The 72,089-nt window shown below is 28.0% G+C and overlaps 7 protein-coding genes and 2 pseudogenes across 7 annotated transcripts; 5 read left to right on the top strand and 4 right to left on the bottom strand.

Moving 5' to 3' along the window:
• Positions 1-14,278: 14,278 nt before the first annotated feature.
• LOC132945246 (uncharacterized) lies at positions 14,279-16,231 on the top strand (annotated as a pseudogene).
• A 5,889-nt stretch (positions 16,232-22,120) lies between these two features.
• On the bottom strand, positions 22,121-25,670 carry LOC132945240 (uncharacterized). Its single transcript, XM_061014926.1, has 9 exons — positions 25,415-25,670; positions 24,390-24,515; positions 24,164-24,229; positions 23,957-24,091; positions 23,764-23,889; positions 23,590-23,667; positions 23,421-23,516; positions 22,411-22,473; positions 22,121-22,260 (listed from the first exon to the last, which is right to left on the bottom strand). The coding sequence occupies exons 1-9, from the start codon at positions 25,608-25,610 to the stop codon at positions 22,163-22,165; spliced, it is 984 nt and encodes a 327-aa protein (XP_060870909.1). The 5' UTR covers positions 25,611-25,670; the 3' UTR covers positions 22,121-22,162.
• Positions 25,671-40,823: 15,153 nt separating this feature from the next.
• LOC132945233 (GATA zinc finger domain-containing protein 4-like) lies at positions 40,824-43,310 on the bottom strand. Its single transcript, XM_061014912.1, has 5 exons — positions 42,776-43,310; positions 42,542-42,661; positions 42,204-42,422; positions 41,985-42,065; positions 40,824-41,920 (listed from the first exon to the last, which is right to left on the bottom strand). The coding sequence occupies exons 1-5, from the start codon at positions 42,822-42,824 to the stop codon at positions 40,824-40,826; spliced, it is 1,566 nt and encodes a 521-aa protein (XP_060870895.1). The 5' UTR covers positions 42,825-43,310.
• An 83-nt stretch (positions 43,311-43,393) lies between these two features.
• Positions 43,394-46,310, bottom strand: LOC132945224 (zinc finger MYM-type protein 1-like). Its single transcript, XM_061014900.1, has 5 exons — positions 46,148-46,310; positions 45,883-45,981; positions 44,692-45,381; positions 44,161-44,526; positions 43,394-43,545 (listed from the first exon to the last, which is right to left on the bottom strand). Exons 1-5 carry the CDS (start codon positions 46,308-46,310, stop codon positions 43,394-43,396), a joined length of 1,470 nt encoding a protein of 489 aa, XP_060870883.1.
• Positions 46,311-48,127: 1,817 nt separating this feature from the next.
• On the top strand, positions 48,128-50,613 carry LOC132945214 (uncharacterized; annotated as a pseudogene).
• Positions 50,614-51,587: 974 nt separating this feature from the next.
• LOC132945203 (uncharacterized) lies at positions 51,588-55,947 on the bottom strand. Its single transcript, XM_061014880.1, has 2 exons — positions 55,818-55,947; positions 51,588-52,414 (listed from the first exon to the last, which is right to left on the bottom strand). Exons 1-2 carry the CDS (start codon positions 55,945-55,947, stop codon positions 51,588-51,590), a joined length of 957 nt encoding a protein of 318 aa, XP_060870863.1.
• A 1,315-nt stretch (positions 55,948-57,262) lies between these two features.
• LOC132945192 (uncharacterized) lies at positions 57,263-58,078 on the top strand. Its single transcript, XM_061014873.1, has 3 exons — positions 57,263-57,379; positions 57,563-57,683; positions 57,771-58,078. The coding sequence occupies exons 1-3, from the start codon at positions 57,263-57,265 to the stop codon at positions 58,076-58,078; spliced, it is 546 nt and encodes a 181-aa protein (XP_060870856.1).
• A 3,766-nt stretch (positions 58,079-61,844) lies between these two features.
• On the top strand, positions 61,845-63,285 carry LOC132945182 (zinc finger BED domain-containing protein 5-like). The gene is made up of 2 exons (XM_061014863.1): positions 61,845-63,209; positions 63,265-63,285. Exons 1-2 carry the CDS (start codon positions 61,845-61,847, stop codon positions 63,283-63,285), a joined length of 1,386 nt encoding a protein of 461 aa, XP_060870846.1.
• Positions 63,285-64,002, top strand: LOC132937281 (zinc finger BED domain-containing protein 5-like). The gene has a single exon (XM_061004120.1). The coding sequence runs from the start codon at positions 63,285-63,287 to the stop codon at positions 63,789-63,791; it is 507 nt and encodes a 168-aa protein (XP_060860103.1). The 3' UTR covers positions 63,792-64,002.
• The last annotated feature ends 8,087 nt before the right edge of the window (positions 64,003-72,089 follow it).

Genomic DNA, 72,089 nt, shown 5'->3' with positions numbered 1-72,089 from the left:
ATTTATTTGTTAATTTATATATATTTTGTTTAAAATGTATATTTTTTAGATTCTGAGTGGAACGAAGAATGTATTGATTTTACAATGATGTGTGTTTTTTTATTTTTTTTTTGTGTCTGTCATCACGTTTTAGGACAGTAAAATATGAAATATTGACTGAATGTTTATATTAGCATATTCTATACACCATAAAATTTTCAAAATATTTTGATTTATTTTGGGCTATTTATGGACATTTTCATTTTCTTCTTTTATTAGTTTTTTTTTCTATAAATATCAATAAAATTTTATCTGTTGGTTAAAAAAGCTTAAAAATTTAATAGAAAGCTCCTAGTATATTGTTTTAAAGGTAGAAGAGAAAAATTAAAAATCCCTAGTCACAATTTTTTTTTATAAGCATTTAAAGTTATAAAATATTGACAAAATACGTAAAAATGACGAAAATTTGCAAATTATTTTAAGTTAGAAATTCATAAAAAATTTTCTTTTTAATTCTAAGGTTTATATTTTTAGGGTTATATTTTTAAGTTCACATTTCTTTTAAAAATATAATAAATACTTCTGTATAAAAATTGTACATTTCATAAATTGTTAACTAGAAAATAATCATTAAATTTTCGATTTTAAAAATGTTGTCAACATTTGAACTTCAAATGCCTATAAAAAAAATTTGTGTCTATATATTTTTAATATTTTACGATTGTTATTATAACAATATATCAGGAGCCTTGTATTAAATTTTCAAGCTTTTTCGCCCAACAGATAACATTTTATTGATATTTATAGAAAAAAAAAACTAAAAAAAGTAGAAAATGAAAATGTCCGTACATAGCTCAAAATAAGTCAAAATATTTTGAAAATTTTATGGTATATAGAATATGCTAATATAAACATTCAGTCAAAATTTCATGTACCTACGGTAATTTTTTTAAGAGTTACACCGAAAACAAAAATCGATATTTCCAAAAACACATTTTGTGTAAAAATTCACGTTTTTCCTCAAATTTTATTTTGTTTTTCACGGCGCTTTTGAAACTACTGGAAAATGTTTGATTTTAAAATTTAAATAATATTTACTAATAATAATTTATATTAGTTGAAGAATTTAAGAAAAAATGGAAGCATTGTAGAGATAACTACGCAAGAGTAGTTAATGAAACTAGAAAAACTGCAAGTGGTTCGGAAGTCAAAAACTCTACAAAAAAGTATGCATACTTTGATGTACTATCCTTCCTGCAACCCGTAGTTAAGAAAAGGAAGTATGTATTTATATTGTATATAGGTAGTTTATACATTTTAAGTTAATATCAAATAATAGTTGTATAAAATTATAATATATTTACTATATGTTTATTTACAATAGGTACGAATTTTTTTTAATCTTACAAAAAATAAATAATTATGTGCAGCTTAACATACATATTTTTCTATAATAATTATCAATATACATTATACATTATACAATAGATAATAGTTATTATTTATTAATAATATAACGTTTTATTTTAGAACTACTGGAAATGTTGGTGTTTCTATGAGTTCCATCGACGCATCAATTATAGCTGATGAAAGTTGTGAAGAAGATTGTCCAGTTCAAAAAGATGATACTACAGGTCATAGAGAAAATCCAACCCATGAGAGATATAAAAAAGAAACAAGAATAACAATCTTCCAGTCAAATCTACTTAATTTGATGAAAAACCCTCCAATTCTACAAAAGCCTGAAGAAAACGACCCTGATAAACAGTTTCTTCTTTCATTTCTACCTGAGTTTAAGAAAATGGATGAAAATCAAAAATTAGATTTTAAAATTGAATTTTTGCAACTAGTTAAACGGATTTTGAATCCCACTCAGCTTCCAGTGGTGGAATCTCATCCCTTTCATCAAAATTTTCAAAATCCCTTTTACAACCAAAACTCTGTCCCGAACTTTCAAACTGGTCTTCCTCAAACGGCACAAATATATAATTCTTCTTCTTCACTTCTCCCAACTTATAAACCACCTTCCAATACATATCATCAACAATTTATTCCGAATAATCAAATTGATATTGATATTCCACAAACATCTAACTCTTCATATTTTGGTGAAAATTCACATTAATTTAGTATACTAATAATTATTCATAAGAATATTTTTACTTTTTAATTCAGGTATAATTTTTTATTTTTTTTTTTTAAATTTTTAATTATCCTATAAATAATTAGTTTTTTAATCTTATGTTTATAAAATTTTAAAATGTATAATAATAATTCATACGAATATTTTTATTATTTAATGTAGATAATATGAATTCTTATTTCTAATTTATTTCTTATTTCTAATTCTTATCTATGAATTCTTGTTTTACATTTTTAATCCTTAGCTATAAAAACTGAACATTTTATAATTTATTAATTACAATTTTCGTATTTTCGAGATTTTGATAAATTCTGTCAAAATTTGATCTTTAAATGAAATGCTTGTAAAAAAAAAATTGTGCATATGTCTTTTTAATATTTTTCAACTGATATAGTAACAATATACCAGGAACCTTGTATTAAATGTTTACACTTTTTGGCCCAACAGATAAAACTTTATTGATATTTATAAAAAAAAAATTAAAAAAATTGAAAACTGAAATTGTCCGTAAACAGCTCAAAAAGAGTCAAAATATTTTCAAAATTGTATGGTGTATAGGAAATGTTAATATAAACATTCAGTGAAATTTCCATGTATCTACAGTTATTCGTTTTTGAATTACAACAAAATAAGGAAATCGCTACATGAGAAATCAAGTGAATATCTAATATTGTAAAATTATGAACTTTAAACGCTTAAAAAAATTCAATTTGAATTTCCGGTAGAGATTTTTTTATTGATAAAGGTAGACAAACTTATGAGTAACCTTGTATTACATTTTCAAATCTTAGATTTAAAAAGAAAAATTTTCACGAATTCTTAACTCAAAATAAATTTGCTATTTTTCGTGATTTTCCCATATTTTGTCAATTTTTGAACTTTAAATGCTTATAAAAAAAAACTTTGGAATAAAATTAAAACATTAAAAGGAGTCCCTTTTACGCAAATAAAAACACTGTTGGTAGGGCAAACCGTTTTTACCGATCCCAAAGAGATAACCAACCAAATAGGACAGTTTTTTTACTCTAACAGTAGTAACTCTAGTTTGAATCCAGATTTTTTGAAATTTAAAGAAACGCAAGAATTGATTACCTTACCGAGCCCCACAACAACAACAAGTCAAGGTTCAATTACAGATAAATTAACTAAAAACGAAACAGCAATTTTAAAAATCTATAGAATATTGTGATCGGTGATGTGTTGTGGGCCCCGGGAGGGATAAGGATAACGTCACAACGATGACATTTTTATTTTTATACCTTATTTATAACTGTCTATTTTTATATGTATGTATAGTATTTTTGTATAAAATGAACATTTAGTTACTCCAAACTAATTTCATTTTTTTATCTTAATATTAAAAAAAATTATTCAAATCAGCTTGTTTCAAGTTTACGACTTTACTATATTATACATTTAAAATGTGTGTAAAATACCGTGGTGATTCAGAATACAAATCATAAAAAAAAACAGTATTCATCACCGATATACTTTATTACGTGTTATAACATTGGGTTGAGTAAATTTGATAAAACCGTTTGCGGTTGCGATGAGAAAACTGGTTTTGACCTTTGCTTCGGTACTTTTGCTATCATGCGCTGTATAGACATTGTAGAAAAGTCATAAAATATAATATTATCGAATAATCTATCATGACTCATGAATCGTGACGAATTGTAGTTTATTTACTTTTATTGTTTTATTATTATCGAAATAATTGTAATACAAATATCAAAAGTTGGGATTGTTAATAGTTATATGAGTCTACTCTAGATAAATTAACTATCATCTAAAATGTTGGTAATAGGTTTTTAATCGTATTCTTGGAACGAGTAAAACGGTTATATGCCATATTTTTATTTTTATTTATAGCATTTTCATTAAAATACTTAAATAGTGGCTTTGCATTTCCAAATAAGGAAGAAATGAATTTGTTTTAATTCTGTGCTAAGTTTCATAAACCTCTTGAGATTAGAAGGGTATTAAAACACAATTTATTTCATGTTCTCAATTTCTCATTCATTTTCTTACCCGTAAGCCGTAAAAGAAATAATGAAACGGAATAATCTACTATTTATCAAAATATTTAATAAAAACATTAAAATATTTTGATATCTGTTTTAGTTAATTAGTTGTAGGTAATAAAAATACAAATAATAATAATCCTAGAAACCAAAAATACTATAAAATATTATAATATTTATATAATCAATTAATGTACCTATATAGCCATAATATAGGTGATTCTAATACAATTATTTTTTTCGTACATTAATTTTTACACTAAATGTGAATTTTTTTAAAACTTTTACGAAATTATCTTACTACACAACTATATTTCTGTATAAGTAAATCTCAAATATCATCACTAAATTTTTTTAATGAGTAATATTATAGGTATTATGAATTTTAAAATTCAATTTAAGGATCTTATAAAAGGTATTCTAAAAAAAGACCCGGACAAAACCCTGCCTGTAGGATAATTAATCCCTGGAAAAATGTCTTTCAATTAGTTTATTAGTTTTTTATTAGTTATATTATAATGTCATAATATTAGATGTAATATTTTTTCTTTGAAATTAATTAATAAAATACCTAAATATAGAAATTAAAATAATATAAATTAGACACATATAGGTAAAATCTATTTAATTATACGACATTTTTTCATTTAGGTAGGTAGGTACTATACATTTTTAATATAGCCTATAAGGTAGGTACCTACTTTTGTCTATTTCCTTATTTTATATTTTTATTTCTATTTCATAATTTGATGGTTTTCAAGTTGTTAATAATATTATAAACAATAAAATAGCTTATGGCCATAGTTGCCGGGCTCAAAGTTCAATGAAAAAAAAAACAATAAATTACAATTACATGAATATTTTATATACTAAATAACAATATTTTGTGTAATTACCTATTGTTATTAAAAAATATGAAGTACAAAAATGACTAATTATATTAACTTAGTAAAGCACGAAAAGACAGTATGTTAAAAACAGTGTTGCGTAATTATTGATTAATAAAGAGGAGGTATAAAATAGCCGGAAATGTTGTACCCGACATTATTTCAGTCGAAAATATTTTATCCGAACTGTATTAGCCGACACATATTTCGTCCGAACTGTATTGTATTACATAGTACCTACTCCATTGTATTACTGTCGGCTCAAATACGGTTATGAAAAATTACGTGTCCGCTAAAAAACAGTTCGGACAAAATACTTATCGGCTAAAATACGGTTTTGTAAAAATATTTGTCGGCTCAAATACCGTTCGAATAAATTACGTGTCGGATGATTTATGGTTCTGCTAATATACTTGTCTACGTTATTATATTTCGGCTGAAACTTTTTCTGTTGTTTTACGCGTTCCCTTAATAAATATCTAATATCAATGATTCTGATAATTTATAGACAATTGGAAATTTGGAACATAATCATTGAATGTATACTGTATAGTGTTTGTTGGTAAGAGTCTTTTTTATCGTATTTTAGCGCCGGCTGTTATTTATTTTGCTATTTTATTATATAGGTAATAATATATTCAAAAATATTGTCATAAATGTTGACTTACATTCGCAGTGTATAAAATACACCTGGATCTGGGTTACATACAACTAATAAAACTAGTGATATTTATTTTTATCATATAAATTCCAAAAACAATTATTCATATTATATTTACCTACGATATAATTTACAGCCGAATAATTACTAAAAACTGCAAAATCTTCCAATAATTCAATGGTGTCCCTTGAAAATTGAAACCTAAACTAAATCAATTTATTTTGGTGATTAGCATCACGCACCGTGGATCCGCCTATATGGACACGGGTAGTATTACGAATAAATGACTTCGGATACTGTACTAGTGTATTCCGAATACATTTGAAAATACTTTTATTTTAAAGTAATCCGAATACGAATAGGAATATTTCTATAAAACAAATTCTGTATTATAACGATAATTTTTTCCTAATGTTTTCTAGTAATTATTACAATATCACACTAAAAACCAATAACCTAGTCTTATGTTTATCGTATTATTACTATTAATAATTTTTTTTTGATTTCAGTTTTTTTTATTTCTTACTAATTCGTGGGAATATTTAAAAATATTATAATTTCAACCTATAACTAAACATGAAAACAAATTAAAAAGCTTTGATACGTTGAGCTAACATTTGTGTTTGGAGTGGTTTATATCGAATACCTAACTAATAATAATATATATTTATTAATAATATGAAAACTGAATTTTAGAGATTTAATACGCATCACGTGACTTACTGTAACCATACAATTTTAATTTATTATCTTTTTATTAATTACTTATTTATTCTTCATCGTTTGCACAAAATATGTGCTAGGAATAAAAAAATTGTATTACCTACTATAGTTTTGTCATACGTTCATAGAAATGTGATGTAATTAGACAGTAGGTACTGCTTTACCTTTGTACTAAACAGTGGCTAATGGTTGTAATAATATTAGAATGCTTTTCAATGTCTGGAGATAATATTTATGATTATTGGCATACAATTTTATTTTTTATAAAGACAAAACTATAAATATTTAAATTCATAGTAGGTACCTAACTTTTTTAATACTCCTTTATGACTCCAAGAGACATGATTCATTATTAAACAATAGATGATTAAATTGGGCTTATATTTATTTTGAATTTAATTGTTAGGTACAAACTGGTTCAACACGATGACAGAACATTTGGTGGAAAATATTTTGTCATATTATTTACACTCTATTTATCTGAACGGTATATTCTTAAGGTTTTCAATCGCAGTCCAAATAGTGTAATTTGGTGAGTTCAATATAAGTATTTTCTTAATCATTTATAAACTTGATTATAATAATAATATAATGATATCAAGTTTATTATACACACTATAGGGTCACAAGGTACAACACAGAAAATAGTGCTTCCAGCTGACGACTATAATAGTATAATGTTATAATTTATTATCTTATCTAACAACGATTATTTACATTGCATTTATATGCCTGACTACAGATGTCGTGGTTTTTAGGTTCGAACGGCGGCCGCAAGTACTTTATGACATCATATTATAATACGCTTATACACCAACAATATAAAATAGGGACTAAACCGATAATTGTTGGGCGGCCGGTGGGGAGGATACGAACACCATATAAATACGACTGCAGCTGACGCGATGCCCTGCTGTATAGTATACTATGGTATACACATAGGATTAAGACTGGTACCACAGTTGTTAATTTTTCGGAACACAGCGCCAACTCCAAATATCATCGTCTTTGTGGTCTTCGACGTATTATATGAGTACGTATCGTGCTTTCTGTCGCTTAAAAACTTACGCATTGATAATCGAATGGTTGTTAAAATGTATTGTTATTGTTGTGACAATGTATGTTTGGATTGTGATTCATGGAAGCCCGAGAATTGAGCAGATACCGCCAACAACGACTACATCAGATTAACTCAGCGGTGACTTGAGATCGGAAGCCGTGCGCAGACGGCTCGGACGGCGACCACAGATCCGGAATACCTACGATATTCGCAACTTCGGGCAGTCGCTGCATTGCTGGGTAAGTAGGTTTTAAAAAATGATATTTGTTTTATTTGTTTTAATAAAATACAAAAAAAAAAATTATATTTAGAGAATTAGAGAAGAGTTAATTAAATATTAAGTAATATTAGTACCTATTCAATAAATATTAATTATTAATATAAGTAAATTATATATTTATACGTCGTGTAAAACATTGAAAACTGAAAAATGTTCGTGAGTTAACATTTTTAGTTATTTATATATAGGTACATCATCAATAGTAAATACCCACCTCCCCCTATAAAATATACTTATTTAATAACAATAATTATTACTAACTATTTATCTTATTATTTTTATAATAGGTATAATTTTTTTTTACCTAGTTAACTGTTTTTTTTTTCATTTTCGATACTCGAAACGGTAACGCATTGTATTTTAGGAATTACTTATAAAAAAAAATTTGCATGACGCATCAAAATAATGTATAACATATTTACGGTATCGCGTCAGTTATGTTGCTATCGGTGGCGGCTCGTGGTTTGGACGACTGGACAATCGCACCCCCAACTAAAATTAATTTAATGAAGAAAATTAATTGTTTAATATCCTAAATTTTACATTTTTAAAAAATATTGCAAATTTTTAAGTAGTAAAATAGTTATAAAGTACCTACTAGTTAGTAGTTACTACTTACCTTACATTTGTCTATTACATTAATATTATCGTGTGCGAACATTTAATCTGGTTATATCTCTCAGATCCCAGGAGCAAATATGTACGCCGTACGCATGTACACACGAGCAGTGTTTGGACGACCGGGAGCGTCGTCTGAACAATATTCAGAATTCGTATATAATAACTTATAAGCGACGCTCGCAATCGTGTGCGTGCGGGTACGTTTATTGTTGCTGCGATGTTATATTGTTATATACGGGTTTGGATGACCGGCAGCGTCGTCCTTACAGTAAAATATTTATATATTACTATATTGGGTAATTTTTTTTTTTAAATTAACAGCGTTGTCGCTTGCAAATCGCTATTATTATTATTTTAATTTCCATTTTCTACTGCGACCCGCGAAAGTGCGACTATATAAAAAGTAAGATGCATAGATCTATTTTGGTATGGTAAGATGCATATTTTTGTATATTTAAATAATTTGTTATACCTATGACTACCGCTATTATATTTAAAGTCGCACCACAACCACCAGCGGAAACGGCATTTTATTTTCATTTCGATAGTCATTAAAGATGGCTAAAACTTACTAATTTACGGTTAATAAGTGAAAGGTTATAAAAAGATTAAAAATATTATAATAGATTCATATAATTTATTTTTTTACAGTGGAGGATCTTACAAATAATTACGAATATAATTTTTCAACAATGTAGGAACTATCCTATGTGTAAACCTGCCAGCTTTCGTGTATGTTCATACATTCGCCAGTGTTTGGCAAGTTCCTTATAAAAAGGAATTCGTTCCGTTCCTTGTTCCTGATAAAAAAAATTCGTTCCTCTGTCGTTCCTTTGGAAAATCAACGAGTTTCTTTTTTAGTTCCAAATAAAATAGAAAATTCTTATTTAATCATTATTATATTTTTTTTTATATGCATACTTCTTTAATTTTTAATTATAATAATTACCTAAAAGTAGGTACATATTTTACAATTCTACTTTGAAATTCTCTTCAAAATTAAATTTTTGGCCGACGTATGGTACTCAATTCTATATGAATTATAACTTATAACTATAAGAAATATTAATAAAGATACTAATGACTAATAAGTAACGATTAACGTCGATAGTCGATGCTCGATAACGATCACTAATTGGCAATATACATTATACACATTAAAAAAAATATATTATACTAATTTCAATTATTTATATATCTGTAAATTATTGGAACTAGAAAGGAACAAAAAAAAATTGTTATTTTCCCTTGAAAAAAAGAACTCGTTCATTTTCTCGTTCTTTTTTTATAAAAAGGAATTTGATCAACGTGCTTTAAAATGGAATTTGTCCCAGGAATCCGTTCCTTCCAAACACTGACATTCGCCTATTGGGATATACCAAAAATATTAGAGATACCGTTGTGGACGCACTTGGCCCAATAAAAATATACGATAAAGTTGATATAGGATACACTTGGGCGACGGCCGCCCGATCGTGGCCCGAACTCACGTAGCCCTGTTGCATAACGTTCACTTAACGTTTGTTAATAGACGAATTCACTCTAAAAGTGATAATTTTAAAAGTAACAACACAGGATTGGTTTGCAAAACGTCAATTTTGTATGTTGCACGTATGTCAGGGAGAGTATACAAATTGTGCACTGACATCATATTAATGGTAGCGGTATGATTTATGTTTATGGACCTATGTCTACACGCCTAGGCAAATGAACATCAATTATAAACAATAAATAAAAAAACTATTTTATAATGTATTATCAATATGTTGATGTTGATTTGAATTGCTATTTTCTTGCCTTTTCTTACCAACAGCGTCGTTCCACTTATTTTGCAACTTTGCGGTTCATTGGCATCCGTTTTAAATATAAAGCACCATTCGATCAAAATTTTGTTAGCTCGTGTACATTTTTTTGTACTTTTAATACAGGCTATGTATAATGTAGGATATAAGATTCACAATGAAAAAATTACATAAATTATTATTATTAACTAAGCGTATTATTTTAATCGGCAGAAATCACGGCCTTTGGCGGAGAATGAATTTTTTTGTTTTTGTAACCTAATAACTCCAGGTTAACCATACAAATCCATCATGAAATAAAATATGTTGAAATTACCATTTAATTTAACTAATTTTTGTGGTTAACAATAAAATTTAATTTATCATTGAGTAAATAGAAAACCTTTTTGTTAGATTAAGTCTCCCTATTACTATATTCAGTCCAAAAAATGTGTTTTTCTATTAAGATAAAGGTATTTCTGTGTTTTTATTTCTTGATTATAACTGAAAGTATCCTGATGATAAAATCACATACAATTTCATTATTTTATTTATTTAAATTAGATATAAGTCGGTTAATATTTAAAGTAGAATTTTCAAGATATTGTATAGGTAATTTTATATAATATCATTCATTGTGATATTTTAATTTAATACCTATTTAAAACGTAGATTGTTTAAAATATAAACTATTCCATGGAAATGTGGCTTGTTCAAAAATCAGTTTTCGAATTTTGTGTTAAACAATTACTGAAAACCATGTACATTCATTATGGAGAACGTTGCAAATAATTATAATAGGAAAATTGATTGTAATTATAATAATTCATGATAAGTCCGATGCGATAATTATATCGATTATATACAATCGAATTAGCGGATAGCTTTGTATTGTCGTAAATGCATTTAAATGATTTTTATTAACTGATTGATTCAAATAACTTAAACATTTGTAAAGTCTATCTGATTATATTTACTTTTATACATCAATAACTATATATATTATCATATGGGTATGATATATGATTCAATTTGGCATATTTCATAATGAATATTTATAAATTGTTAATTGTTAAGTACATAGGTAATAAGGTTAAAACAATATCTTGTATTAATAACTATACGAGAGTAACTGATGTATCAAACTCGTGTATAGACCATATTTTTATAAATGATATCTCAGATTTGTCCTCGTATATTGTTAAAACTGATATAACAGATCACTATAGTTTAGCTATTAGCATCAACAATGATAATTTTATTGAAAAAAGTAATATTAATAATGATACACTTAAAAATGTTAACAAACTTAATTGTAATTTTTCTTACCTAAATAATTTATTATTTTCATTTAATTGGTATAACTTTCTTTTAGACTGTGATGTTGATATTTTAATAGATAAATTTAATAGTAAAATAAATGAATTTATTGTCAGTTCTTCTAAAAAATGTATTATATCCAAAAATAAATTTAAAAAATCACAAAAATATAAAGCTTGGATTACTAACGGACTTCTGGTCTCAATTAATAATAGACATAAATTATATTTAAAAAAACAAAAAGCTCCTTTTGATATTACTCTAAAAAAACATTACATTAAATATAGGAATTTATTAAATTCATTAATCAGAAAATCTCGTATTTTATATTACAAAAACCAATTTTATTTATCTAATAACAATATTAAAAATACATGGAAATTAATAAATGAAGCAACGTATTCAACGAAAAATGAGGAAACTCGTATACATTGTATTGAAAATAGTTCTACTAAATCTTTTTTAACTGATAAAATTGACATTTTAAATGAACTAAATGATTATTATGCTAATGTCGGTAAAAATATTTTTGACGATATTCAAATAAATAATTTTGAAAAACTAAATTGGAATGATATGAATAAAAACTGCCATATTAATAATTCAATTCTCTTGGATCAGATTGATCCTTCAGAAATTTCTAGGTTTATAAAGAAAATACCAGATAAATCCTCATTTTATAATAACGGTTTATCAAACTTTATTTTAAAGAAAACAGCTGATTCTATCTCACTTCCATTGTCAATTATTTTTAATAAATCGTTTAGTACAGGTAAATTTCCTTCTAGCTACAAAAAAACTATAATTATACCACTTTTTAAATCTGGTGATAGAAAACAATGTGGAAATTACAGACCTATTGCTTTAACTTTAACAGTTTCAAAAATATTTGAGAAATGTATAAAATCAAGACTAATGTCGTTTTTGGACAAACATAATTTTTTTTCACCAAATCAATTTGGTTTTCGCTCAAATATGTCAACTACTGATCCTTTATCTAAAACTTCTAATTTTATTCATAATAATTTAGATAACAAATTTAAAGTTCTTGGAATTTTTCTCGATTTTAAAAAAGCTTTTGACTCCGTAAGTCATAATTTGTTACTTAAAAAATTAGAATATAATGGTATAAGAGGCAATGCTCTCAATTTAATTAAATCATTTATCTCTGGCAGACCTCAACAAGTAAGAATAAACGGATTACTTAGTGATGTAAAGACAAATTGTTTCTCAGTACCTCAAGGTACAGTACTTGGCCCTGTCTTATTCATCATATACATAAATGGACTTTTAAATATAAAGCTTAATGCTGAAATTTTTTGTTATGCTGACGATACAGTTATTCTGATTAAAAGTCATGACTATGAAAATTTATATAAAACAGCTAATAACTGTCTATCTGTAGTAAAAGACTGGTGTGATAATAATAATTTACAACTAAATTTATCTAAATCTAAATATATTGTCTTTAATATTACAAATAGTTCACATATTAAAAATACTGATTTTTCTCTGTGTGTACACTCTTATAAATGTAAATATCTAGATAACCCTTGTGAGTGTTTACCTTTGGATAGAGTTTATTGTATTAAATATCTTGGAGTAAAATTAGACCATAGACTAAAATTTATTGAACATATTTATCATGTAAATAGTATTATTAGAAAATTATTATATAAGTTCCGATTGCTCAAAAATATGTTAGATATTAAAACTCTTAGAATTATCTATTTAGCTCTTGTACAATCTATTTTCTCGTACGGTATTTCAATATGGGGATGTACATACTCCACACATATAAATGTTTTATCTATTACAATTAATTTAATGATTAAAACTATACTTGGAAAACCAAAATTGTATCCAACTTGTTCAATTTACTCAGAGTTGAAAGTTAGAACTATCTTTCAAGTTTATGAACGGGCGATTTTATTGTATATATTTAAAGTAAATATAGGTCCATTTCAGCCTTTGCATTGTTATAATACTAGAACAAAAATCAATTGTAATTTAATTATTCCACGAAATAATACTAATTTTGGAACACAAAGTCCAATGATTAAAGGAATTCTGTTGCTTCGTAAATATAATATTAATTTAACTAATTTTGATAATTTTAATAAGTATAAGAAACATATTAACACTATTTTATCTTGGTTGTAAATGTCCACTTTTTAGTTCAATGATAATTTTAAGTAACTACTCTTAATGTTGAACTTTTTTTTCTTTCTTTTTTATTTTATTTGTATACTTTTATAATACACATAACATGAACCCAGCTCATCCGTCTACAAGCATATCTATGCTTATTGGATGAGCTTGCAAACCTACTATAATTTGTTTGTATATTTTGTTTTATCTTGTTTGTTTGCTAAATAAATATTATTATTATTATTATTATTTATTATTATTATTAATGGGTTTTAAAAAAAGCCCAATTTGCCGACAGATGATAATATTGACGACATGCTTTGCTGTATTGCAATAAAACTATAATAGGTACTATCATAATCTGTAAATTTATTTTATCGTGAATAAGAACTGCAGGTACCTATCGGCTATGATATCTATATTGCAAAGTTATGATATCTGTAAACTTATTTAATGGTGAGTATAAGATAGTATTATAGGTACCTATCACATGATGATTGACATCCATTGATATATTATAAATATATTTATATAACATATTATTATAAGTCCATTGTGGTTTTCAAATAATGAATATGATTTTAGTTAGTAGTTTTATTTCACTGCGCGAGGTAGGTACCTATTGCAATAATTTTTTTTTTTCCCATTATGGAGTGGTTTAAATTAAAGTCGGAAAAGAATCAGGACTTACTTGTAGTGGACAAATATTTACATAGAATAGACCGGATACGTGGCGACAACGAATATTATAAATGTGTGCATAAGTGCGGCGGCCGTGCAATATTAAGACGTCCAGACGTCGTAGTTATGTCTAAGACACATAATCACGGATGACATGGTCTTGAATTGGCACAACGAGGTTTCCGAAATAAATTAAAGGTAAATAATTGTATTAAATATTATCATATAAAGCATTCATATTTTTATAAGCAATTACCTACATGGAGTAAATGGATTTTAGACTTTGAGCTTTGAACTTAAGAATCAATTTTTCGAAGTATTTCACAAAATTAAAAACTAAGAATATTTTTGTTATAGGATGTTGTTACACTAAATCCAACGAAACCAATTCCTCAAGCTTTTAACGAAGTCAGAAGATCTGTTATAAGTTCAGGATTGCAAGGATCATCACAAAATGAAGTATATCATTCCATCCCTACGTTAAATAGTGTTCGAAGTTCAGCGTACCGTAAAAAAATGAAACTTATTCCTACATTACCTAACAACTTACGTGACTTAATAATTAATGGTGAATGGCGATCTACTAATGACGGGAGAGACTTTTTATTAGGTATAAAGAAATAATTAGTTATGTATACTAATATAATAAATAAATGTAATTTAAATACAAAATATAAGTGTCATAATATTATTCTTATTTCTTAGGGTCGGACGGAGATGATGACAAAATAGTTATATTTGGTACTGAAGGCTTCTTAAGAAGACTCTGCGCGGCTGAAGTTATTTTTATGGATGGTACCTTTAAATCAGCTCCTAAGTTATTTCTTCAGATTTACACGTTACATTGTTTTGTGCAAGGAATTATGGTACCAATGGTAATTATTTAAGTATTTTTATATACAATTATAAAATTTAATTTTCAAAAACGTTATTTTTTGCAAAATTATGTTCGTTGATAAAATAATAACCTTGCATAATTATAATAATTTATATAAAATAAAATGTACAGGGAGGTATTGTTGATCACACTACTTCTCCCCCGGCTTTAAGTTAATAGCTACTATCTAGGTACCTAACAAACAGTATATTTAACTTTTAACCTTCTTATTTAGGCGTATGCACTCTTACCAAACAAGACTTCCGCAACATACAAACGAATGTTTAAGCTAATTAAAGAAGCCGCAATTAGAATAGATTTAATATTCCATCCTAAATGTTTTCAAATTGACTTTGAAATTGGAACGATTATAGCAATTAAAGAAATATTTGGGCACCAAACTAAAATAAAAGGATGTTTGTTTCATTTTGGACAATCTATATGGCGCAAAGTACAGAACGTAGGATTATCCGAGGAGTATCAAAACAATGCCGAAGTTCAACTAACTGTCCGTAAAATATGTGCATTAGCATTAGTCCCTATAGATAACATTGATGAATGTTGGACCATAATTCACGCGGAAGCTCCAAATAATGAAAGTAAGAAAGTTATTAATGAATAAATAAAAATAGACTAATTATTGAATTTGGTTATATAGATCTAATTAAACTCATGGATTACTTTGTTGATACTTATTTAAATTATGATATATGCCACTTTCACCGAAAAATGTGGAACCATTTTGAAACAGAAGGCAGTCGAACGATTAATCATTTAGAAGGATGGCACGCGGGTTTAAATCGAGTAGTTAACCGTCACAGGCCTAATATTTATACACTTATAAATGAGATCAAAAACCAACAGCAGAACTTTGAATTGGATATTTCATCGCAAAGTAGGGGAAATTCGTAAGCTCGAGGAACAGTTGAAAAATGTTAAAGAAAGGTACGCAAAATATTTATTTTATGTAACATACTATTTGTGGATACCATATTTATATCTATCTATATTTTAAATAATTATATTTTTCTATTTCAGGTTAAGAGAAAACGAAATTACTTTAATTGAATATATTGATACCATAAAATATCATATTCGCGTTAACTATTTTTACTTTTATTTATACTTTTTATTATTATAACGACTATGTAATATTACTATTATACATACCTAAATTTAAAAATTACATTTTATACTTTTTATTTTTTTAACTAAACTGTATTTCTTCAAATTGGGTGTCGGCGAACTGGGAATACACCCTTACATTTGCCAAATACGCAGCCGGGCCGGCCCAATGGCGTCACGTAGCTATTCTACATTACTTAATTTCTCATAAAAGTAATAATTTTTTTTACACCGGATTTTCACCAAATCATTCCATACAGCGATAGCTACAATAATTTAACATTTAAAAAAAATTTAAAGGAATTTTTTTTTTTGTGTTGCATGCTCCTTTTAAGAATAATTGTAGAACTGTAGAAGTGCATGTTACGGGTTACGTAGAAAAAGGAATAATCGGTACCTAGCTATTATTATATTAGTGAAAATGTTAAAACCCGAGCCGCATGAGTCAATGCGATCCGAGGTTTGGCCACCCTTGTGTTATCTAGGATGACTGATTCTAAAATAGTTGAGAAATTTAAATAGAATATTTAAAAAAAAAACACGGGAGACGGGACAAAACGCGATTTATTGAAAGTTAATTAAACATACCTATTTTTCTTCAATACATAAGGTACTTTAGTACTTATATTATGATAAAATTAATTTTTTTAATAAATACGCGTTGCTTAACTACCTATATTAATAAACGTCGGTTATACAAATAATAATATGCACTTACATAATGAGACCGGATCCATTTGTGGCGACTGACGAAATAGAAATGTAAAACAACTCATCGAATGCTATTGACTTAATATTATATTATACTATTTATACTATAGTAAACAAATATAATATATATATATATAATAGATAAATCAAATAGCTATTAATATCCACAAGCTGTACAGCACGGTGTATTGCCGTACTATAGCGATAATATTATTATGTTATCTCGATTCTTGACGTGCCACTGGTAAGAGTGTGGGCTACAAAACGTCTACAACGACAATAATATACTAAAAATAATGTTTAGATACTGGCGGTACTGCATTAAATTTAAATTAAACTACAATACCCAATATAAATTAAAAATTAACAGCATAATATTTGTCACCATACAAAATACAAATGTACATTTTATACCCAATCATTCGATTAAACAAATAATATCAATACAAAACTAAAAAATGCAATAATTTTGAACAATATTTTGGTATCAAATTTAAGTGCGAATTTCGAGGTCCCTACAAGCTAGGCAAAGCCAGCACTGCCTACCCTTAACGACGGCCCTGATTAGGTATTTATTATTATTTAAATTTAAAAAAAGAATTTGAAATTGTTTTTACATTTGTTTATTCATACACAACTTTATAAATGTAAACAATTTATATTTTGTGTTCTTATTTAAATTAAAATTTTTTTTTTTTAAATTTTTGTAGAAATTCACAATTAATACTAAGAGCACAATAAGCGTATTTGAAGAGAGTAAACAAGCAGGATAATACGGGGGTAAGAAGTCTCCCATTAGCAACACTTAGCATGAGAAATTAAAATTTAAAAAATATAAAATATCATGAATATTGAATTTTAAATAAAAATGTTTGATACTGAATGCTTGATTTTCAAGAAGCTATACATGTCGGAGCAAAGTTTGTATGGCCACAAAAGAAGATCATTGGATGTATATTTCATCTGACTCAAAGTTGGTGGCTGCATACACAAAACGTTGGTAATTACTAATTATTACATTATTACATATTATATATTATATAGTATATACATAAACTATATTATATGTTTATCAATTGAATACAAGGATGTCAACAGTGAAATTGGACAGTGGTTAAAATGGATATTCGGTTTGCCATTATTAAATGCAGAAGAGGTAAGCGAAAGCTTTATTGAAGATTTTATGTCGGTCGTTCCTGATGACGCGAAGTTAAAAAAATTCTGTGATTATCTATGTGATAATTACATTGATCACAATCCAAAAATATATATTTCAGAATTTAGATTACGATAAATTAAACATGGTTGCAAGCATTGAATCGTGAGTATTTAGTTTGAAAGTAATAACAATTAAACACACATTTATTTACAATTAAAATATTTCTTTATAGCATAGAAAATAGTATACACTACATGAAGAATGTTGTATTGCAATATGTTGAGTGTTGCAACATTCAACATATTTTGAATTTTCCGACGGTATTAAATAAATACAAACAAAATGTGATTTGTAGTGACGGTATTCTTTAATACAGAATTATTATAAAAAATTTCATTGAATTCAAACGGATATTTAAACATTATGAATAAAATTTAATTTTAAATCAACAAGTGAATCTGTAAGTTATTCAAATAACCACCTGAAATGTATACTTACAATCAACACAATACAATTCAAACATACAATTTTACAGAGTAGGTATATACAAAATATGAGTTCATAGAATGTGACAGAATGTTATTTACATTACCGAAAGCTATACAATTTCATTCTAACCAGTTTTCATACAGTGATGCTCTCTTCTTAACTTGTTTATATGTGTACATAACAAACACTGCAATGAGTCATTCTACAGTAATAATTCATAATTTAAATAATATTTTAGCATTGCACATTGTTTAAATTTAACATACGTTTAATTACAGATGCACAAGATTTATTGTTCATTTGTTCTAGTGATAAAAATTGTCACAAATACTGACACATAAAATAATTCAAAAATGTTCATCTCTAGAACAATTGACAAATCGATAGGAAAAAAAATTATTATGATACATACGATTTGGAATCATTCCTCAAATTATTATAAAATTAATTTATCAAACCAGCTCACCAAATCTGTGATTTGGAATTTTGATTTGCGGTCAGACATCACAATAAACAAAATAAACAAAATATACAATTTGACAAGAGACTAGGTTCAAATAAATTCCCATATATATAAAGTAAATATATTAAACAATGTACTATATATTTAATAATATTAATAACTTTCCAATCCTCAGATAAATACTTGCGTTTAATTTAAATATAAAAATACAAGTTCAGCAAAACCCCTCGTATTGGAAACAACTTGCTGAAACAAAAAGTTTATATAATAGAAACTGCAATATAATATAATGTTATAAAGAGAAATTTCCATATAGACGTACAACATATAATGAGTTTTTATAACAGCAAAATACGAAAATGGATATAACAATAAAAAAAAAAAATTGATAAAAAAAAAATACGATCATGCATTTAAGTTCAGTGGACAGAAAAACACAAGCATGTTCAAAACAAAATATACTGAACCCGACTTCTTTTTATGGACTGTATGTATACTATTAATATTACACAATCATTTTTTTTTAATAAAATTAAAATATTTCTTAACATGTATTACAGTTCGTCATTAGATTTTTTTATATCAGAGCAGGAAAAAAAGTATGGTATAAATTTATAAGACATTTTAGCATCTGTTTTTTATTGATTTATTTTATTATTTTATCATTTTTTTTTTTTTTTTATTGATCTCAAAAAAAATTAACATCGACAGCAAAGGCCATTAGTTTACAAATAAACATTAATTAAATACAAAATAATAACATTTTTTTTTTTTTTTATATAAGATTAAACAATTTGGTTTGTTTTATAAACTTTATTAAATCAATGTTTTTTTCATGATTGGGTCCGAGTGAAGAGTCTAGGTTGTTGGATATCTGATGTGTGGTCCGCTCTTGGTTGAACATTAAACAGTCTGATATTATATGTTTACGGTTAACAAGGTTCCGCAGGTTTGACATATGGGAGCTTCCTCTCTTGCCATCAGGAAGCCGTGAGTCATTCTGGTGTGACCAGAACGTAGTCTATTGAGAACCGTATCTTCTTTACGGTTGAAGTTAGGGTTTGTCCAACGATGTATGTCTCTTTTTATTTCGTTTAATTTGGTGTTTTGTAAGTTCCAAATTTTTTGCCATTTATATTTTGTGCGCTCATTTATGATTTTTTTTGCGTCATCATATGACATTTTATTAATTAAGACGGTATCTTTGTTGTTGATGGCTGTTGAGGCGTGTTCGTCGGCTACTTCATTACCTATTATTCCCGAGTGACCAGGTATCCACATGATGACTATGTTTTTACCTAGACCGGACGCTAAGGTGAGGTTGTTCAGAATTTTGGATGCAATATCACCGGGATTGAAAGGGTTCTGCAGGCTTCTTATCGTGCTTAATGAATCGCTGAGAATGATGAAATTCGAATGAGCTTCTTGTAATATTGTCTCAATGGCCATGAGGATGGCTAAAGCTTCAGCTGTGAATATGGAGCAATAAGGAGGTAGTTTGTGTAAAAATATTTTATTTGGGAATATTATTGAGAAACCTACTCCTTCTTGAGTTTTAGATCCGTCAGTGTATACTTCCTGGAAGTCATTGTAGTTACTTATTATGCTTTTAAAGAAGCTTTTGATATTTTATCATTATTATAATCGCTAACCAAGATTTTTTTATACAGTTTTAAAGTCTAGTATTACGGATTATTTTTGTATGATTTTATGTTTTTATATTTTGATGAATGTGAAACAGTACACCATGATATAACCATATTTTTTTTGTTTATTTATCATAGACAGTTATAGACTTTGTTTAAATTATTACATGAAAAAGTTCTGTAATGCATTGTCATTATATGAATGTTTTTTAATTTTCTAAAAAGAAAAAAATTGACATCTCACCTTAATGTAATTGATAACTTTTCGGCTGGCGTAATGGGTTGTCTGAGTATGGAATAGAAAACACAGATATGGATTGTGAAGTTCAGGAAGAATCTAATGTAAATGAAAATATTACTGGGTTGCAAATTGTTCATAATCTTACACCGTCTCTTGATGTTCAATATTTATTGGACGGAGTAAACTCGGTTAGCTTTGCGTAACTATCTATAGGATTTAATTGTACAAATATATTAGGTATAATTATTACACATTTTTGGTCATATAGACGAAGGTAAGTCAGAGGGCTGTATGTTCCCTAAATCTTAAACGCTATCCACGCTTTTGATTTTCATAGTATTATTACTATTATTGATGGGAAATCTTAATGGTTTTATTCTACAATAAATTATGGGGCCTCGTATATCACAATTTAGATATTGCCTAAGGCCCTGTACCTTATATAATAGGAATACTAAATAATAAAATATACATATATACTACTGTATGTAACCGTGTATCTATTAAAATATTGAACTTACTTTATGTTGCATCTTTCTTCATATCATCTAGCATATTACGGCAATTATGATCTTTCACACGGTCATCTAATATTTTAATTATGTGACTGATTTGTCATAAGCGCTTAACACGTTATTGGTATCCTTATAAAGTTTAAAGTCAATGTGAACGTTAAAAAGAAAGTGAAAAAATGAATGAAAGAAAAAAAATTAATGCAATGAATTTCTATATCTAGAATTATATCAATACACTATATTAATTATTTTTATACTAGAGGTTTTCACTCTTGAAAACCCAACACAGTTTAGACCTAATGTGTCCATCTAATAAAATATTGTTGATGCCTGGCTAATGATATTGGCCGAAAAAATACTTTGGTATCTTGAAATTATTTCTTCAGTTCATGAATGACATCATAAAAACCACATCAAGACATTGTTTTGTACTACAGTAACAGTTTTTGACGTTCTTTCATATAGGTACTTTCATATTTGTTTCGCTAGTATAGTACCATTAGATCTCAATTCATTAGTACATATCCACCATATACCATTCAAATTTCCTAGAGTTACTCTTGTTTTTGTAAGGTGAATGTTGCTATTCAACTGGTAAAAAATCATCAACCTTAAATGTAATACATCAGTGGCGTGGCGTGGAGTCAACAGTGGTGTAAGCAATAACACAAGTCAACAGTGGTGTAGGTCCTTCTGTGGATTTAATGGATATACTATTGTTGACTAAAATCAAAATAATTGCATACAGGAAATTAAATTCAATAATCATTCGACAATATAATAACTAATAAGGGTACATTCTGTCATTCTAATGCATTAATAATAGTTTCAGGAAAATAATGCATTTAAATATGAATTAAAAGCAATACACACCAGATAATCCAGGTCTTGGAGAAATCTTTATTGGACTGTTTGAAAATAAACTTGTCTTAGCTCCTTAAAAAAAAATAATATAACAAACTACGTAAATATAAGTTTAAAACATTTTCAAAGAAATAAAAAAATTTGTATATGTATAATGTAGTGTTAACTGTCCAAAAACTGTTGTGGAGACAAAGTTTTTTTTTCAGCCATCGAACAAGTGTTATCTGTTTATAGTTAATTAATAATGTTAATACTTTATACTCCAGACTAGAATATTAAATAATAATTAATTAATAATAGAAGATTCTAAGAAAATGTCATCATTTTTTAAATTTGATATGACACTGGAAGCTGCTATCAAAAATAACAAATAAATACTTGCTGCTAGTACATGCCTATTTAGATTTTATGCGTTTTACGTAGTACCGCGGAAACAATTGTAGGTGCTGGATAAAGGTGTACACAAATTAGACAAAAAATGACAACCTTATAATAATTGATAAAGATGACAAAGCTATTTGAATTACACAAGTATTAATTTTGTTTGTTGAATGTATAAAAATTAAAAGGAATAAAATGAATGGATATATTAGTATTATTTTAAACTTTGTTCATCATTTTTTTATTTAATGCATAATTTAAAAATGTTAGGACATATTTTCGAACTTATTATTAGTGCATATTATAATGCATATTTTGCCAATTTTTAGTGCATGAATGCATGCTTATTTATGCATTTTTTAGTGCATGAACTTATGAGCCCTAATTATTACTATTACTAGGTTATGATCACTATTATTATTACTATTATTTCTCACTTATGTTAGAGGTTAAATTTTTATTTTTCTGTTATACTGTGAACTTGAAACGTCATCTTTCTATTTAATGTTATGTTATGTTGCAAGTTATTGAAAGTAATTATATTAAAAGCTGAAAGTGATTATACTGAGAGACAGAGTTATTTCTTACAAACAAATAAAACTATATTTGTGAATACTAAAAATTAAAATTATAATTACCATTAATAATAGAATTGTTTGGCGTACAGGCAGTTAAACTTGAATCACTCCTATTTGGACTTTTATTAATATCATCAAATAGGCTCCTTTTTACACCTTAAATTGTAGATATTTGATTATAAAACATGAAATATAGTCTAATGCAAATTAAACTTTTATTTTACATTACCGTGTGACTGAGATGAAGATGTATATTTGGATGTTTTTAATGGAGACATAATAACACTGCCGTTATCAGATTTGTTTCCTAAAAAAAATAAAAATTACATGATATAAATTAAATTAAGTTATAGTAACAAATTATAATTATAATTTTGAATTTATTAATAGAAATTTTAAATACCACTTATCAGCATTTTTGGAATCGACTTGTTCATAGTTTTTAAAGGTGTGACATTATAAATATGAGTTACTGCTTTAGAGGATGTAGTAATATCATCATTCAATGTAGCTGCAGGGCTCATTTTGTCTATAATATATAAAATATTTAACTTTATCAATGTTATTTATGGATAAAATGTAATTTATTTACCAACCTGGTACAATATTATTATTTTTAGAGACTTTTAATGGCGACCAACCATCAGGTCGACGTTCAAGAACAATATCCTGTCTTAAAAATTTTATGTTTTGGTTGTCGGTTACAATAATATTTTTATTAGTACTAGAATCTGAATAAAACATGAAAAAAAAAATGCTATAATAATACACTACGAATCTAAAAAATATAAAAAACTACTTGCCTGCAGAATGATAACATGGTATTGAATTTTGGTTCATGTCAGATAATGTGTCAGATTGTTCACTATCTATAAACAAAAATACTTGATAAGACTATAATATACGATGGTAGCATTATAAATTAATATCGATAAATAAAGATTAAATACATATTATATTATAGAAATAAAATCGTTAAATATGCCTATTTTTTGAAAATTATACCAACTGTATCTAGACTAAACATACCAGATTGTAAACAAACTCTATTTTGTCTTCTAATTTTTTTCTTTTTTAATTTATCTTCTTCTGTCGAAGAAAGGTCAGATTTACCCTTTGCCATCTCACATTTTTTTTGGGCCTTTGAAAAACTGTCTAAAACATATAAAACAACAATGTTTTTAAAATAATTTGTAATTCTAATAAAATATTAAATATAAAAATACCTATAAAATATTCATTGAGTTATGATAAACATTATATTTAGAACAAACAGTGTAATTTAAAAACGGCCTTAATTATGAAAGGGTTTTATCAAATAATTATATTAATGAATCAATGTATTAAATAAAGAAATTATAAATTGATATATGTTAAACTAACCAAAAAATTGAAAATAAACTACCCACTTCATTCGCTCAAAATTATTTTTTCAATTTCAATGATTTATCATTAATTCAAATTGAATACATTATAGTTATATCTAATCCTAACTTACTGCACAACAGAGTAACTAACTTACCTACATTTTGTAAATAAAATTGTTAAATTTTAATAAAAATTGGTGATTATAGAAACAATGATTATAGAAAAAAATTGATGTAATAAATTCAGCGTGACAAAACACAATGTACTTAGAAAATAAACTTTTAGATTATGTTTAATCTGTCTAACTGAAAGAACGAAATTAAATTTTCAAAATTGCATTTATTTTAATGAGTTAAACAAATATGACATTTAAACAATGAAACAAGACAAGACTATAAAAATGTTAGACACATTATAGCTACTGTAAGTAGAGTAATGTTTTCTATAATTCTATAATATATGGAACAGTAATGTATAAGTATAGATACCTACATAAAATGTTATATTATTACAGCCTGTTTTATTAAAAACAACTTCCTACGTGTAATAATCAAAAATAAAATTTTTCTAAAATAGGAAACGAATATATTTGATTAGTGACGAGGGGAAACATTTTATCATATACAGATACTTATTATATTTAATTTAAAATACAAAATATACTTATAGTTTTCCATAATGCTTACCGATATTACTGCTCAAACAACGTGCTTCAAAAAACGAAAAATCAAGCTTATTTGGTCGTACTTGATTGAATATTGCTTTTTTTATGTCTTTAGTTTTGGACGATCTTGGCCAAGCACAATTCCCTTTTGCATACCAGAATCCAGGAACTACTTCCACAGTGTTGTCCAAAACAAAATGTACAACACACCACACCATTTTATGTATTTGTATTTTCGTAAAGAATAAAACCGTTCAAGAAACGCGTGCGAAGGACGGACGCCGTCGCCGAACACGATTATAATATAGACGTGATAGCGAAGGCGCGAGGTGAGTCGTGACCGTTGATCGTTGACGAATGACAAGCTTATTATCGTATTATTATATCGTCGCACTCACACATCGTCGCCGTAGTATTAAAATATTGATAAACTTATGGAATTCCCAATGATTACTATATTTCCATCATTAAATTATTTATTTTAGTCTTAGAATTAGAACGACTTTATTTACATCTCATAAAATACGCTGTAATTGTAATGAACTATGAAATGTTGGTACTTCGGGGATATAACTAAATAATAATAAATATATTAAACAAGCCAGCTTTATCAAGTAAAATCAAAATAATGCTGACAATATGGTTTTTCGACGTACCTAGTGTTGATCACCAGACTTAACATTTTGAATATAGCTCACTTGATTTAAAAGGTTGGCAACCCCTTCCGATGAGAATAATACATTGAGTAATTTTACTCTATGGAATAATATAATCATAGAACAATCGACCATATAATATGTGCTAATAGACCATTTAAACACACGCTAATATAGTACATAGTCGTAAAAAAATAGTTTCGAGTAGTTTTGACATGGTTACATTTATTTAATAAATCCCTACGCGGCTTCCATAATATAAACTCAAATGAGTCAAATTTGTATACGACTAGTCAAAGACATGCGTATAATATTACTCTGCTGAATAAAATAATATTACACATAATATATATACCTATGTATATATTATCATTGTTGTTACCCACAAATGTTGTTAACATTATAATTTATATACATAAATACTTTTTTTTAAATTTGCAAGTTGTATAGAAATATTTTTTTTTTACTCGTGACTGGTATTCGGTAAGTTTTATATTATAAAGTACAGTAGTTTTAATTACGTTTTAAAAAAATCCTATTATTGTTATTTGTAATTATGATTTATAGGTAGCTTACAATTTTTATTTCTCAAGGTATAATTCACTATGAGTCATCACAATAGTCATTACAGTAAGTCAACAAAAAGGAGACGGATCATTCAAGAAATTGAGTGTAATATGTCATTACATTTTGACATAGACGATGAAGAAGGATTGGAATTTGAAGAAGAAACTGTAGAAGTGTCCCACGAAAAGTCAGATTTTCATGAGCAGAATCAAATGGATGGTACCTACCTTTTTATTTATTTTGATGTTAAGTCGAAACTATAATTGAAATCTTTTTAGTTACATACTTACTTACGTAATTCTTCGCTACTAGCTATAGTACTATAATATAGTATATACTGTCTATTCAAAACTCATTTATATAAAATGTAAATAATAATTAAATAAATATACCGTCAACGAAAAATTTGAACTAACTAATTACTAATTATATTATATTATATAGTTTATTAAATAATAACAAATTATTTTTTTTCATCTATAATGAATATTCGCTACGAAGGTAGGTAATTATAATATTTGTTAAGTCACTATAAAAAAAAAAAATGTACGTAGGTAATCGTTTACTATAATAATATTATACACAATAAAACCAAACAGGAATTGAGACTCCATCCAGTCTTGCAGTGCCCGCTGCCCAGGTTGCTATATTAAAATATAGATAATAGACACATAATATTATGTAGGGCGTAGGCATATAGCTGCAGAAATGCGTACCTAGTTCTTCGGAGCATTTTGCTATTTTGATAATATAATCATTTTACAATTGTTGTTGACATAATGAAATCATTTCCGATTAATGGTTTTCTATAGAATATTAGTATAATAATATGTATACTATATTGCAAGCAATGGTGGTAATAATTTTTACTCTTATCATATTTTTTTGTCTATACCTATAATATAATAATAGATAAAATTTCACTTCACTCCTATAATTTCTTATGAATGGTCAAATTGATGGAATTTATAATATCATTTATTCATAATAATGCATCAAATATATTACGTAATAACAAGATTGAGAAAGTTCATAAAATTAAACACAAAATATTAATTTTAGTCTTTAAAATATAAATATAAAATAGTATTAAATTAGTATTTCTGACTACCCTAGTATTTCTTACTTAGAAATTATTGTACTATATAAACTTTTTAAAATACTTTTTTATTTACGTACGCCTATTTATTTTCTATTTGTATTTTGTAATGTATGGATGTATATGAACATTATCCTGTATGATTATAGGTTCATTTGTTACGTGTAATAACATTGATACTTCGAGTTGTTTGACCGCGATGAACACTAATAAATCAGTTCATGATGACGTTTTAGACGTTAACGTTGATAGCATGGCTGAACCAGATAGTTCTGATGAAGATAATATTGATAATGAATTATCTACAAGTTCTCCTAGAACTCAACTAGCACAGTGGGCTATTAAGCATAACATTTCTAATGTTGCAGTATCTGACTTACTAAAAATTGTTAATTCGTGTTATGATACTTCAGTACCGATTGACGCCAGGACTTTACTTAAAACTGATATTTCCGGTACTAATATTCCTTTAAGAGATGTTTTACCTGGTAAATATTACCATTTTGGAATCGCAAACGGAATTAGAAATCATTTAATTATTGAAAACCGAAATGATCAATTGATCAAATTAGTAATAGGTATTGATGGATTACCTCTAACTAAGAGTTCAAGAAGCACGTTTTGGCCAATTTTGTGTTATATTAGACCGCATTCAAATATTGTGTTTCCTATTGGAATTTATTGGGGTTATGACAAACCAAGCGATTCAAATGATTTTTTACACGATTTTTATGAAGAGGTAGTACATTTAATACATAACGGTATAGACATTAAAAATATGTCGGGAGTACTCAAAAATAACCAAATTTGTATTGATACATTCTGTTGCGACGTACCGGCAAAGGCCTATGTTTTAAAGACTAAGGGTCATAGTGGTTTTTCTTCGTGTTTTCGGTGTTGCACAGAAGGAGAGTATTTAAATAGAAGAGTTTGTTTCCCAGATATTAATTGTAATAAACGGACTCACGAAACTTTTATAAACCAACAGCAAGAAGACCACCATGTTGGCTCTAGTTTGTCAATTTTAATCAACATTCCAAAAATAAATATTATTAATGTATTCTCACTAGATTATATGCATTTAATATGTTTAGGTGTAACAAAGAAATTAATTAATTTATGGTTGAAGGGTCCCTTGAAAACCCGTTTGAATGGTACTAAAAGTAAATGTCTAAATAATAGTTTAATAGAGCTCAAACATTTTGCCTCCATTGACTTTCAGCGGAAACCTCGTGGTATTGATGAAATATCTAGGTGGAAAGCTGTAGAATTTCGAAGTTTTTTATTATACCTTGGACCTGTGGTACTTAAAAATGTTATTCATAAAAAATGCTATTTAAACTTTTTATGTTTACACGTAAGTATTTTTATACTACTTAAATCAAACATTGACAATAATTTCTTAGATTTTTGTAAACGATTATTAGATTATTTTATGCATAATTTTATTTCCATTTATGGTCGTGAATGGGTATCTCATAATGTGCACGCACTACAACACTTAACTGATGATTATAAAAACTTTGGTTCATTAGAAAACGGTAGCGCGTTTCCATTTGAAAATCACATGAAAACCCTTAAAAAATATGTGCGAAAAAGCAAACAACCATTACAGCAGGCAGTTAAACGTTATACCGAGACTATACACTACAAAAATATGTCATTAAAAGCTTTACCTCATACAACTGATTTTATTTTTAAAAATAAACATACAAAAGGCCCATTACTTACAGAATTAAACGATGAATACATTGATTTTCAATTTAAAACTCTAATTTTCAGCAACACCGAGATTAGAATTCACCAAGAATCTGATAATTGTCTATTGATGACTGATGGCAGTATTGTTAAGGTTAAAAATATTGTTTGCCTAAATGAAACATCCAATCAAGGTTTTATCTTAGGACACAGTTTTGACATGAAAGAACCATTTTATCTAAAACCTATTGACAGTTCTAAGTTAGATATTTTCACAATTGATAATTTAAATAATAATTTAAAATGTTGGCCACTTGGTAGTATTAAGTGCAAATGTATGATTTTAAAATTGAATTTTACTAATAAAAGCGTAGCTTTTCCACTCATTCATACATATAAAATTTAAAATGACTAAAACAATATATCTATCCATTAAAAATATATTATGTATTATAATACCTAAATTTATAACACGTATAATAATAATATATATCATATTATAATAAATTAATGTACCTACCTATCATAACTAAAAATCAACAAATGACTGATGTTGAAAATGTATCTATATCATTTCTATAGTATTATATTATAATTAATTATTTAAATAAGTATCTAATCATCACTGGATTAGACTAAATGAGTTTATCTGTGATTTACAAAAATTAAAAACTATCCAATATGTATACATTTCTTTTTCAATTTTTATTTGTTAATTAATATAGTATATCATCACTTTTTTGAAATATTTTGTTTTAGTTTTAATTAATTATTCTGTGTTGTAGCTACACTTATTATTATATTTTACAATTTCACTTAAGTATTCTTTAATGTTTATATTCTAATATAATGTTTTAAATTGTTAATAATATCTAATAATAGTTTTTAATTTGATTAACAAATTTTTTGATGTTACCTACAATAAAATATGCATTGTTTTTATTTATATTAAACTATTCTTTTATACTTATACCTTACTAATTATTTCTATAAATTATAATATAGTATTGATAATACTGTATTAGATATTTTATTTTATCCATAATATACATATATGTATGATACACCTACCTACTAGTATAATTAAATCAAGAATTGGATTTATTATGGTACCTACACTTTTAATACCTACATTTATTAATTATTATGGTATATTTTTAATACAAGTGAATAATTTCTTATCTCATGACTCATAGCAATGTTTTATGAGTTTATGACCAATGACAGTATAATATAGACTAACCTATAAAATAAGCTATACTTACAATATTACAATAATATCAAAGAATAGACTAAATTGACTATATTATTATGAAATATCTTGTTGTCTGTAGAATGAAGATTATTGTAAATTACCTATGTCACTTGATGGACACATAAATTACCTAGCTATAATATTATGTTATTATATGTGTATAAACTGAGGTACACATTACTTTTATTAAAACTCAATTAAATATGTTTGCTGTTTAACAGGGCAATAATATTACTCCCAGAGTGATAACGACATAACGTGATTACTTTAGTTTTCGTCATAAAACGTATTACAATTTTTAAAAAGCTGAGATTCGAATAGATTGTACCTAATCAGAAAGTTTATTATTTACAAGTCACAAATTAGTTAATGAGCATTATTATAATACAATTAAAATTATAAAATATAATAATAAATCATGATAAATATTAAATTATTATTCGTGTTCGGAGTAATTACCACAATGACGTAGGTATATACTAGAGATCAGCCCGGTCCCGGGTCAACCCGGACCGGACCGGAATAACCCGGACCGGATCCGGGTTAGGTCCGGTCTGGGTCAAAATATTTTATATTCTTGGTTTAAGTGTTCGGTTCGGGGCACAGTCATATTATAATGGGTTAGGTTTGGTTATATGTTTTTTTAATATAACTGTTTTTTAATATAACTGGGTATGGTCCAGTCCGGTCTTTTTTATATTATAATGGATATTTTTTGGTCTGGGTTAATCAATTTATATACTTGGAAAAATGGTATTATTTGTCAATTTATTTATAATGATTTATAAATAGCATTTGTTTGTATTTCTTAAAATATGGCCATTCGCTCGTCATGCCCTTATCGGTTATTAAATAATAATAATAATAATAATAATAATAAAATTATTATGTTAAATATGTTCCATCAATACGGGAAATTTTAAAAATAAACGTTGTTTCTTGTTTACTGTCGAATGTCGAATATAGTACCAGTGTCTAATAGGTACTTAGTAGTCACAGTCACTAGTCAGTACGATACTACGATGCGTGGATAACACTGTGCCACCAACATAAAGGTAAGCAGTAAGCATAATAACCATTTTGAGTACCACTAACTATTAAGTATTAGTTATAAATGTTATAAATTGTTAGGAATAATAAATTAAATATTAATTACACACATAACACATTGATAATGAATAACTTATCAGTTGTCAACCAAAGTTTACGGATTACTAAAATATAATGTTATAATAGGTAGTTATAAACTTATAAATTAAGTTTGTATTTGTAACTGTAAAATATGGTGTACCTATTCAGTACTGGTATTAATATAGAATTATAATTTATAAATCATATCAGAAAAACTAGAATCTTACTTCTTAATTCTTAGGTGATCAAAAATCAACAATCTTATACAATAAACTATAAACTATATAGTAATACCTAATATAACTTATATTGTTATATAAATATATACTTCTTAATTCTTAATTATTTATAAGATTATAAATTTATAATACTTTTCAATTAGCAGCATGCACATCTAAAACAAAATGTTTAACTTTTTTTATTTATTACTTATTAATTTAGGTAGGTACTTATTACTTAATATTGTAAATTGTTTCAGAATTAAATTTTAATTTATCTCATAATTTTAAGTGTGAGATTTTGAAAATCTATAGTTTTAATATAGTTTAAATATTATTATATGATTGTTATCAAAAGAATGTAAATTAATTTTTAAGGTAGTACACATTTTTCAAAACAAATAATATAATGAATTTAAATTGTGAAGATTATAATCTTTGTAGTTACTATAATATATTATGAATTTATGACTACCTATTGACTAGCCTTGGCTTGAAAAATACAAAATTAAATATAGAATTTATAGTATTTAGCTTATTTTTATTTACATTGTAAGAACTAAGAAGTAAGAACCGCCCCAAAACAGTAGACCATAAGTAATAATGGACTGCGCCTAGCTAATGTATGTTATGACTAAAGACCGGATTTAATTGCATTAAAAACACTCAAAAATTGCATAATAAAATTGTATAATTGCACCAAAAATCACATAAAAATTGCAAAATAAATTGCACTATAAAAATGCAAGTTGTACCTTTTTATATATTTATAAATATTAATATTACATTTTTGAATTAAAAAATTGATGATTAAATACATTTCCAAATTATTTTCATTAAAATTAAATCTTCTATTACTTAAAATATGTTTGTACAACAAAAAACTACGTTCTACGTCAACACTCGTTATTGGTGCATATTTAAAACAATTTAATAAAGTAGGCGTTATATTTAAATTAACATTTGCTTTACATGACATGACTTCATAGTAACACTTTAGAGTTTTATACCCTTCATTTTTTTCAATTATGTACATAATTTTTTCCTTAATTTTTTTCCCATTTGGACCAGGAATATTTGTTAAAATATCTTCAATTTTTCTAAAAATATCCATACTTTTCAGTAGTTCACAATTAGATTCTTCCAAATTTTTTAAATTCATGGATAACTCAGATAAGTGTAATTTTATGAATGCTAAACCACATTTGACTGCATTATCTTGTACAATCTGTTTCAGCTTTTCGACACTTCATCTGTTAAACTTTCAATCATGTTTTTAAACTTTTCAAAATTATTTGCGATAAACAACATAGATAATACACCTTTATACTTCTAAGAAATATTGATTTGTACATTTGATTACGTGAAGTATACAAAATTGCAAAAATTGCAAAAACATTAAAAATTGCAATAAATTGCAACATAAAATTAAACAGAAAGACAATAATTAATACAAATCGTTTACATATTTGATCAAATTTGATTTATCTTAACTACAAAAAAAGTTGCAATATCAATTAAATCCGGTCTTTAGTTATGACTCTTAAATAAGTTGATAAGATTTTTCTCAATCTTCAGAATACTAAAAATATTTAAAAATTGTTGAGTAACATTGTTTATATAATTAATATGAATGTTCACTTTTTAGTTGATTGTCAATGTAAAGTTCAAGATATTTTATAGAACTAACTTAATTCAAAATAAATTTCTTATTTATAAGTTATAACAATATTATATTCAGTATTATCCAAAGTTAAATTATTAAAGTGTAAATAGCAGGAGTTTTCAATATTTAATTGTAATGAGTTATTATCTAACCAATGCTATATATTATTTTAATTAATTTTCAGTTAAGATTCAATTTTTAAAAATGGGAGATAAGTCTGAATCTAATTCTGAATGTGAAGCAGATATAATTCCTCAAGTTGAAACAAAAATAACAGTAAAAAAAAAAATTATTGAGTGGTGAATGTATTTTAATTGACAAAAAAGGTACAAGTGCCGTATGGGAATTATTTAAAAATGTGGTATATAATAATGATGAAAATATATTCACGGGTTTTGTAGCTTGTATTAAATGTAAGCAACCATTTAAGTACAGTCATAGTAGTGGCACATCAACATTGAGCAGACATAAATGTGTAATTGTTAATACCAAGGACGATGCTCAAACCAGTTTGGATTCTTTTGTGTCTAAAAAATTAAAAACAATTCCCGATAAATTAAAAACCGAATGCATAGAAAAATCAGTGAAGTTTTGTAGTGTGGACATTAGACCATTGTCTATAATAGATGGATCTGGTTTTAAAGAACTTGGACAATTTTTAATAAAAGTTGGTCGTCAATATGGTGATATAGATATAAATGATTTAATGCCACATCCAACTACTGTGTCAAAAAATACAATAAAAATGGCTGAAAATCATAGAAATACACTTTTTGAAAATATTGTACCGTATATAAAAGACAATTGCTGTTCTATGACTACGGATATGTGGTCTGATAAATATAAAAAACGACACTACATAACTATTACTGTTCATTATATTGATATAAATTGGATTTTGCAAAAAAATGTACTACATACTGGTCAATGGCCAATATCAGAGAAAAAAACGGCTGAAAATATTAAGAATTCAATCGGTACTTTTTTAACAAGCTTTGAATGTACAAAGTCTCTGAATGCTAATGAATTAATGAAAAAAATCACATTTGTCACTGACCAAGGACCAAACATGACAAGTTCAAGTGGATTAGGCGCATACAACAGATTAAATTGTTGTGCTCATATGCTTAATACCGTATTAAGACATGTTTTTGATAATAAGTTTTTAGATGCTGAAGATGAAAACAATAGGAAATTGTTGGAACCCGTTACCAAACTTTTATCAGGAGCTAAAAGCTTTGTGAAATTCATGAAAACTTCTGGAGAAGTAAATAAATTATCAAAAGGTTTAATTCAAGAAGTGGAAACAAGATGGAACACAAGGTTGGCAATGCTACTATCAATACATGAGCAATGGGATGACATTCTTAATGAGTATGGTGAAGATTTTTGGCGACTTCAAAATATAGATATTGAATTACTCAAACAAATTACTGAATTTCTCAAACCATTTAAGACTGCTTCTGATGAATTGGAAGGAGATATTTATCCTACTATACACAAAGTTCTTTTATACAAAGTTGTTCTTGAAAAACATATTAACAAGTATTGTGACTTGGAAGAAGATATATATGATTCATCTGGAGAATTAAATTCAACATCCATAGTCAAAAAACTAGGAATCCGCGCTAGAGAAATATTTAATAAAAAATTCATTATAAACAGGACACATGAAATGGCATGTTTTCTTTGGCCAAATTTTAAAAAATTGAAAATGGTGTCTGACGAGAATGAAAAGAAAAGGATTCTAAACAATATCAAGTTAGAGCTTCTGAAAATTGAAATAGCACAAGCACAAAATGACCAAAATGTAGAAAGTGAATCAATCGAAGATACTGCAGCTCTGAATATATCACAGTTTTCTGAATGGGAAGATGATGCACCAAAACCAAAACAGTCATATGAGCAAGAAATGGATAATTATTTAACATGTTTTGTAGGTAAAAATGTAGATACTGACATACTCAATTTTTGGAAAAGTCAAAATGAGAAATTTCCATTACTCTCTCAGTTAGCTCGCCAAACTCTCTGTATACCAGCATCTAGTGCAAGTAGTGAACGAGTTTTCAGTGTTTCAGGGAGAATAATTGAAGAACGTAGAAGTCGTCTAAAAGGAGAAACAGCCGACTCACTTGTATTTCTACATGACTTCTTTAAAAACATAACAGTACCTACTACCTAACAAGTAACATATTTTATAATATTATTTGTTTTTAAAAATAAAAATTAATAAAGCCACTAGGAGTTTCTAGTGAGTAGGTACTGAGTAGTATTTATTTTGTTAATTGTTAATTTATAAAATAATATAAACTGTTGGTATTCTTAATTAATTTCATGATTTTTTTTATTTAATTCTTAATTCTTTTACCTACTGGCTACTACCTACCTATCAATCAAAAAAAAAAAACTAAATAACTATAAACATGAAATCATATTAATGAAGTTAACAATTCAACAATTAATAATAGTGATTGTACAATTGTAATAGTGTTTAAATTATTGTAAATAGTTATTTATAGGCTCAAGTAGTAATATTTTAACTTTTAAAACTAGGTATATAATATGTGCATTGTGCAATATGCACTGAGTAGACATTAGATAATATAGCTACACGATACAGCTATATAGGTAAAATAAATATCACTGCTGGCAGTAATATGAAAGTAAAACTCAACAAGTGTCATAGTTGAACAAAAAAAAAAAGGTAAAAAATAATTATTAAAATATATACCTAATTTATTTATTATTTATTTATTTATGTATATTAAAGGGGTTTAAACCCTTAAGCAAAAATACAAATAATTTTGAGTATAGTTTCAGCTTAATTTGATGATTAGGTACTAGGTAGTTAATAATTGCAATTATTTAAGTGACATTTTATTTAGTTTCTAATAAATTTAGTTTATATGGATGATCCGGTTTAGGTACTCAATAAGCATATTTGTCCTGGTCCGGGGTTTTATTAAAAACTTATGATCCCGGGTTGGGCGGTTTGGTTTAAAAAAAAAAAATAAAAATCCGAGCTGGGCTGGTCCGGGCTTATAAAAAGTTTGTAAGCATGGTTCAAAATTGGTCTGGGTTGAAAAATATATTTTTGGAATTGGTCTGATCCGGTTTAACAAATTGTCTTAAATATTTGGTCTGGGCCGATCCGATTTTTATAGGACCGGGCTGTACTCTAGTATATACCGTATACGTATCCATACACTTGCATAAATATCAGGGCCTGCTATACGGATTACGGATATAATCAATGGCGTATTCAGAATTTTTTTAGGGTGGGGCACACACGCGACTGTCTGAAATTTAGAAAAATAGCCAAAAATAAAAATAATATATATAAAACACTGCAATAAAAATCAAATACCTACGGCCAATGAGGAGGGGGGCATGTCCCCTGTGCCCCCCCTGGATACGCCACTGGATATAATATATGAAAGGGATATATTATATTCTTGCGATGAAGCATTTTTAAAAACAATTTTTTAATTGTTATTTTAATTGTTGTATTACACAAGTGCGTATATTGTTTTATAACATAGAGACCTGTGCAGTGTGCATCATTCATAATCATTTATTTTTTGGCAACGCGTCGTCGCCCGGCGGCCACGACGTTCTTATCTTATCTCCGTGGTAGCTGACCTTTATAAGATCATAATATCATAGACATATAAATTAAATTATATGTCTATGGATCATATACTAGTAATTAGTATAATATAATCTAAACTCTAAAGGTCTATCCTAACCTGGAAGTTCGTACAATAAAGAGTTGTAAATTAGCGACGATTATACAATGTTGTGTTGTTTCAATAAAGTTAATTTTCATAATGTATAATATTCCGACAAGTTAATGCGGAAATTAAATAGCTTATGTTGCTTTATGAGAGCATGTTAAAACGTACCGAAAACCATACGGAGCGCGACATGTAATGAGTTCACATCAGGGACAACCAAAAATTTTTTTTGCGCTTTTTTAATTGTTTTTATGATAACTGATACAACAGTTAGTAACTTAGTAATTACCTGTGACCTACTTGAGGTGGTGTTGCATAGCAAGTCGAGGGATATATCCGATTAGCGGAGCGGAGCGACGGCGCCGAGGAGTGCATATCGACGAATGCCGTTTGCACAGCATCACTGACCACTGACGCATATCATGCGCATAAATCAGCCGGGTATCTAATATATACACGGATGGTTCCGTGAACGCTTTAACTACACGGGCACCCGGGTATCTTGACACAGCGTATAATATATTATATTATTATAAAGGGCTCTGAAGTCTGAGTGATAATTGATTTATCAATGTATCATGCACGAATAAAAATATACCTACTAGATACGCATTACTCAATGAATAAATTATATTATTTAATTATTTATAGTAAAAAGCGACGCCCCCATGGCCCCATATGATATATATATATATAAAATATACATAATTTAACGCTATTTATTTATACCGCAATAATAATGTGGACGAAATTGTATTAAGCATTCAATAAATACTTGAACGGATACATTAACAATGTAATTCTAATTTAATGTGTGAATAGTGTTAACCTTCTAACCTATTATTGATGTTTATAGATATAGGCTTAATAAGCATTATTTATGATACTCTATTTAAATGTTAGTCATAGTAGGTTTATTCAGCATTTGATATAAATTAACTTATAAATATTTAAAATCTAACCTAAATCAAATGTTTATATAGCACTAAGAACTTACTTTAATATAAAGGTTTAAAAATAAACACTTTTACTAGTATTATTGAATCTTATTTTTTGAAACTTTAAAATTCAACTCAACTTCAACATTTATAGAAGTTTTAACATTGGAAAATGTTATGTGGGTACCTTAATTTTTTTTTTTTTACCACCACTAAAAAGCAGTTTCAGTTTAAAATACTGATTTTACCTTGCTATAATTAAATAGTTGCATACTTACAAATTTTACCTCTAAAAATGTGTCTCAACAACTTTTGGTTATAATATAACAAAATTAACAAAAACATATATATTTTTAATACATTAGCTATTTATTTTTAAATATATTTTAATAACAAACGAAACAATTTTTTTAAGTTATACCATTCTAATGTAGGGATAATAGTGTTAATAAATAATAAAAATAATAATAATAACAGTCCTGTTTTTTTTCTTAAATCTAATTTTTAGTTCCAAATTCTATTAGTTTACAAGTTCACTTATAAGACAACTCTATCCTTCTATTTTGTTTTATAAAGTCTTTAATTACATCATTATGAAAATTAGGTTCACACTTTGTAGTCATTAAAACTTCTTTTTCTATGGAAAGTAAAGATAAATTTGAAAGTCTATTTTGAGTTTGATTATTTCTTAAATAAGTTTTTAACCTTTTTAAAGCGGAAAAAGATCTTTCAGCAGAAGCACTTGTTGCAGGAATGGTTAAAATTAATGCACATAATTTAGTAACTTGAGGTAGAACAGTTGTTAAATCTGTTTCCCTCAAATATTCTAAAAGTTTATAAATATGTGTTTGATGAAACTGATCAGATGAATATATCGTCGTCGTCATGCAAAAACTGACCAAGTGTATTTTTATAGTTTTAGGTTATATCAATTTTACTTTTAGATATGCTATGAAAAATTCAATTTTTATCCATTTTTTTCAAAATTGATATCATATAAACTGTAATAATGTGTATAATTAATATGTTCAATAATTTTTTTTCAATTTCTTTTGTTTTAAGCTTAAATTGAAAAAATTTGAAATTTAATATGGGTAAAAAATGACTAAGTGGCATTTTAAGCACTTGGTCATTTTTTCCATTTATATTTTAATTTAAATTATAATGTAATATAAAATGCACAATGTACATCAGCATGTTATTATTATTAACAATGGTCTAAACATACAGTATTGGAACTTGGAAGGTAACATGTGTTATTTCCAAATTCTGTTATTAGGTATTATTATATAAATAACATTAATAACTATTTTAATCCTATTGAAACTGTATAATTACTAAAACCAAATCTTAGTTTTAACAGTAAATAATATTATTCATTATAAATAATATAACAAAAAATAAAAATAAAAATAAAAAGATAACTTTGTTTTACAATAAAATAACAAAAAAATAAAAAATAACTTTCGACCTTGTTTACAAATAAAAAAAAAATAGTTAATTCATAATAACTAAAATATGGTATGGTATTCAGAATTTGATTCAGAATCTGAAATTTGTATTGTATCTTTCTTCTTTGAGCTGAATGGAATATTTTGATACCAATTATGGAAGTCTTTTGGTATTGCTTCAGACTTACACAACTTCATGAGATCTTTTTTTTTGTTTTCTGATATTTTTAATTGTTTGTCGTACAACATTTTTAAATTTTCAGGAAGTTTAGAAGGCCTACCTTTTCCACCCACGTGTATACTTCTATATTCATTGTCTGAGTAATTGTATTTGAACTGTATTATCCCTTTTTTATTTTTTTCATATTTCATAACTTTAATTTTTAACCAAGAAACTTGATCACCATAGTTATCAATAGTTCTATTTTTTATTAAAATACTTGCTAGACTTTTTAGATCATAAATATCTGTATATAATAATTCATGAACAGAGTACCCAGAACATTTTTTATTGTTTCTTTGAGAACGAGCTAGGCGACAGATATTCAACCAATCGTGCATGGTATAGACTGGTACGTTTTTTTTAGCTGACTCAATAGCACTGTGCATGCTATCTACCTCCATATATGAGTGACCACTCTCCATAAAATTGTGATGGAGTACTTCAATGTTTGTATGAATTACAACAAATAAAAATAATGCAGCAACATATTGATTTCTGTTTTGCCCACTACATGTATCAGAATACAGGGAAATCTCTTTAATACGTTCAGGGAGTTGATATATCCACTTTAATAATGCTGATCCAATCTCAGAGCTTCCTTTTTGACCATTAACTTCGGTCCATAAAAAGCAAAATGCATTATTTGGTGCAGCAGCCTCGTATAATGTTAAATTATATACACAAAGTTTCCTACTGTAGTACATGGCTGATACTTCAGAACTTGGAATTTGGAGGACACTTTGAAGGTCGAATGTAGCACTACAAAAAGATTGGTCACTTGTAGCTCGTTCTTTATCTAATTTTTTTTGCAGCAAAAGATTCATCACGTCTCCGGATGTGATTTTCATAATTTATAACCATGTCTTTGGATTGAGGTTTTGCAGATTTGTTATACTTTTCACAAGTTAAACATTGATCTTTCTTTGGTTTGAAGAATGATAAATTATGATTTTCACAAAATATTTTTTTATACAATGATAAACTTACTTGTTTTTGACCTGTTTCATTACATTCTTTCACATACAGCTCATACATCTTTGATATAGATAAATTTGGATCTAAATATTGACGTTTAGATGTAGATCTACAGTAGTGGGATTCAACTGTAGGAAATTTTTCTATGTGTGAATTAATATTAGCTATAATTTCATCAGAAGATTTATTCACCGATGGTGCTTTGCCTCTTTTATCATGGTCCATGAATAATCCAGTGTCTGTGCCTAATCCTTCAAATGCTTTATCTACAGGCCCATGGCTAATACATAATGTTTTCAAGAAAAATTGTTTACAAACTTGAATATTATGTTCTGTATTATTATTAAAACTATATACTTTTGAGTTTTCCTTAGCTTTTCTAATATTTGTTATTGGGACATGGCGTTTGACAGATTTTATATTTACATTGGCTAAAATAAAATCTTTTTGGCGGTTATAATCTAAAGCCCAAAATTTATTACAAACTTCATTTCTATAACTTTCATCAAAATTAATAGAGCATTTAAATTTACAGTGGGAACAATCAATAGCCTTAGGTTTTTTAAGTTTTTTTTTTTCTTTAGAAATAACATTTTTTTTCCATTTACTTGCATCACCCCTTACTCTTCTAACCAATTTTTTACTTTGACTATTCACGGTTTCATCTAATGCTTCAAGTAATGTGTCTTTACTTTGATTGCAAATTTCATCAATAATATAATTTATCACTGATTTAATTATATTCTGTTCTCCTGTTTTCTTATTTTCTGTATTTTCTGTAACGTTTATCACACCAAAAATATTTTCATCATTGCAGGTCCCTATCACACCATCACTATCAGAGTCAATTGCATTATTTTTATTATTATAGGGTTGCCATTCATCACCACTATCATCACATTCATCACTACTATCTATAAAATGAATAATATTAATTATTTGAAAATAGTTTAACAAATATTATTAAAAATTACATACCTAATAATATCTTATTATTATGTACATTTTGATCAGTAGAATATTGTTTATTTAATTGAAATCTAGTATTATAATTTGAACCTGCTAACATGATAGTATAAAAACAAAAACAAATATTATTTAGCTGAAAATAAATTAATAAATAATGTTATAAAACATTTTCAACATTTTATATTTAAATATAAATAATATAATAGGTAGTTAGTATTTTTATCTTACGTGTATTACTGTTAATTAATGTATCAGTTTCTTTATTATTGTTTTCTGTGAGATTATTATTAGGTAGATCTATCTGAGATGGTCCAGTTACTGATTGTGTATTAATATCAGTTGATTCTAGTATGTTCAGGTCTTGATCATTGTATGAGGTAATATTGTTACTATAGTTTTGATAATCAATGTCAATTGATTTTGGTACTGTAATTACATCATTCAGAACTATAAAAGTGTAAAAAAGTTATAATATTATAAGTACAAAAATAGTGATTATATTAAAGCTTAATTAATTATAAAGTTATGAGTTTGTTACCTGCTTATTTTAACAACATATTACTTACATTTTTTCATAATAAAGTTCTGTGAACTTGAGACTTGGATATTATTTTCTAAATGCACTATCTTTGATTCATTGATTACATTCAGAGATTGAATTGTTTGAGGATTAGCATTATTTGATTCTATATTTTATTTAAAAGGACAATTAATTATAACATTATGATTTTATTATAATATTAATGCTATGAAAAAATGGCAATACTTCATAGGTAGCAGGAAATTAAAATATTACTTACTGTTATTACTTTTGCACAATGCAACAAGCTTTTTACTTCGATTATTCATTTTAAATAGCTGTACTTCAGTGAACTAAATTTTTATTTTGATGAATAAAATATAAAAACAACTAACAACTATGACAAGTAAATAATTAAATAAGTTTATAATATTATCAATAATATTTTGGGTGATAATAATATCCATGTCACGTGAATTATTACCATAGATTTGTTATTTATAAAATATAGATATTTATAATTTCCTATTTTTATACGTCAATCATTATCAATATTTTTTACTTTTATGATTATTATTTATTAATAATTTAATGACCAAGTACCAACTGTACAAATCAAACGTTTTTGGTACACATGTAATAAATGACTAAATAGCTTGGTCACTTTTTGCTTAAACAATATTTTTATATATATTTAATATTGACATGCGAAAAGTGACTAAATAACTTGATCACTTTTTGCTAGAAAAATACTTACGAAATCTGCAGTTAGTCAAAACTGCTTTTTTATATCTCGTAAAATATTAATCATATCACTTGGTCAATTTTTCCATACAATAATATGGTTGAAATAACCCATTTTATAATGTTATTTCACTTGGTCACTTTATGCATGTAGTCAGTTTTTGCATGACGACGACGATATAATTGACAATTCACTCTTTAGCTTTGGAAATTCAAAATACTGACCATATGTTTGTTTAAGTGAACTAAATTTATCCTGAGGAAAATTATCTTTGTAATGGGAAAATTTTTCAAAATCAAGTAACCCTATAAATTTTAAGTTATATACTTCAGAAAATCGTTCATCAATTTTAACTAAAATAGTATCTATTATTTCATAAAATAAACTTTTATAGTTAATTTTTCTATCTTCTGATACTTGAACCATTCGACACCTTTTATTTCTGGATGGGATTATTTTATTTTTTTCTAAGTCATTTACTTCATTCCAAACTAAATTAAATTTCTGCCTATACTCATTTAATTGTTTCTTAAATTCATTTATTTTTTGAGTACAATATGAAATATCAAACACTTTTTTTTGTAATACATCAAAAAGGTACCTAGCTAAAGGAAGTATTTTTCCAAAAATGATTAAATTAAAATTAAAATCAAAATCTTCTAATGTCAAACAAAAGCCTCTAGCACATATAATTGATTCGCCATCCCATTTGTCAGCGTTTTCTACAATAGACTGCATTAATTGATTAATTTCTTTTTTATGTTCAACCATAATATTAATTAATCTACTATTATAATTCCACCTTGTTGGTGCAATAGTTGGAAACCGTTTTTTAACAATTAAATCTAACTCATTTATTCTTTTTGTACTATTAGAGAAAAAAACCGCAAACCCGTTTAGATTTGTAAAAAATATTTTACATTCCTTAATATGAGACACTGACTGCTTAAGAACTAAATCAAGTTTATGTGCATAGCAATGAATATACATTGCATTTTTATATTTCTGTTTTATCAAAGTCTGCAAACCATTATGAGAACCAGACATAACAGCAGCTCCATCATATGTCTGAGCAACTAATTTGTTCTCATCACATATATACTCTGGAAGTATTGAAAAAAAATGATCAGCCAAAGATTTAGCTGACCTATCAGCACTAACATCAGAAAACCCAATAAATCTCTCTTGAACACCTTTGTCATTAACATATCTAAATACTGTTGTGAGTTGTGATATTTTTGTAATATCAGTTGTTTCATCCGTGATTACTGCTAAGAAGTCAGCATCTTTAATTTCATTTTTAATTTTTGTAATTATAACATTTTTTATAGAATTAATTAAATCATTTTGTATGTCATTTGAAAGGCCTGTAAAAACAGTAGAATTTGAAATATGGAATTTTAGTTTATCATCAACAGAAGAGAGTAAATTAAATGTTTCAACAAAATTACCTTTATTTAAAGAACTTGATTTTTCATCATGACCTCTAAAAGATAATTCTTGTTTGGCAAGGAAACAAGTGATATCAATTAATTTACTTATAACATACCTATTATTATCTACTTTTTCATTATGTTTATTTATGTTTTTTTTTAAATTTTCACTTAAACAAATATCTATCCTATTATTCCCAAAAGTTTTTAAATTTACCAAGGCTTGAATGTGTAGCTGACTTGATTCGTGTCTAGTTTTTAACCCATGAAAATTAGACATATCAGTAAACCCATATTTTGACCAAATATTCGATTCACTATGTGAAAAGAGCAAACAGGGCCAACAGTACAATTTATCCGAACAACCACAAAGCCAGTCACATGTTTTATAAAAACATTCATTAAAATATCGGTAACAATTTTTAGTTTTAGATTTCAAATTAGGTAATTTAGGAGTAGGCCTCCCTCTCAAAACAATATCCATTTTGTCTTCATAAGTATGCGCGCCAAATGATTTTACCAGTAACCTATCTATATCACAGTGGAAGTTGGACAAATTGTCTTGTTGAGGTGAAAATTGAGTTGTTGGTGGTGATTCATTGTTTGAAACTGATGATAATTTTGTATCATTTGGTTGATAGCTAGTAAATGTTTTTGGTGTGTTAAAAAACAATGGAAGTCCTTGATTTATTGAAACTAAATTTCCTCCTAAAACGTAAATTAGAAAATATATAGGTAATACATTTATACAAATTATGTTTTGAAACATAAGAAATTTTATTTAACTAATAAACTGTTATGTAGTATTTAACTTTATTTATATCATTTGAAATAATTGATTAAAAAAAATAACTATATATTATTTCTAGTAATAATAAAATAATTGTTCTAATACATTGTATTAGATTTGGATCAATATATTTTTATATAAATACATTTCTGAAGAAATAATTCATCTCATGGGTAAAAAAAAGTAATATTTTATGAATAAAAAAATATAACATACACTAGTCTAGTTTAATTTATAATAGAAATATTTTAATAAAAGCACCGGATTTAGACACATTGTATACACTTTTTTTAATTTGAGCTCCCGTACTCATGTCTCATGTGTACTACAGAAATACTTAAACTATAGATGTTGTTAGATTGTATGAGTAGGTAATTGATAATAAAATTACTTTATAACTTATTTTATTATTGACATACTTTTTGATCCAATATCAGTATTTTGTGATGAAGTTGTGGATTCTGAAATTGGTGCAACAGCAACACTAATTTCGTTTGACCCAACATTTTTATTGATTGCTGCAATGATGACAAACACTTAATATTAGCGGTTAAATAATTATTATCATATAATATGTAATATGTTTGATGTTTAAGTCATTTCAATATACCTACATAGTACCTACATATTAACTTTTACAGTCATTAACAACTAGAAGACATTTAGAACATATGAAGTTATTACTTGGCGTTTTTGAGAAATAGTTGCTTATATTTTTATTTGTAAGTTTTGACTTTCGCACTACACAAGAAGCTATATGCAATAGCCAATTATAACTGCTCATATTATTTTCTTGTTTGCCACACTCACAAGTAATAAAATTAACATCTTTAACATGATCACTCATCATAAAATAATTAAACATATAAATATTATACAATAACCTAACATTAATTGAAGTTAAAAAATAAATTAACTGTACTATTCTGTAAGTCGTAACTATTAAATAAAGTCAAATAGTCATAACAGACAATAGTGGCAGTGCGGCACTGTTTGTCATACCATTATACCAACGCAATTGGTAAAAATAAAATAAAGTGAAATGTCGATTAAAATCACGATGATTGCTGATTCGTCGTGTATCATATTTGAAAATCGCTTATATGTCAGTACCACCACCGCGTATACTATTCCGCATGATAATTTCAACACAAACAATTTATACTATAAACTGTAATAGTCTAATGTATAAAATAGGAAAGGGAATTGAAATCGCTTACACACACATCGCATTTCTCATGTTTATAGAAAATGCATAGATGAGCCGAACGTGCGTGCGCGGACTGCGGAAGTTCGGGGGACATTTTACCGAGTATTCTTGGCTTGTAATGAACTGACGCGACGACCGAAACGTTCAAAAACAACGAATAACGATGTTATTTTTAGACTAACAACAAATAACAATTTATAAATATAAAATTATAAAATCAATGAAAAAATATTATAATAAACAATAATATTATTTCACATTGATCATGGCTAAAATTGAATTTAATTTGGTCATTTAAAAATAATACACCCAAAAACGTTTAACAATAAAAAGTGTAAGCAACGCTTACACTGCTTATATACACGCCACGCCACTGTAATACATTATAAATATGTTTTAGTTTAATTTAAATCTAATTGTATCTATTTTATTTGGTGTTTATTTTTGCTCAATGGGTAAGTTATAAAAATAATATTCAGTGTTCAAAGATTTATTTTAATTTTTTTGTTTTTATTATATCCTATAATATTATTAATTATTACTAATCGTTACTATATTACACGTATTTCCAATCGATATCATGTTTTTTTACAGTCAAGTCAATATACTTCGTAAACCATTGAAGATATTTTAAAATGTCACATTATTAAAGTTTTAGAAAATTTAATTTACTTTAAAATAAATAATTTAAAAAATGTCGATATTTCTAAAGGTTAATAAAATATTTACGGAAGTGTGGAAACTTAAAATACAAATCCGTACACACGTGCCAGTTAATCGCTAGTAAAATCGTTAATATTATACTGGTTTTATGGTAATATCCTTCTTATATCACGCGATAAGGCACAACAACAACGCAAGATTTGATTTCCGGGCGTAGACGTGCATGACACTTAGCCTAACGTCGCGCCTATATAATTATATATTTGACTATATGCTACTCTACTTGGTATAACAGTAACCACGCTTACTCAATCAACGACTAAACTTTATTAAAGATATTTATTTAAGATATTAGAGACGGGATTACAGATAAATTTGTATAATTATAGTGTTATTATTATAATTTATAATGTATAGCAAACAAAATATTAAATAGGTGCCTAATGAGTAATAACTATGGTATAGGTACCATTTACTTACTTATATTTTTTATTTGCATTGGTTTTAAAAGTTAATTTCTCATATAAATCTGATTTACGTTCAAGACTTACTTTTTTCCCCAAAATCTAAAACTGCCAATCGATAACCATAAAGCCCGATTCACATTAGTACGACACGACACGTCACGTTACGGCGCGACACGACACGGGAACGACACTATGAATTCACATCAAACCTGCAACCTCAGACACGTTACGACGTATACGACCAAATTTGACTCGGCAAAACTTATAAAATATTCATTCCACTCGCGTTTTTGTTACCGAGAGGTTGTGTTTCCAGTTTTCACAATGTTCAAAAATTTTTCCAATTCTGATTTGGCAATGGTGGCTATATTGTTAGATGAAGAGGAAGCTCAAGAAGTAGAAATGGCTAAAAAAAGCAAAAAAAAAGATCAATATGGGTCCACGATATATTAAAAAAACGAAAAATTGAAGGAGAATATCCAACATTATGTAAACAGCTGGAAGACCACGAAGATAAATTTTTTAAATATTTTCGCATGACGAAATTTCAGTTTAATGTTTTATTTTTGAAAATCAAGGACAAGATCACTAAACAGAATACACCATTTAGGGAATCAATTCCACCTAAGGAAAAACTGGCAGTGTGCTTAAGGTTGGTACATTTTAATATATTTTTTAATTAATTTGTATTTTATACTTAAATAGTTACTATTAGTAGGTGATAACTTTCTATATTACTATATAATTGTTAATAAAATAAGATAAAAAGAGCTATATATTTAGAAAATATATTAGATTCAAAATTGTATTTTTATATAGCTATTTTCAAATCAAAAGTTTTGCGATTGGCGATTGCATGCCAGAATATGTACAGAGGTTTCAATATTATATTTAAGGGACCTTGTGCCAATTTTTTCAAATTTTATATTTTAGTTGCCACCTTAATTATAATACTTTTTCACAAGTCTACTACTGATACCTATTTAGGGGGAGTGAGGGTTTTAGGTTGTATTATTTCGAAAAAATGACTTCACGGGAATAATTCCCAAAACTTGTAAAATTGTCAGACTTTGATAACAGTTTTCTTATCTTAAAGAAAAAGACTTCCTACAGGGCGCATCGAACTTTGATTTTTTATTTTATTTCAAATAATGTTATAATATAATTTATAAAAAAAATAAAGCATAAAGTTGTAATATTTTTGAATACATATTATAAATGTTGAGGTTAAAATATTGGAAAACAGAGCTCGATGAGGACTATAGAATATTACCTTATATAAGTTAAAAAATATATATATCAAAGTATTAGGTTGATTCTACCGAATAGGATCATTATTTCCGTAAAGTTTATTTTTGTGTAAAAAATTACATTGGCACCAGGCGCCGTAGTCAGTCTTGTAAAAGATACTTTTAAAAAGTATTCAAGTACAGATCAGATACTTACAAAGTTTCAAATACTTTTTACTTTTTTTTTACGTGTTTTACACTTTACCTTGGCCTAATCACCTTAGCCATATCCTATATGGATTCCTAGTATAGGCCACTAAAAATTTTACAATATACCTACCTATTAAAACACAACGATGAACGATCTAAAAATAAAAACATTGTACAATTTCAGATTTGTATTATTTTATTTAAATTTGGCGTACATGTAAATAAAGTAAGACAGAAAAAGTATTTAAAAATAGTATTTGATTTTAAATACAGATACTTTCAAAAAAGTATTCAAATACTGCGCTCAAGAAATTTTTTCAAATGTACCTATTTAGAATACGTATTTGAGTACTTAAAAAGTATTTGAATACTTTTACTCAAGTACTTTACAAGACTGGCCGTAGTACATGGTTTGGGATTCTTAAATAGAGAAAACAACATAATATAAAAAAATAATTTTGGTAAATGATTTTTTTTAGGTTTTTAGCAACAGGTGATTCTTACCAAACAATTTCCTTCAGTTTCCGATTAGGTCATTCTACTGTTCAATCTATTGTGTTAGAAGTTTGTGAAGCTATTATTTCAAATATGAAAGAAGAAACTATGCCCACCCCTAAAAAAGAAGATTGGGAACGAATAGCGAATGAATTTTGGGAAATATGGAATTTTCCGAATTGCATTGGCGCACTGGATGGCAAGCATGTGGTAATTGAAGCACCCCCTAACAGCGGATCATTGTACTTCAACTATAAAAAAACATTTTCCATTGTATTACTTGCACTAGTAGATGCCCAGTATAAGTTCATTGCTGTGGATATTGGAGCCTATGGGAAAAATAGCGACGGTGGTATTTTGTCGCATTCGAATATTGGAAAAGCTCTCGAAAAAAACAAAATTAATATACCAAGTGATCGTGAACTTCCTGGGACAAATGAGAAACTTCCATATGTCATTATAGGAGATGAGGCATTTCCACTAAAAAATTATTTATTAAGACCTTACCCAAGTCCCCAAATATACGATGACGAGCAAAAAAAAGTTTTCAACGAACGGCTTTCAAGGGCGAGAAAAGTAGTTGAAGATGCTTTTGGACAAATTACTGCCAAGTTCCGTATTTACTGTAGACGTCTTAAAGCGTTACCTCAAAACGCAGACAAAATTGTTATGACTACTTGCATTCTTCATAACTTTATAAAAAAAGATGGACCAGAAACTCAAAATCATGAACTGCCATTAAATTCGACAAGTTTACCTAGTCACATAAGGTCATTCCCTCGACAAGGAGGCAGTGCACAAAAACGCGCATTCGAATACCGAGATAAATATAAAACATTTTTTTGTTCTCCAGCTGGACAACTTCATTGGAAATAATGTTTTTATAAATTTATACTGTAATTTTATTGTTTCGTTTCATAAAGTACGTAATCTCATAATTATATTATTAACATTAGTTAGTTTAACAATGTATTCTTCATAATATTATAAGTGAAAAAGTTAATATTATATGATTATTCATCAATACCTAAATAGTTGTGTTATTATTATATAAAATGATGTTTAAAATCATAATATACCTAGTACCTATGATAAATCGAATTAGAATGATCAGTCTGATATAAATATTTGATATAAAAAATTGAACAATACAAAATTACAAAATTAAACTTTATAAAGCATAATGTTAAATAAAATAATATAACATTAATACATAAATTGATTTATTAAACTATAGCAGTCCATTACATATTGTGTTAGTAGAAACTAAAAAACATTATACATAAAATACAAATAATAGAAAAAAAACCCAAAATGTTTAGCTATTTAACCTCTAAATGCATGTAAAATAAAAATAGTAACTTTTATAAACCTTATTATAGTTAAAATTTAGAAATGTCAAAGAAAATATTAACACTTAAAATAAGACACTTGTATTCATAAAACAATGTAGGTAATAAAAAATAAAAATACTATATGGTTAGTATAGTTAATACGATAAATTTAATTATAATGAACAGTATAAAATAATTATAATATTAAACTTTAAAAAGCATAATTTTTAATAAATAAATATTTAATTATTGCAGTCCTTGCATACTATATTACTATGTTAGCAGAAACTAAAAAACATTGTACAATGTACATAAAATACAAATAATAGAAAAAAAAACTAAAATATTTAGCTATTTAGCCTCTAAATGCATATGGAATAAAAATAACAACTTTTATAAACCTTATTATAGTTAAATTTAAAAATTTCAAAGAAAATATTACTACTTAAATTATATAAATCTTAAATATATTAAATCAAAATCTTCTGACTGGCACAATATTATGAGAGAGGAATATTATTGTTTACCTTGTGTATGTACTGTATTAAAATAACTGTTGTCAGATGATGTTTCAGACTCGTAATTATATTGTTGACCGTGTGGAAGATGTGGTGTAGATGATGCAAAATGGTATTGACTGTTACTTGGGATCGGGTACTGATAAGTGTCTTGTTGGTTATGTATTGGTGTATGAGATACAGACTGTGGATTTGGTGTATTTTGTGGTCGATTACATGATTGTTGGGTAATGTGCTGTAATTCTAGTTCTGAGACAATTGAAAAAATTTTGGATCTCGCTACATGTTGGTGGTATGATGAAAATTGTTTGACCATGGAACACATACTTGAAAAAAATTTATCATTTACATCTAAATTTTTTTCATCTTCTTTAGATTTCGTTTCATTTTCTTTTTGTTGTATTATATATTGCATTAATGTTTTAGATGCGGATTCAGGATAGTTATCTGATAATTTAATTTTTTTTTTGGATACAGAGCTGTTTTTTGATACTGGCTTACGAAACGGTTGTGATGTTGAAGTTAATGAATTTTGACTCTGTATTGATTGTACTTCATGACTATCTTCGGACGAAGAATTCAAATTTTCCGATTCTTCACACTGACCTTCATTATCATCAGAATCGTCATCATCATTTACCATGGATTCAATGTTACTTATTGAGTCTCTTTCCTTCATATGTGGTCTTAAAAAACCCATCTCGTCTTCAAATTTCCATTTTTTTATATTATTGGCTTTTTGTCCAGACTTGGTAACTGATTTTTTAGCAGCCCGTCTAAATGCGTCCCTTAGGTTTGTCCACGATTTTTTACAGTTTTCAACTGAAATATTTTTTTTTAAGTTTTCTCTAAATATTATATTAAAAATTAGTCACGATTTTTTTTATAAGCATTCAAAGTTCAAATCTTGACAAAATACGTACAAATCACGAAAATTTTTAACTTAAAAATTTAAAAAGTGGGCAAGTGTCACACTGCTGTACTATAGGTTATAAGTGAGTTACTGTAATGTATGGTATTAAATTTGAATTCAATGATATAATATCATTGTATACGAAAAACAATTCTGATCGGAGACGAGTTGTAAGTCTAGGATATTTTATACAATATTAATTATATTATATAATGTAAAAAAAAATGTAGGTACCTATAAAAAAAAATCCAAATTAATCAAATTAGATTCATTATGTTACGTGGAACTTTGCTTCAAATTTTCAATCCTTAGCTATAAAAGTTAAACCTTTTTTTAAATTTTTAACAACTAAAGAATTTGTAAATTTTCAATTTAACACATTTTGTCAAAATTTGAACTTTAAATGGTCATAAAAAAAAACGTACCTATGTATTTTTCAACTGCTATTATATTAACTTATGGGGTACCTTGTATTAAATTTTCAAGTTTTTTGACCCAACGAATAAAATTTGAATGAAATGCAAATTTTTAACCGAGATAAATTTATTTATTTATTAGATTTTGGATTTTCTATATTATATTTAATGTACCTTTACGTAGGTATACTATTAAAATGGGTAATTGGCTGTAATACAAGTGCACAGTTTTAAGTAGGTTAAATTTATTATAAATTAAAAATTTATAACTAAATAGGTGATATCAAGAAATTAATAAGACATTAAAAATTATGAATAATTTTTAACTTTTTGAAAATTTTCACGAAATTGTTCAGGTACAACGAAAAATGTACAACACTAGCTGGTGTAACCTATCTATGGAAAATTTCAATATGAGTTACACCAAAAACCAAAATTAATTTTGTCAAAAACCGATTTTTCGGGTTAAAATTCCCGTTTTTCTTATTTATTTCCGCCCGGCGTTTTAAAAACTATTGGAAATAGTATGTATCAATAAATATGTATAGTATTGCTAATAAGTAATATTATTAAAAAATAATTTATTTATCTGGTTGTTTTAATGAGCTTGCAATTTCTCTCCATAAATTTTCTTTTAGCATGTGGTCACTATAATTTTTTTCACTCATATCATACAAACATTTTCTTTCTCTATGGTTATGTCGGGCTTTGTTGGTTGTGACTCGTGACGGCTTATTTGACCGTCGTCGTCGGCGGTAACTGGAAAACCCATTTAATTAGTAGATAGCGCGGTCTTACGCTATAACATGACTACGGGAAGTATTTTTAGGCTTGCAGTCAATAACAAGATAAGAATAACGACTTGACTGTTATACAATGATAAAATGTTGGGACAAATGCATGTTTCAATTTATAATAGTTCAGTATCGCACTGTATTTCGCTAACACCGCACAGTACACACTATTTTGTATTTTTTTTTCTAATTTGTTCGTCAAAATGCCGAAAAGTAAGCCATCGATGAAGAACGTATTAAACAAATATGTCGATGAGTTTGGGGAAAACATATTTTCGAGTGACGGTTCAGTTTTATTTTGCAAGTTATGTGAAACTCGAGTATCTGCTGAAAGAAGATACATAGTTACACAACACTTAAAAACCGATAAACACACCCGTTCCGTAAATCGTCATCGAAACGCAACAACCTCAAAAATACAGCAACAAGTAACGTTATACTCAAAAAAATGTACATTTTCGAAAGATCTTTGCAAGGCATTGTTATCTGCAAATATTCCTTTAAATAAAGTTAACAACAAGGATTTCCGTTTGTTTATGGAAAAATATACCAACAAAGAAATTCCCGATGAAAGCACTTTGCGTAAAAATTACGTGAATGATATTTATGTAGAAACTATGAACAAAATCAGATCTAATATTGTCGGACACAAAATATGGGTTTCAGTGGATGAAACAACCGACGTTCAAGGTAGATACATAGCCAACGTCATTATAGGTACATTGGAAGTCAACAAACCTGGTCAAGTTTATCTTTTAAACTCAGAAATGCTCGAGAAGACAAATTATTCGACAATCACAAAAGTCTTTGATCAATCCATGTTTCTTCTTTGGCCTGATGGTATACGCCATGATGATGTATTGTTATTCCTTAGTGATGCGGCGCCGTACATGGTCAAAGCAGGAAAAACAATTGGCGCGCTTTATTTTAAAATGGTCCATGTTACATGCCTAGCACATGGTGTACATAGAGTTGCTGAAGAAATAAGAGGACGATTTACCAAAGTTGACAAATTAATTTCTAAGGTAAAACAAATATTTTTGAAATGCCCGGCTCGTGTATTTTTTTTTAAAAATAGAGCCCCGAATGTACCATTACCTCCCGAGCCTATTATTACTCGTTGGGGTACATGGCTAAGAGCTGCCTCTTATTACTGTACCTATTTTCAAGAAATAAAAAATATCGTACTAGAGCTCAATCAAAACGATGCTATTTCAATTAAAGAAGCTCAAAAAATATTGAATAATCCGTCGTTGGAAACGGATTTAGTATATATTCATACAAACTTTGGATATTTACCTGACACAATAGGAAAATTGGAAAATCAAGGACTTCCATTAGCAACAAGCATTGAAATAGTCAGAAATGTTAGTGAAAAATTAAATTCAGTATCAGGAAACACCGGCATGTTAATTAATGAAAAGTTTAAAAACGTCCTGGCGAAAAATAAAGGTTTTGAATTTATTCAACAAATATCTAATATATTGATCGATGAAACAACTGTAATAGAAGGATTACCAGAAGAATTATCTATTCAAGACTTCATTTATTTTAAATATGCACCAATAACCTCGGTCGACGTCGAGCGCAGTTTTTCAATCTACAAGAATTTGTTGTCTTCTAATCGAAGGTCTTTCGAGTTTGAGAACCTGAAGAAGTCGTTTATAGTACAGTGCAATAATTTTTAAGGTAAGGTAAAGTTTTTTAAAAAAAAAAATAAAAATAGTTTAAATAAAAAGTTTTAAATTTTGATAAAATTATTTATAGGTCTCTGACAAAATAAGAAGACCGGACAATTTACCAGATTTTTAATGACAACTGACGAGAATTTGAATTTGAATCTTTTTATTATCTACTCGTTTAAAACCTACCTAATAAAACTTTTTAATATTACTTAATAAAATGACTTAATCCATTTCATAAAATAATTTTTTAATATATTTTTTAAATTTTTTTGGTACAAAATATTTTTTTATTGCAATTTTTAAGTGCAATTTTGGGTTTTTTTCACAGCAATAATGCAATCAATTTTATAACATTTTTAGTGCAACAACATCCGAGCCCTACTAATAAGTAATATTATTAAAAAATAATTTATTTATCTGGTTGTTTTAATGAGCTTGCAATTTCTCTCCATAAATTTTCTTTTAGCATGTGGTCACTATAATTTTTTTCACTCATATCATACAAACATTTTCTTTCTCTAACCAACTCAATAAGCATCTCTAAATCCATTGTTTTTTTTTTTAAAATTGCAATAAAAAAATTTGAAAGTATGTTGTGGACCCAGTGGCATCCGAAAACAAATTGACATCAATTGACGGATATTGTCGGACAGAAATTGTTTTTGTATTCACATTGTACGGACAGACATGGACAGGCAGCGACACGACACGGCAAAACATTCTTGTCGAGGATGTCTTGTCGGTACGGTCCGTGTCTGTCGTGGTCAGTCCTTACATATGTGAATTACGCCATTACAGACAATGTTTATAATATTTTGTCGTGTCGTGTCGTGCCGTGACGTGACGTGTCGTGTCGTACTAGTGTGAATCGGGCTTAATGGGTAATTAATTTTAAAAGCATACCATCATTAATATCCAGTAACGCCAGGATACTTTTAACAATCGAAATTATTAAATAATGTTCCTGATAATATGTATATTTTAAATAAGTAGGTACCTACTATCTCTGTTTTTTTTTTTTGCAGAATTGTCAGTAAAATAACCAGTGTTAGGTAAATTACTTTAAAACATAAAATTTGTTACAATTGAGTTAATTAAAATAAAATATGATTGAATGTATACAGCGATACAAAAAAAAAAAATGTTGTTACAGTGATTTGTAATGTACGTTATATTACTACAATACACTGCAAATCTGAGCGCACGGTAGTGCGCCAGGCCAAGTTCCAGCAATCCCAGTGTATCTTTACACGAACCAATTCGCCCAGTTTTTCTAACCCATATATCTCTGTTTCCTCTTAAGATAAACTTTTGAAATTTAAAACATATATTAATCTCGAGTAGCTTAGGACGCACAGTGGGATAAAAGTAATTTTAGCACGCCAAAAGTCCGAATTTAAATGGCTTATAAAGTAAATTCTTATGACACAATTATATAGTATAGTTGTTCGATATTTTATTTTCATATCAACACTATCTCTAATTGTTCCCATTATCGTTGTAATGAGCTCGTTAACCAAGTCAAATAATAAAAGGATTTTTCGTTATCTGTTTTTATTCATTTGAACAACCAAGTGCGATCGTGTAACATAATATGTGTCTATACGTACATTAAATTATCAATATTGAGCAAAATAATTCAAAACCAAGTTAGTTAGTTTAAAAACTAAAAAGTTATTCCTTTTCAAACTACAGACATAAGTGATACAAGTATGTTTACAGTTTCGCTAGTTCCTCTCCAACTTCAATGTGTGAACAACAACAAAAAAATTGTACTTTGGTCTAATCCTAGATATTCTTCCACTCGTTTTTGTCGGCCATTAAAATGTATTTTTATGAAAGAAAATAATGATAAAACAATCGAAATGTATACAGAAATTGAAGATGAAATATCTAGATTAACTAATACAATAATTTATATTAATGATACATCAATTATAAGCATAAATCATGCTCTAATTTTTTCAATGATTGATGGCAAGGTAATGTTAATTTATTTTATTAATGTAGCCTATTTTTAAATAATATTTGTATCCTCGAGTTTGTAGTGCAGTAACATCATGTCAAACATGTTATATATGAGGATGTAAACCGTCACAAATTAATAATTTTGATCAAGTTTTCAAGCGAAAGATTAATACGGAAAATTTTAATTAAATTTAAATTACGCTAAAGAAACGGCAAGATTGTTTGTGCATCTATATCCGTGGTTTTATTTACCAGCAAGTATACTCAAAGTGTTAATTCACGGAGGAGATATTATTCGTGCTGCTCTGTTACCAATAGGTGGATAATATCAAAATTTTACTAAAAAATATAATTATACTAAAATTTAAAAATTTAAATACATTATAACCTATTTTTTGGTAATAGATCAATTATCTGAAGAAGCTGCTGAAGCATGTAACAAAGAATATAAAAGACTAAGACTTCATCACACTCGAAAAGCATCCCGCATAAATAGTAATACTGATATTTTCCAAATGATGTTAGTGTCATCCGACCCACTAATTTCATCCCTTCGGAAGGCATGTAAAAAGAAAATATATGAGCTTTCTCCAGAAGTAAAATCTTTGTTAGATTTTGAATCCGAAGATGAGGGAAATTGTTCAAACAGTGATACCGATGAAACCGGTGAAAATAGTGATTTAGAGTTAGATATAAGCAGTCTAAGCATGTAGATGATTTTGTATTTGGATTTTTGTTAAAATAATGAACAATAATATAAAATGTGTATTAAAATAATTTTGGCGTGCTAAAATTACTTTCATCCCACTGTGTACCCGTTGTCCAAACTCGTATATAACATCGCAGCAACAATAAACGTACCCGCACGCGCACGATTGCACGCGTTGCTTATAAGTTATTATATACGAATTCTGAATATTGCTTGTTCGACGCTGCCGTTTGTCCAATATCCGTATAATATAAGAACGCAGCTTAAACGTACCCGCACGCACATGATTGCAGCACATCGCTTATACATGCGTACGGCGTACCCATATACCCATATGCTCCTGGTATCTGACTATCTGAGAGAAATAACCAGTTCGCACACGACAATTAATGTAATAGACAAATGTAAAGTAGGTAGTAACTAGTAGGTAATTTATAACTATTTTACTATTTAAAAATGTAAAATTAAGAATATTATAAAATTAATTTTCTTTATTTAATTAATTTTAGTACGGGTTGCAATCGTCCCGTCGTTCAAACCACGAACCGTCACTATATATGCATATAATACATATATATATATATATATATGGAATACATTCTTTCTTCTAAGACGGTATCGAAAATAAAATGAAATGTGCAGTCCGAAATTTTACAAATGATAGGGCCTGAAATGTCCAGCTTCTATAAAAAAATTAGAACCTCCAACTATAATATATTCAAGTAATGAAGATCATAAACACGAATCTTGCAGTGAATAAATCGTCAACAGCTGTCTGCATCAGTAAAAAGAAAAGCAACTGATAATCCACACGATAAACCAAGTAAAGTTTTAATTCAATGTTTAAATGACCAGTCAACTAGTAAATTAGAAATTACTAATTTAAAATATGTTAAAAGAAACGCATACAATGCACGCCGTAATATTTTACCTCCTTTACCAAAAAATATGAACTCTGTCCACGAAGCTATTGAGCAACTTAATATAAAGACAATTCACGACGAACATTTTGTATTAACAAATAATGAGATATATAATTTAATATTTTTTTCATGTAAATTGACTGACAATTTTGTGCTTAAAAATCAAAAGCAAGTTGTCAAAGTTATCAATATTGCACAATCAGCTATAACTAAGGAACCTTTAATTATTGGACATGCATTTCTTAAACAATTATACATTATACATCAACCCAATACAATCAACCAAGCTAGATGTTTCGATTGTTGAAGAAATGTCAGATGAACTAAAATGTTGGAAAATTGATAGTATAATGTACAAAGCAATAGTTGTTATTTTTGAAAATAGAAATATTGAAATGCCAATTATACATTCAAATTAATTTTATACTTTGCAGTTATATATATACATGTTATCGCCCTAAGTAGGGAATACCCGAAGGACCACTCAGTAATGCCAGAGAACGATATATGTTTTTGACTATGGGCTATGTCACCATTAACGCCTAATATTGCACTGGATAGGCAACTATATGTGCCCTCGCCTGATGCTTGACGGGAAGGCAATTCTACGCACGACTACGACAACAGCGAGGATGGGAAAGACCTACCGAAGGAATGATGATGGTGCAGACTAGTTATGTGGTCGACTCGGTTTGGTGCAATGACCAAAGAGCTCACAAAAACATGGGATAATACTTGAACTAACTTAACACTACTGACGTCTTGAGATGTGGTGGTGTGATGCTGTAGGCAGAAGTCGATCTGAATGACCTGGGAGGCCTCTCACACAACGTATGTACGTTGCTGGCGGATTTACGCAACTACTGATGGCACCAACGTTGACAATAACCGACCGCCAAGTTTGATGTTGAGAATAATAATAGAAATAAAGTAAAGACTTACGATTGTAGTGACTTTATTTGTCTACTTTAAGCACAATAATAACAGATAATAATATGCTATAACGCAACCGTGTGCACAATAAAAGTGATATAATGTGATCGCTTTATTAGCGGATACACATACGAAAACAGAATCGTTTAGTTTGCGAATACAAAAAATAATAATTGGGGTCACTTTAATAGCGGACCAACAAAAATAAGTGAATACAACAGGCGACATACTTGTCGATGTTAGTAGACAATATAAAAGCCAATAATAATAATAATAAAAATAATAGTGATAATAAAATGGCGTTGGCCACAGAAAGTAAACAATACAACATTTTAAGAACGATAATATAAAACTATCTGCGGCAACAGGCCGACAGATAATTTATATGACAAAAACACAAAGAGAATAAATATGAAAAATACAACAATAACAATAATACACAAGGAATAACGGTAGGAAGAGGAGAGGGTGGAACGATAATAACAGCCGCATTGTCGGGCTCATTAGCATATCACATCTGCTACTGGAATCGACGAGTGTGACGACGGCGGGTCATTTGGCACAAACAATACCACTTGTACCGGTGCAACACGATTGCGCACTTTTTACCTTTTTATATTTGAGAAAACATAACACGATTGCGCACTTTTTACCATTTTATATTTGAAAAAACATATTCCTTTATTTTATATTGCTGGCTTATTTATTATAGTTTAAGCTTTAAGAAACACACTACCCGCTAATAGTACTTTGTACCTATATACAATAATTACGGATACTATATTATGGCAGCTACGGATCTGTAAATAATATTTTATTACCAATAACTGATAAGTGTTAGTGAATGTGTTTTCAAACATATTACTTTTCTAACGTGTTCACATCCGATAATATCCGATAGTAAAGTTAGATAATATTTATTTTACAGTCGCCAGTCACATACTCACATATCGAAACGTGATATTATATTGTGGCAGTCTCATACCGCGCAACGTGTATATTTCCGTTTTTTTTGTTGTGCAATTTTTTTTTGGGAAAATGGAGGTACAAATACAAAAAAAATTTGAAACCGAAAAAGGTAAGCCATGCATTTTAGTTGATGGGTATAAATTTAGTGAATTTAAAGTACTGAAATAGTGTGGAAATATTCGGTATCGCTGTACAAACAAAAATTGTTCTACCAGTGTATTAGTTGACAAGGATGTAACCAAAGTGTTGAGTATGTTAAATGAACATAAACATGACGAGATTCCAGAAAATATTGTTGGTGTTGATGCAAATTGTGAGTTCTCGTTTAAAAAGAAAATGCGAAAATGATTATCTCACAAGGCCGAATAAAATAATTAGGCAAGAACTTAGAAATACCGAAAAAGATATCCAGCCGGTTTATTCTGATATAAAGTTTGTGGAGAAAATGTATGTATGATAAACGTAGAAAAAATATTCCAAAACTTCCAAAATCTTTAGAGCAGCGGTTCCCAACCTGTGCACCGCGGTGCCCAAAGGGCACCGCCAGCTTATTTCAGGGGCACCGCGGCTCGAGAGTGAAAGAGTGAAAAAAAATATTAAATATGATATAATATAATAAAAAAAATATTTACAATTTATTGTAGTTAAAAAAAAAATGTTTTACGTATGAAATTACTTAGTACACTCGATATATTTAATACAGTGTTTCTAATCGGTGCTATCGAATCGGTAAATTCAGATAACATTATATACAATATACACGCACGACTTCTTCGAATTTCCGACGTTCATTAAATTGAATTGTATCACTCGTATATTTTCGGAATTATTATTATACCAAACCAGTTGAGCATTTACTTTCAGTCTGTGATCGACATTTTACGCGTTAACACGTATTTTCGTAAACTATTTTTTTCTGTACATACGTTTGTTTTTGTTTTAAACATGGACAGTTGGTTGAAAAGTGGGTCTATTAATAAGACGCCTGCTACGGAGTCATCTTGTTCTAATATAGAAGAAAGCATAACCAACGAAAACGGAGTTAATGATAATAGTCCTACTTCTCAAGGTATGAGTAGTACACTACCGCCCAATACTGGTGACTCTGCCCCAAGAACGTCCAAAAAACGTAAATACGATGAAAGTTATTTGGAGATGGGGTTCATAGAAACAAACGATGGCCAGCCACAGTGCGTAATTTGTTTAAAAGTTTTTCCTAACAGTTCTATGTATCCCGGAAAATTACGTCGTCATTATGAAAAGGTCCACACAGATCATAATGGGAAACCACTCGATTTTTTCAAACGAAAGCGCTCTGAACTATTGGCTGTTAAAAAAAAAATAAAAAAGCACGTTCTAACCGATAATGAAAACGCATTGAAAGCTTCCTACATGGTGAGTTACCGTATAGCTCAAAAAGGCGAAGCTCATACCATTGCGGAGACCCTCATAAAACCATGTGTTATTGATATAGTAACTTGTATGCTTGATGACAAATCTGCCAAACATTTATCCATAATTCCTTTGTCAAATAATACTGTTGCACGGCGAATTAAAGATTTGGCTAGCAACGTATCAGAAACACTTGTCTCTCGTATTAAATACACAAAATTCGCACTACAAATGGACGAATCAACAGATATTGCTGGTCTTGCTGTACTATTGGTGTTCGTTCGTTACGTAAACATTAACTCTTTTGAAGAAGATCTTTTATTTTGTAAACCACTTCTATCTAATACGACAGGGGTTCAAATTTTCGGTTTATTGGATGATTTCTTAACAGAAAATCAGATTCCATGGACAAACTGTATCGATGTGTGTACTGATGGTGCTAGGGCCATGACAGGTGCAACAGCTGGAGCAATCGCTAAAATAAAGGAGAAATCAAATGAAACTACTAGTAGTCATTGCATACTTCATAGACATGCTCTAGCAATGAAAAATATTCCTCTTTGTCTAAAAAACGTATTGGATGAAGCCATAAAAATAGTCAACTTCATCAAGTCACGTCCTCTGAAATCTAGACTTTTTAAAATCTTGTGTGACGACTTGGGAAGTATTCATAATACGTTACTTTTCCATACAGAAATCAGGTGGTTATCTCGAGGTAAAGTATTAACACGGTTAATGGAATTAAGGGCTGAAGTTTCTTCATTTCTAATGGACCACAACGTTACATTAGCTGAAACTATGAATGACGTGACTTGGCTTTGTCGGTTATCGTACTTGGCAGACATTTTTAACAAAATGAACGAGTTGAGTCTTTCTTTACAAGGAAGAACTTTGACAATTTTTGATGCGAGCTCCAGAGTATGTGCATTGAAAAGAAAAATTGATTATTGGTCAGAGTGCTTATTTAAAAGAGAGCTGGAATGTTTTCCAATAATGCAGGCCTTTTTGGAGGAAAACGAATTGCAAGCTCCCATTAGCATTATTAACGAGATTGCTGAACATCTCAAACAACTGAAAAATTCATTTAATAAATATTTTCCTACAGATCGAGAGGTGTTTTTAAAAGACCGTGAATGGGTAGTTAATCCATTTTCAGTCTGTGGAAAACCCTCAAGCTTGTCTTCAATCGAATATGAGAGTTTGATCGATATTACTTCAGATTCAACATTTCAATCCACCTTCAGTAGCAATTCTTATGTTGAATTTTGGCTAAATTTGAAAAATACAAGTTTTGATAATTTGAGTCAAAAAGCAATAACAATACTCTTACCTTTTGCTACCACATATTTATGCGAGACAGGATTTTCAGCCTATGCGGCTACTAAAACCAAATACCGGAACCGTCTTAATGTAGAACCTGACCTTCGTATCCAACTGTCAAAAATTGAACCAGATATTGCCAAACTTTCAAAAAATAAGCAGACACAAAACTCTCATTAATTTTTAACTTTTAAAGCAGTATTTTTTTTCTTTATTTTCAACCATAATATTGTAATTTGTTTTTAATATGTACAATAAAATTATTTAAATCGGTCAACAATGAAAACAAGTGTTCATTTTTATCATGTTTTTCATAATATTCACAGAGGGGCACCTAACTAAATTTGGAACAACAAAAGGGCACCGCCGACTAAAAAGGTTGGGAACCGCTGCTTTAGAGGAATCGATAACTCAGTTATTTGATAGTCGTGAAAATATTACAACTAATACAGGTGAACTATTATGTCGCATGGAAGAAACTTCAAGCCCAGTTATATTTACTTGCAAGACTAATCTTGAACTATTAAGTCTATCATCTCATATTTTTGCAGACGGAACATTTTTATATGCACCCAAATATTTTGAGCAATTGTATACAATACATATATTACAAAATGGTTATTATGTTCCTATAGTTTACTCTTTTTTAAATTCAATATCAACTGAAACTTATGTACAAATGTGGCACACAATTATTAATTTATGTTTGAAATTGGTTGACATAGATTTGAAAAGTTCATTAAATCATTCAAATTTTCATTTTGATTTTGAAAAAAGTGCTCACAATGCTAATACAGTCAACTCGCGGTATAACGAAAATCTCGGTATAACGAATACAACTGTCGTTCCCTTGAAAATCTCGTGATATAACGAACAATTAAATGTATTTTTGGTCCCCTCTAGATAACGAAGATTTTTTAGGCAAAAGTTCTCGCAATGTAACGAATTGTTATAATTTTGGAGATTGATGTTACAAATTATACGAGTTTGTTTCGACTATTATTATTTATTATGCGATAAGATAATGTTCATGTCGTTGCTTATAAGATACACGTCAATATAAATTAAGCTATAACAGAGTTTATTTCAGCGATTATCATGCGATAAAATAAATGACTCTACAACGTTATTGTAACCTCTACGTTATGTCGTTAACGTTTTAGTTTAGTTTCGTTGTTGTGTCAAATTTGGAGAACACTATTGACTGCATAAGCGCAAGTAACGACAAACAAAAAAAAATAACCGATTTAAAAAAAAAAAATATGTCTATATATGTAATAAACTAAAAATAAATTGTAATTAATTAATAAATAATATGTATGTATGTAATTATACAAATCTAATAAAACCTAGATTTATTTTCTTTTAAATCTCGTTTAAACGAATTTTGTTGATATATATGCTTTTGATATAACAATTAATTTCGGTGTAACGAACTTTCGATATACCGAACTTTTTTCTCAGTCCCTTGAAATTCGTTATATCGTGAGTTGACTGTAGATATTTTTTCCCAAACTGCAAAATTATGACCTGCAGATTTCATTTAGCCCAATCTTGGTTCAGGAAAATTCAAAGTGACAATAATTTATTAAAAAACTATAATTCAAAATCTGAACTAGGTATTTGGTTGAAACAATTTTTTGCACTTGCATTTTTACCCTCCGAAGATGTAGAAGAAGGTTTTGCTTATTTAATTGAAAATAGCCCTGCTGATAATTTTGAATTTGCCGATTATATACTGAACAATTACATATCATCTGATTCCGCTTTTCCACCGATTTTATGGACAACTGAACCTTCAACAGAGGCAAGAACGACCAATGGGCCAGAATCTTTCCATAGCCACTATAATGCTCAGTTTTATAAATCTCATCCATCTATTCACCAAGTTATACATATTTTATTAGATATTCAAAGTGAATCTTATTTTAAAAAATATATAGTATAAAACAACAAAATATTAACAAGCCTCGTAAAGAACAAGAAGAAAATATTATATATCTAATTAATACGTGGAAAAAATATAAAAATAATGAGATATCATTAAATGATTATTTACTGACATTAGTACCACGTTTTTGTGCTAAAAAGTTATAAAAACTTGATTTTTGTTATATTTTCTATTTTTTTTTTATTCGTTGATCCGGAAGTAATTGTGATGTATTATATTATAATTATTTATTTTTGTTTAATGTTGGGAAATTTTTTGAATTTTTATTTCGTATTATTTGTATATTATATTATACTAAGTTTTAATATAGTAAGTAAATCATTAAAGATATTATAGGACAATTATTGTTAATTTCTCTAATTTATTCCAAAAAAACAAAATATTTGTTTTGCACAATCATTGTTGCATTTGCTCAAATATTAAAGGTAAAAGGTGCGCAATCGTGTTGGGTTTTCCCAAAGATAAAAAGGTAAAAAGTGCGCAATCGTGTTGTGTTTTTTACAGGTAAAAAGGTAAAAAGTGCGCAATCGTGTTACGCCCCTCTTGTACATATTAATACCTTATTGTATATAATAATTATATATTTATACTATAATATATTCTTAACTATATAGTTAAATAGGTTTAATACTAGTTAGTATAAGTTAATATAAGTTTAATACATCGTAAACTTTATGGCCTAATAATTTTAGTGATTTTTTTTAAAAAAATTTTAAATTTTTTCTTTTATACTGAACAGGGCTATAGGTATTATTTTTATTATTATAGGTATATATTTTTAAATTAAATTCTGGATAATGCATAATATATACTATAATGGGTACTAAACTATATTTGAAACTTACATATTAGAATTATTTATTAATATTTTAGAATCATTCTACAAGAAAGTCAAATTAAATTTTATGAGCATTTGAAATTTATATTTTTACAACATTTGATATTCACTCGATTTCTCGTGTAACGATTTTAATATTTTCGTTGTAATTAAAAACCAAATGACTGTAGATACTTGAAAATTTCACTGAATGTTTGTATTAGCATTTTCTATACACCATAAAGTTTTGAAAATAATTATCTATTTTTGAGCCGTTACGGATATTGTCAGTTTTCAATTTTTTTAGTTTTTTTTTTCTATAAATATCAATCAAATTTTATTTGTTGGGTATAAAAGGGTGAAAATTTAATTCAAGGCTCCTGATCTATTGTTACAATAGCAATTGAAAAATATAGAAAAATACATAGGCACTATTTTTTTTATAAGCATTTAAAGTTTGAATTTTGACAAAATTTATTAATTATTTTATAGTTAAAAATGTATAAAATGTTCAACTTTTGTAGCTAAGGATTGAAAATTTAAAACAAGGTTCCACGTAAATAGTTAAATATATAAATTACTTTATTCACAATCATATCAACAAATATATTATTAGTAATATCATAGGCTGATTGACCGTTTTCGTTCAGAATCGTTTTTCTTATACAATTGTGGTAATCTGACAATCGGGTTGATTGTGTGGTTTGCCGGGTGCAACGAATCCGGACCTTTCGGCGTGGCCATCTCGGCGTGGGTCTATTTCGGCGTGGTCATTTTTTCATAAAATGATTTTAATCGCGTTTAGATTATATAATGTTAGCATTGATTATATTGTACCGATATAATTTATCAGTTTTTATCTCACTTTCGTCGGTTGGATGGAGGTATGCCGTATGAACTGTATATAATAATAATTATATATATATATATACTATGGGATTATACTGTCATACAACATAATCTATATTACGGTCTAAGTTAATAAAGATATAGGTTTAGGTATAGTTAACCTATACGCTGTGTCGATAGACGATCATTGAGTAGATCATCAAGTAGTCAGTACCTAGTTAGTAGTCACCATGGCACAAGCAATTGAAACTTTTCGTGGACGTGAAATATTTGTACATGATGGGTACATGTATATTTTTATGGTACAGTTGTAAGAAATCGTCGTCGAATCCCACTTTCCCCCCCTATAATCTGGAACGTTTATGATCGAGTACTTAATAAAGAAGATCGAACAAATAATCATGCAGAAGCGGCAAATCGTAGGCTTAATCTACAAATGGCAGTTGACCACCCGACACTATGGGCATTTATATCATGTTTAAGGAGAATACAAAGTGGCCGAGACACCTTCTTTTGCCAATTAGAAACAGGCAAAAGTCCACCAAAAAAGAAAAAAAATACATCGACGTCGATAAACGTATTTTAAAATTAGTCAGTGATTATGATAATCGTAATATTATGAGTTTTTTAAGAGGAATAGCACATAATTTAAGTATGATGACCTGAATATTTTTATTCATAATTTTAATAGCAATTCTAATTTTAATACTAATTTTTGCATACAGTTTTTTATACAAACATTTTTTATTCATTTATATTTTATACCTAATTTCTGAGTGACCTGAATATTTTTATTCATAATTTTAATAGCAATTATAATTTTTATACACAGTTTTTTATACAAAAATTATTTATTTATTTATTTTTTATACCTAATTCTGTAATGGCCTTACGCCGAAATGTCTTAGACCGGGGTTGCAAGTAGCAAGACCATGGAGAAAAGATTTCTTCTTGTTGATTGAAATAAAACTTGTTGAAGATGTACTCTGGTTAGGTTAGGTTAGGTTTCATTTTGGTGAAAATTATTAAAAGCCAAATAATATAATTCTGGTGCTGAGTGTCGTGAAGATGCTTGTGATGGCAATGGGTGTACACGTCTGATTACAGGCCGTTTTAGGTCTGCTTTTATAAGGGTCTCCTACTCCCCTACCTTCCGCCTTGCCTATCGACTTGTCCGTATTGCTAACAGAGTGCTATCTATATCCTGCACGCTTAGTTGTGCAAAAAGTCCTATCACTGTGTCCATCATGTTGTCAATCATTTATTAGAGACTACTTTCCTGTTTCTATTTATGTACGTTATATATATATATATACCCAATTCCCATTGTTTTATATATGATTGACGATTCGCATATAATATGATGTGGTCCTTTCAAATATTATTCATGAATTAACGTGATTGACTGTTTACGATAACGCTATTGACAGTTGACTCCCTTCGTCATCTTAGTCGTGTATTTGGGTATTTGGCAATTGATATACATATACATATACGTAACATTATTTCTTATTCGTTTAAATTTATTATATCTGTCTGTAAACTATCTAAGCTTTATTATTTGATATGCGTAGGAGTAAACGGATGTCATCCGTTACACAATGATATTACATCATTGCATTCAAATTTAACACCATCCATTATATAATGACCCACTTGTAACCTACTTTACAGCAGAGCCACTTGCCCACTTTTTTTAATTTGCCAGTTCAATATTACCATGACGTAATGGCTATAACCAATAATTGTATGGTTGACATTATAAATAAATTATATGGCATATGATACTATTTTAAAATACACGTTACATATTATAATTGGTACTTAGTTCCGTATATTTGTTAGGTATTAATATTTTAAGCAACCGGAGATGCGTATTTAAGGTTAGTTTTTTTCTTATGTATGGTGTTCAAGTGACATGCTGGTCAATAGTTAACCCTAGTCCCTAGATAGGTACTTAACCGAACGGGAAGATGAGATATTATAATATAGGTACAAAACTAGTTTCCTGTTGCCACAAAATATGTTTGGCATATCCCAATACCTACAATAAGACGAATGACGAAACATTTATACTGCAAATAAGTAATATATTTGTTTATTGTTCGACGGTGGGTGGGATTGCGAGACACGGTGGATAGTTGCGTGCAGTAACTCCGCCTTGTGAACAATTATATATCCCGCCCAGAAATCCTATACGTCAAACAATAGCGTTTGGTGAGGTAATTTTTTACTATCGATGTTGTTTTTTACATTTTGTAGTTAAAAATGTATTAAATGTTTAACTTTTATAGATAATGATTGAACATTTAAAACAAGGTTTACGGAAATAGGTTATTCTGAAACCAAAAAATATAAAAACAGTTTTTATTATAGTTATTTTATGTTCAAATGGATTCAATTTAGTTGTGTTTGTTGCCTGGCCATTTTTAGTTTATCTTTTTATCGACGCTTTGCAATTGCAATCTCGTAAAGATGTCCACCTAATTTTTAAAACATTGACTGAAATTACATTATTATTAATAAATAATTTGTACTATAATACAAAATATATATATTATAGTTTTTATACAAATTAAAAAAAAATGATATATGGTATAATACTTGTATAATAAGTATATAAATATAAAATTTAAATACTTTTTTTTATAAAAAAAACTTAATATTTTTTTTATTCCAAAATAATTTTAATATTTTTTAAAATAATAGAAAGACGTGAGTATAACATTTTACATCAATATTATTTGTATTTAATGGACTTAAGCAAACCTGTGATACCCCGCTACACTAGTAATGGACTTCCACTATAGGTTTAACCTGGTAGCCGTTTTTCCCGAACTACTTTTTCCCGACAAATATTATTCCGGAAATAAAAAAATTTAAAAATATTGTTATTTTTCTATAATATAATATTATATTTTATATCTATAAGTAAAATACAGCTATTGCTTTACATTCTAATTCATAAACAATTATTTTTTCCATGCGATAAAGATAGTATTTACGAAAAAGACCCGTACTTTTCTTCGTATCTTGCCTTTATTGCACTTAACCGTAGTTACAACGACATGTGCATATATAACTTCGCAACACGAACATTTAACATTTATTTTACATCGATATCACCACACTATAGTAATCGTAGAGTCGCGTATTATTCGCTTGCTATCAGCCTTCGTTATACTTCCATTTTCAAATATCTATAAAAGTAGTGTGTTTTATTGTAAATTGTATAGACAAATTATTTTTTTTATTGAGTCATTAAACTATTGGTTACCAGTTAATTAAACTAATGATCCGATTTCGGTTGAATAAAAATTTATTCGTTCATTAAACAGTAGTACAGTTCGTCAGTAACCACGAGCGTGCTCAGAATTTCTGGCAGGGTAGTCATACACAAGTACATAACACATTAACACACACACATATTACGTATATATTATATTCATATTCACACCTAAGTTATAAATACGAATTTGGATAGGGTAAACTCATTTAACTACATTTACCATAGTAAAAATATTTTATGATTGACTATTAATTATTATCATAATAATAATATTGAATATTGAAGGGGGGGGGGGGGAGTTCGCAGAGTAGTCAAGTGCCTACCATGACTACCTCGTGCGCACGTTTATGTCAGTAACTACCTATGCGTCTCTTCAATGCGTTACACCACTTACACACTCTTACATATAACATTTTTGCATTTTTACTTGCTTACCACGTATATAATTAATTAATTATTAATATTTAATACATCACAAAGTAGGTAATTAAATACACTTTAAAAATAACTGATTCCGAATCATCATCTAATTCTGATGATGAAATGGTGTTAGATGTATTATTTTATTTACCCAGACCAAAATACTTTCGGGATAGGTCAAACTCATTGGAGGATTTCAACGATTTTGACTTTAAATGTAGGTTTAGGTAAGTAACTAATAGGGAATAGCTATAATAACTAATAAGTTATATAAAATGTAAAATCGTACCTAATTTGATACACAATATATTTTTACAATAGACTATCAAAGGAAACTTTTGTATTTTTATTACATTTAATTGGAAACGATTTGCGACGTTCTACAAATAGAAGCTTCGCCATTTCTCCAGAAATACAAATTTTGGTGACTTTAAGATACTATGCTACAGGTACCTTTCAATTTTGTATAGTGTAACCTACATCAAAATGTACTGTACCTATATTTTTATTTGTTTTTCTAAATTTAATGTTATATATTATGGTAAAGTTACTGTTGAACTGAACACATGTGTTGATGCATACAGGCGGCTGCTCGGATCTATTATAGTGGTAATTTGGAATTTTGTCGCTGCCACCCAAGGCACGTATAAGTCGTAAATGATTATAAGTCTATGTCTGGTTTTAGACGGGAACGGCACACGTGCATAACGGCAACGACGACCAAAATTTAAAACTATATGGTTTAGAAATAGAATTTTAAAAATCTAAATTCAAAACGCCCCGTAAGAAGTTTCTTTTACACAAAAAAAATTTCCGAAATCAGTTCACTACGCGGCGGTGCTAGGTGTGTTTTTGAGCAAAAAAACCAGTCACGTGCAGTCCTTAAGAGGAGGTCGCACACTCGCACCCTCATATTATGCTGTCTCCGTCTTATAAAGTGGCGTAGCCAGGAATTTTGTATGGGAGGGGGGGGCTAAGTATACAAATACAAATACTACGATAGTATAATAGAACAAACTAATACACAAGGGTATTGTTCATCTAAAATGTTGTTGTAGGTGGTTCCAGGTTCTGTTCATGACAGTACAATTTTTGATAATAGTATGTGTAGGGCTAAGTTTGAAAATTGAGAATATGGAAATAGTTTGTTAC

This window comes from Metopolophium dirhodum, chromosome 1 (genome assembly GCF_019925205.1).
Source record: "Metopolophium dirhodum isolate CAU chromosome 1, ASM1992520v1, whole genome shotgun sequence".
NCBI classification, from domain to species: domain Eukaryota; kingdom Metazoa; phylum Arthropoda; class Insecta; order Hemiptera; family Aphididae; genus Metopolophium; species Metopolophium dirhodum.
This window is presented reverse-complemented; position numbering and strand designations above follow the sequence as displayed.

Bases quoted from the DNA above. Each gene is read 5' to 3' on its own strand.
- LOC132945240 (XM_061014926.1), bottom strand. From the start codon at position 25,610: ATGGTGTGGTGTGTTGTACATTTTGTTTTGGACAACACTGTGGAAGTA. The intron at 23,517-23,589 runs GTAATGTAAAAT...CTACAATTTAAG, and splicing joins ATCTTCATCTCAGTCACACG to GTGTAAAAAGGAGCCTATTT. The intron at 22,261-22,410 runs GTGTGTATTGCT...TTTTGATTTTAG, and splicing joins TCCAAGACCTGGATTATCTG to TCAACAATAGTATATCCATT.
- LOC132945233 (XM_061014912.1), bottom strand. From the start codon at position 42,824: ATGAATAATCGAAGTAAAAAGCTTGTTGCATTGTGCAAAAGTAATAAC. The intron at 42,066-42,203 runs GTAAGATAAAAA...TCATGTTAGCAG, and splicing joins ATTAATTAACAGTAATACAC to GTTCAAATTATAATACTAGA. The intron at 41,921-41,984 runs GTATGTAATTTT...TTCATTTTATAG, and splicing joins TAATAATAAGATATTATTAG to ATAGTAGTGATGAATGTGAT.
- LOC132945224 (XM_061014900.1), bottom strand. From the start codon at position 46,310: ATGAGTGATCATGTTAAAGATGTTAATTTTATTACTTGTGAGTGTGGC. The intron at 45,982-46,147 runs GTAATAACTTCA...TCATCATTGCAG, and splicing joins CTATTTCTCAAAAACGCCAA to CAATCAATAAAAATGTTGGG. The intron at 43,546-44,160 runs GTAAAATATTTT...TAAAATTTATAG, and splicing joins AGTGTCTCATATTAAGGAAT to GGTTACTTGATTTTGAAAAA.
- LOC132945203 (XM_061014880.1), bottom strand. From the start codon at position 55,947: ATGGATTTAGAGATGCTTATTGAGTTGGTTAGAGAAAGAAAATGTTTG. The intron at 52,415-55,817 runs CAGATAAATAAA...AAAAAAATATTT, and splicing joins TGCAAGCTCATTAAAACAAC to CAGTTGAAAACTGTAAAAAA.
- LOC132945192 (XM_061014873.1), top strand. From the start codon at position 57,263: ATGTATACAGAAATTGAAGATGAAATATCTAGATTAACTAATACAATA. The intron at 57,380-57,562 runs GTAATGTTAATT...TTAAATTTAAAT, and splicing joins TTTCAATGATTGATGGCAAG to TACGCTAAAGAAACGGCAAG. The intron at 57,684-57,770 runs GTGGATAATATC...TTTTGGTAATAG, and splicing joins TGCTGCTCTGTTACCAATAG to ATCAATTATCTGAAGAAGCT.
- LOC132945182 (XM_061014863.1), top strand. From the start codon at position 61,845: ATGGACAGTTGGTTGAAAAGTGGGTCTATTAATAAGACGCCTGCTACG. The intron at 63,210-63,264 runs GTATGTGCATTG...TATTTAAAAGAG, and splicing joins TTTTTGATGCGAGCTCCAGA to AGCTGGAATGTTTTCCAATA.
- LOC132937281 (XM_061004120.1), top strand. From the start codon at position 63,285: ATGCAGGCCTTTTTGGAGGAAAACGAATTGCAAGCTCCCATTAGCATT.